Consider the following 59531-nt stretch of genomic DNA (forward strand, 5'->3'; position numbering starts at 1 on the left):
TCCTGGGCAACGGCCTCATCCTCACAGCCGTAGCCTGCAACCACCGCCCCCACACCCCCATGTACTTCTTCCTCCTCAACCTCGCACTCCTCAACCTGGGCTCCATCTCCACCACTGTCCCCAAAGCCATGGCTAATTCCCTGTGGGACACCAGGATCATTTCCTATGCAAGCTGTGCTACCCAGGTCTTTTTCTTTGTTACGTTTGTAGCAGCAGAGTTTTCTCTTCTCACCATCATGGCCTATGACTGCTACATTGCCATCTGCAAACCCCTGCACTATGGGACAATAATGGACAGCAAAGCTTGTGTCAACATGGCAGAAGCTGCCTGTGGTAGTACTTTTCTCAATGCTGTGCTGCACACTGCCAATACCTTTTCCCTTCCCCTCTGCCAAGGCAATGCCCTGGACCAGATCTTCTGTGAAATTCCCCAGATCCTCAATTCTCTTGCTCAGATGTCTTGATCTGGGAAACTGAGCTTGTTGTTTTTACTCCTTGTTCACTGTTTGGGTGTTTCTTTTTCATTCTTTACTCCTATATGCAGATCTTCAGAGCTGTAAAGAGGATGCCCTCTGAGCAGGGTCGACACAAAGCCTTTTCCACGTGCCTCCCTCACCTGGCTGTGGTTTCCCTGTTCATCTGTACTGGATTATTTGCCTACCTAAAACCCCCCTCCATGTTCTCCTCCTCCCTGAATCTTTGGCTGGCAGTTCAGTACTTAGTTGTACCTCCAGCAGTGAACCCCCTCATCTACAGCATGAGGAACATGGAACTGAAGGTTTCCGTGTGGAAAGTGATGACTGGACATTTTTCTGTAGCAATAAACTGCCCATCTTTTACATATAGCTAAGGTAACTTCTTACAGCTGCAGAGACCCAATATTTTTTTTTTTTTAATGTTTTAAAATTCATTTCCTTTATTCATGATAGAATAAGAAATGTATTTTTTCATCCCCTTCCATTTCAGTATCTACTTGTCTCTTGTGACATAGAAACTTGGTGTGAAGGAGCCAGGCTCTCTGTGCATTTGCATTATAGAAAGGACGTAGCAAGGAATCGTTGCCTGAGATCCTCCCTCAGAGACCTGTGATAGAGTTGCAGGGGCACTTGTCTGTGTGCAGAGGTGCACAGAAAGAGAATCTTGGCACAGCAGCAATGCCTGGGAGCCAAACAGCTTGGTCTGCCCAGAAGTGCTTTCCTTCACCACCCACGTTCTCCTACAGAGCCCTTGTGTTGCTGTGAGGACTGATTGTTCTTGTCGCTTGCTCACTGTTCTGCTGTGTGGCAGTCCTGTGTCCACAGACAGGGACAGGCCAGTGGCACTTCTCTAACACAGACGGCTCCATACCAGCATCTCCAGCATAAAAGGGGATCTGCTGAGGGCAGTGCCTTAAGGCTCAGATCTTCTCCTAGAGCTGTTGTCATGGATATTGCAAAGGAGTAGACTTGAAGGAGGCTCCCTGCTTAGCTTATTTCTCTTCTATGAGTCTCTGACTCTGAAGAAGGCCGGTTATCTGTGCCGGCTATCCATGGCCAAGGAACCACTTGTGTGGGAGGCAGTCAGTGGCAGTGCCCCCCACCAGCTGGCTCTGCCTTCCCAGCCTGACCAGCATGGCCCTGAAGAGTGCCCCCACAGCCCCACGCACAACAGTCCCTCACTCTGCAGAGCAGCACCGCCAGCTGGGGGGCTGTGGGCAGCATGGGAAGGGGCTGCAGGAATGGCTGCTCAGGTCAGCCCAGGTGAGCTGGGCTGGGGCAAGGCTATGTGGGACATGGGGTGTCCCGGGAGCAGAGCAGGGAGCTGTGTGTGTGCAGTGGTGGTGCCTGAGGAGCCCCAGGGCCAGCAGTGTCATGCTGTGCTGTGCTGGGGAGCGGGGCTAGCCTACAGGGTTGCAGGATGCCTGTGGGAAGGGAATTTCCTGGAAATTGCAGCAGCAGGGACACTGCCACTGACCTCCACTCCTCCATTTGCTGCTTTGGGGCCTTCCCAGCCTGGGCTGCTGGGCTGGGCTGGGGAAAGGAGAAGGAAGTGTGGAGAGCTGGGGATGGGCTGAGCTGGGCTGGCCTCCTGGGAGAGACAGGGAGGACCAGCAGAGCATGGTCTGGGCTGGGCTCTTCTCTGGACACCCTGGCAGATGCTGCCCCAGGGGGTCCTAGATCAGCCCCATGCAACCACCGTTCACAGCACCGGGCTCCAACCCCAGCTCACACAGGCGATTTCTTTCTTTCTGTGAGAAGAATCCAGAAGTTGTCCCATCTTATATAAGGGGCCTGCTGCTGGTCAAAGCTAAGCCAATAAGCAATGTTGTCTGTGCTTCTCTGAGAGAATATTTAAGGAAAGGGAAAGAATAAATAAATAAATAAATAAATAAATAAATGCTGCTACATGGCAGCTGGGAGAGAGAGGAGTGATAAATAGCCAGGCAGTGGACAAGTGAAGGAGGGGAAGGAGGTGCTCCAGGTGCCAGAGCAGAAGCTCTCTTGCCACCTGTGTTGAGGACCGTGGTGGAGCAGGTAGTCCCCCTGCAGCCCATGGAGTACAAGGGTGGAGCAGATCTCCATGCTGCAGTCCATGGAGGAGACCACGGTGGAGCAGATGGACCTGCACTGATGGAGGCTGCGGTCTGTGGAGAACCCCCACCAGAGTAGATTCCAGGATGGAGCTGTAGCCCATGGAGAGGAGCCCACATGGGAGCAGGCGACCTGGCAGGAGTTGCTGCCCACGGGGGACAAGGTTGGAGCAGTTTGCTCATGATGAATGGAACCCGTGGTTCGGAGCCATAACTGGAGCAGTTCTTGAAGAGCTGCTGCCTGTGGGAAGCCCACTCAGGATCAGTTCAGGAAGGACGGCATCCCATGGAAGGGACCCAACCTTAGAGCATGGGCAGAGGGTGACTCAGAAGGAGCGGTGGAGACAAAGTGCTATAGATCGCCCATAAGCCCTATTTCCCCATTCCTCTGTGCCGCCTAAGTGGAGGAGATAAAAGAGGGTGGATGGGGGAAAGGTGTTTGGGGTTTCTTTCCTTTGTTTCTCACTTTTCTAGCTTGTTAGTAGTAGACAGTAAATTTTAATATCTTCCTAATCTGAGTCTGTTTTGCCCATGATGATAATTATTAAGCGATCTCCCTGTCCTTATCTCAACATTTGAACTGGTTTCATCATATTTTCTCCTCCTTTCCCTTAGAGGAGGGGGAGTGATAGAGCAGCTGTGATGAAGCTCAGATGCCCACCTGTATAAAACCACCATAGAAGGCTGCAGAAAGTGGAAGCGAGGACAGGTAACCTGAGAGGAATGCAGAGACATCACCTGAGCAGCCAGGGATCAAGTCTGGAAAGCTAAGGCTATGGTAAAATTGAATCTAGATAGGAAGTTCAAGGGCAACAAGAAGGGCTTCTATAAGTACGTCAGTGATAAAAGGAAGACTAGGGAAAACATGGACCCTCTCCAGAAGGAAAGAGGAGACCTGGTTACCCAGGATGTGGAGAAGGCTGAGGTACTCAATGACTTCTTTGCCTCATTCTTCACTGGAATAGCTCCAGTTACACCATCCAAGTCCCAGAAGGCAAAGGCAGGGACTGGGAGAGAGAAGAACCACCTACTGTAGAAGATCAACTTTGGGAGTATCTGAGGAAACAGAAGGTGCACAAGTCTATGGGACTAGGTGAGATGAATCCCAGAGTCTTGAGGGAACTGGCAGATGAAGTTGCAAAGCCACTACTCATCATATTTGAAAAGTGGTGGCTGTGCAGTGAAGTTTCTACTGATTGTAACACAGAGAACATAACCCCGACTTTTTAAAAGTGAATAAAAGTAGGCCCAGGGAAGTCTATCCCAGTCAGACCCACCTCTGAGCCCAACAAGATCATGGAACAGATCCTCCTGGAAACTTTGCTAAGGCACATGACAAATAAAGAGGTGATTGGTGACAGCCAACACTTCTTCACTAAGGGCAGAGCGTGCCTGACATATCTGTAGGCCTACTGCAATGGTGTTACGGTGTTTGTGGGTAAGAGAAAAGTAACTGACATCATCTACCTGATTCGTGCAAAGTATTTGACACATCCCATGTGGCATTCCTGTCTCTAAATTGAAGAGACATGGATTTGACAGATGGACCACTCAGTGGATATAAGGAATTGTCTGTATGGTCGCACTCACAGGGTTGTGGTCAACAGATCAATGTCCAAGTGGAGATCTGTTACGAATGGTGTTCTTCAGGGCTTGGTACTGGGACCGGCACTATTTCACATCTTTGTTGGTGACATGGGCAGTGGGATCGAGTGCACCCTCAGCGAGTTTGCTGATGACAGCAAGCAGTGTGGTGAGGTTGACGTGCTGGAGGGAAGGTGTGTCATCTAGTGGGGCCATGACAAGCTTGACAGGTGGGCCTGTGTGAAACTCATGAACTTCAACAAGGCTGAGTGTAAACTCCCACACATGGGTTGAAGCAGTCCTATGCATAAATACAGGCTGGGTGGAGAAGGGAGTGAGAGCAGCCTTGTGGAGAGGGTCCTGGGAGTATGGTGCTTCAAAAACTCAACGTGTGTAGGCAATATGCACTTGTAGCCCTGAAAGCAAAATCCTGGGCTGCATCAGAATGAACATCGCCAGCAGGTCAGGGGAGATGATTCTCACTTTCTCTTCCTAACTTGTGAGACCCCACTTAACATAGTGTGTTCACCTCTGGGATCCCCAGCGTGAGAAAGACATGGACCCATTGGAGCAAGTCCAGAGGAGGGCCACAAAAATGATGAGGGCTGGAGCATCTCTCCTATGAAGAGGGAGAAGAGGGGGAATTAAGAACAGAAGGCCCTGGGAAGAACATAGAGCAACCTTCCAGTAGCTCCAGAGGGCATAAAGGAAAGCTGGAGAGAGAGAATTTATTAGAGGATGTAGTAATAGGACAAGGGGAAATAGCTTTAAACTCAAAGAAGGTAGATTGAGATTAGATATTCAGAAGAAATCATTTACTCTGAGGGTGGTGAGGCACTGGAGGAGGTTGCCCAGAAAGGTTGTTGGATGGTGTCCCATCCCTAGAAGCATTCAAGGCCAGGCTGGATGGGGCTTTGAGCAACCTGATTTTGAGGAAAGTGTCCCTGACACAGCTAGGACAGCTGACACAAATGGATCAAACAGATGTTCCAGACCATCCAGCACCCCCTGCAGCCCACCACCCTACTACCAAAAACATCTCTCAGCCTGCAACAGAGGCGCCTGCTGGGGAAGAGCTGGGGAGGACCTAGCAGCAGGATCAGGGAGGGCAGTATGGGTACTAAGTCCTGCCCAGGGGTCCAACACTTCTCACCACTCTGATCCTGCAGGAGAGGTTCTTCTGTCTGTGGGTTCTGGACAGTCATCCCTGGGTTCCACGGGGGCCCAAGGCTGTAGAAGATGGGTGCTACCAGCGAGTGCATCATGGGACATCACATAGAGCCACTTTTGCTGGAAACTGCCTGTGGCTGGCAGGATGGAAATGCCTCTGTCAGTAGGAATAGTGTCTAGGCACTGGGGGTTGTGGCAGCCCCCCAGCCTGATCCCAACCCTCTTGGTCCCAAGAAATGACCATTCCCCACTATTGCATCTTTGAGCTCTACTCCAATTGGTTAGCCTCAGAGAGAGACCCCGACACCTGGGCAGGGAAACACTGGACCTGGGGCAAAGCCCCCAGAATGTTTTAATATAAACATTTGCCAACACAAAGCACAAAAACAGGGAATACCAAGAGGGGAAATACCCATGTGTGTCTGCAGACTGCTGGAAAAGGGAGACCGTTCCCTGGTACTCACGGCTCTCCCAGTGGCACTGAGCTCTCCTCCTTCCTGGTTGCAACCAGCTGCTCGGCAGGGCTGGGCTCTGCTGGCCTGGAGCTCTGGGACACTTGTGCAGGTGGCTCTGGTGTCACATCCTGGGTGTCCTCATGGGGACATGCCAGAGACACCTCTTCAGCATCGTCATAGCACATGTGTACCAGAAAAGGGGACAAGGTGTCTCCCTCAGCTCCAGGGTGCCCAGCACTTCTCCGGGAGCGCAGGCTTCCCTCTGTAAGCATCAAGGCAGGCTGCTGTGGTTGGACCTGTGGGGTGCTCCTCAGGGCTGTACAACACCTTCCCCCTCCGCACCAGCCTGAGACACTCGGCCCATTCTCCCAGCCCCCCAAAATATCTCAGGACAGGTTCTCCATGTCAGGAGATCAGGCTCTAAATATTTCATGGATTCTCCTGGCCCTGGGATTGGCACCTAGGAAGTGGCAGTGCTGCATTGCCCTCTCACCTGTGGCTGTATTCCTGGGCCCATCTCCTTCCTCTGGTGTCCTGGGCACTTCCCAGTCCCCCTGCCCAGGGAAAGGATGCTCCCCAGGGTCAGAAACCTCCTCAGCATCATCGTAGCCATCCACTGGGTCACCTCCAGGCAGGACAGGGACATCTGAAAGGAGAGGAGAGGTGGTGGCAGTGAGAAGAGACGTTCTGCAGAGCAGAGGATGGAAGGGTGTGTGGGGACACAGGGCTGACATGCTGCTGGTGTCAGGGCCAAAGCAGAGCCCTCGTCCTTCCAGCTCTGATGGTGGCACTCAGTGGCACTGCTGTCTGTCTGTCTTCTGGGAGGAGAGATAGAGCCCTTCCTCTCCCTCCCCCTCCAATCCCTGGGGCTGGCCCCAGACCATCCTCCTCCTCTCTGTGCCTGGGGTAGGGCTTCAGCTGGGGCAGGGACCCCTCTGAAAAGGAGGCTGCAGAGAGCTGCAGTGGGTGCTGTGGGATGAGCCCTGCTGCCCCATCTCGTGGTCAGCACTGCTGGGGATGGGCAACCACAGCACTGGGTCAGAGTGGGGGGGAGACCACCCCTGCTACCCTGGGATGAGCCCATCCCGTAGGGGCTCCCAGAGCTGCCCTGGGACAGCCCCTTCGCTCAGCCCTTGGATGTCCCCAGGGTGCAGGGCCAGGCAGAGAGGGGCTGTCCCCTCTGGGATGGGCAGAGCTGGTGTGGAGGAAGCTCCTCTGTGGGGGCCAACACCTGGATCTCTCCCACAGATCCCATGGTCCAACCATTTCAGGGACCATTGGCAGGAGTTGCAGGGGACAGCCCTGGTCTGGGGTAGGGAGAAAGATCCCCTTCATGAACATACACCCACCTGAGAGACTGAACCTCGCCTGCTTCTCCCACGCCAGGCTGTAAGCGATCTCCTCGTACACGGCCTCAGGGAAGGGCTCCCCAGCTCTCCCAGAGCCTGGGGACAGAGGCAGGGCAGGTCTGGGAATGGGCAGAGAGGGACAGGACCCCACTGGGTTCCCGCAGCCCCATTCCCTAGGCCAGCACAGGGCTGTCCCCACAGCACAGCCCCTCTGTGTTGTGTTGGCACTGAGGCCACATCCCCATGGAGGGCAGCATCCCCATGGAGATGGTCTGGGGCAGCATCAGCCTTGCACCATCCCTTTGGAAACAGCCCTTGTGCCCCTTTGGTCCCTGGGTCGTGTCCGAGTGCAGACCCTGCACAAATTCCCTCATTTCCCCTTCTCATGGAGCTGCTCCATCTCTGCCCCACACATCAAAAGCACAGCCCGTGTCCTGTTGGGGGGTGGCTGACACCACAGTGATGGACCCTGCTGCCCCATGCTCCTCCTGGCAGAGCTGCTCAGAGGACTGACAGCAGTGCATCTTCCCCTTCTCACCCAGCCCAGCTCTCACATTTCTCTCCTCACCCCAGAACTGATGCCCCAGGGTCTGGACTCTCTCTATCCCTTGATGTTCGTCTGTCAGTCAGTGGGGCAGCACATGGGGCAGGAGGCAGCACACGGCTCTGTTTCTGTGTCCCAGGACACCAACACGCCCATCCCTGCCAGGAGGCATCTGCCCCCCAGGACCACTGGGGAAGGACCCACCTCTGCACCAAGCCCTGGCGCTTCGCACCTGCCCAGCCAGGAGGGCCAGGAGCAGGCAGATGAGGGCCCCAAGGATGATGCAGAGGATGACAGGCACCGAGAGTCTCTCGCTGCTGGTGGTCGGACGGCTCCGTGGGGGATCTGCATGGGCAGGAACATGGCAGGGGCAGCATCAGACAAGGGAGAGGCTGGGGGCAGGATGAGCCACTCCTGACCACACAAGGCAGCAGGGGCTGGGGGGGACAGGGCTGGGTGATGGGGCAGCTCCCACCCTGCTGGGTACATCACAGACTTCTCCCATCTCCCTCAATTTCCTGAGAGCCCAGCAAGGAGCACCTTCCCCTGGCTGTAGGTCACAGCTTCTCTGTGGGCAGACCCAGCCCTGGGGAAGGACAGCTTACCTGCTTGTGGGGAGGATGTTGCTGTCCTGGGTGCAGCTACAGGGGAGCAGAAGGAGAGCTGGGCTGAGAGGCTGGGGCTGTGGCACCAGGCAGCCTCTCTGGCAAATGACGCCAAAATTTGCCACCTGAATTGTCCCTCCTGTGGGGCTGGGCAGGGTGGCAGGGACAAGGCCCAGCACCACTGCTCTGGGCTGCTCACAGGACAGTGCAGGCAGCCCAGGGAATGTGCTGGCACATCCAGCCCCACAGAGGCTGCTCCCCACCCAACACCAGCCTCCCACTCTGCAGGGACACCCTTGCTCAGGCCAGCACTGGGGCCATGCCAGGATCCAGCAGGGCAGACACCCAAGCCAGCTCCTTGCCAAGCCCCCAGCCATGTCTCCCAGCCCCACTGCTCACCTGAGCAATGCACAGCCGCATCTGCCTTATGCTGGCAGGCACCGCTGTCCCCTGGCTGGGCCCAGCAGTCCTGCAGAGACAGCTCCGTCCCCCTGCACTCCATCAGCCACATGGGGCCCGTCCCCTCTCCAGCAGCAGCCTGGCCCAGGGCATAGACCGCGGGGCCACAGCCCAGCTGCCTGCACGCCACCTCGGCATCCCGCATGTCCCAGGCATTGTCACACAGCGTCCCCCAGGTGCCGCGGTGCCAGATCTCCACTCTGCCCGAGCAGCCGTCCTTGCCTCCCACAGCACGGATCTTCTCCCTGTCTGGGGAGGCAGCAATGTCCCATGGCACCAGGACAACTGGGGGAGCCCTGCCAGGTAAGGGGGGCACGTGCAGGGGCAGCTCCCTACCTGTGCAGCTGGTGGAGTTGGGGCATGCAGCCACCTGCGGCCTTTCTGTCCATGTCCCAAAGGAAAGAGAAGTTGGGCTGAAAAGGGCTGCTCTGGGGGTCATGCAGAAGAGAGCAGAGCTGACCTCTGCTCACATGTCCCCATGCTGGGTCAGGGCAGCAGCAGAACCCTGTTCACTCAGGGGACACACACGGCACTGCAGAGGGGAACCAAGTGCTCGGCCCCACAGGGTCCCTGGTTCACAGAGCAGCAAGAGGCTGTCCCAGGAGGGGGGACTCCTGAAAGCCCTGCATGGTCTCCTCTCAGACCTTGCGTGGAGATGCCTCTGCATCCCCTAGGGGCTGAGGGCAGCCGACATGTTGACTGCTGCTGGTGGACATGGGTGGCTCTGAGAGCTGAAGTCACCTTTGTGCCACCAGCAGCAACAGGGTCTAAAGCAGGAAGTCAAAGCCCCTCTGGGTTCCTTCTCTGCATTTCACCATACCCAGTGGGGAACAGGACCTGGTGCCTTGATGGCTCGGATTTACCATTGCAGGTGATGTGTGTCTCTTCTCGGCTGTCATCACACGACTGCGGATCCCAGGCAGCAGAGGGACACTGCCAGAAGGAGCTGTTGCTTTTCCCACACTCCACGTGATCCAGCCACGCAGTGCCAGACAGCTTCTCATAATTTGAGATTGTTTCCAGTTCCCCCTCATTCCCGCAGCCCAGCTCCTTGCACACCAGTGACGCCGTCTCGGTGGTCATGGAGTTGGAGCAAACGCTGCCCCACGTCCCGTTGTAGAAAACCTGCAGGCGCCCGGAGCAGCCATTGCTGTTCTCCAGCCTCAGGGCCATGAACTCTGGAAGGAGGAAAGGCCCCAGGGATGTCCTTGGATGTCAGACACTGATAGCCTTAGCCTTACCTGGCTCTACCCTCACCCTGGCCTCACTGGCCCCAGCTTTCCTCCCAGCTCACAGCACAGACCTGAGCAGATGACTCCCGCGTCCTCCTTGTGCCTGCAGTCGTGCTGCCCCCAGGCCTTGGCAGGGCAGTCCCAGAGAGCAGCTTCGGCCCCGGAGCAGTTGACGCCATCCAGCCAGATCTGCCCAGAGCCCTCCCCAAACCGAGCAGAGCCGGCTGCCTCCAGGGCCCCTCCGCAGCCCAGCTGGCGGCAAACGACGGCGGCGTCGGCCAGGTCCCAGGCGTCGTCGCAGACGGTGCCCCAGCGCCCCTGGTAGTAGATCTCCACTCTCCCGGCACAGCGCCCGGCCCCGTCCACCAGCCGCACCCGCTGGCTCCCTGCAGCAGGGAGAACCCCAGCCGTCAGGGGCTGGCTGCCCTCCTGGACCATCAACTGGGGGACGTGCAGCACCACTCACCCCGGCACATGACCCCCACATCCTCCATAATTCCTGCTGCTGGTGTGATCTCGGGCAGGGAGGTGTTGCAGAGGCTCAGGTCAGCCTCGTGCCCTGCACACTGCACACCACGCAGCCCCACAGGTCCTGGTCCTCGCTCGGCCCTCACGGGGGTGTAGGCTGCCTCTGCCTCTCCGCACTGCAGCTGCCGGCACACCACGCTGGCCTCCTGCATGTCCCATTGCTCATCCAGGACTCTGCCCCACGTCCCGTGCTGGAAGACCTCCACGCGCCCATCGCACCGGCTCCCTCCACCCACCAGCCGTACAGACATGTGGTGAGCCGGGCCTGGTGAGAGCAGAAATTCAGCCTGGTGCTGCCATGGGGTGCAAAGCTTTGGGTGGCCATGTCACACACCAGGGGCAAATGGACTTTGCAGCACTGCCCAGCACTCACCTGAGCAAATGACAGCAGCAGCGTTCTCCTGGGAGCACGGCGAGGCCCCCAGGGCAGTCACCGGGCACTGCCCCAGGTGGGCTTCAGTCCCGTCACAGTGGAACGAGTCTCTCCAGACGGGGCCGGTTCCTCTCCCAAAATGCCCTCCTCCAGGAATGGACTCAGCAAAGCCACAGCCGAGGTGCCGACACAGAACGTGGGCGTCCGAGAGGTCCCAGCGGGAGGCACAGAGGGTCCCCCACGTCCCCAGCACCTCCACCTCCACCCTGCCCTCACACGCTGTGCTGCCGTTCACCAGCCTGAACCCTGTGTACTCAAGGACAAAGGAGGGTGAGAGAGGCTACATTTGTGCTCTTGCTCCCACAAGATCTGCAGGAGATGCCAAAGGGACAGTGTGCCTTTCTCCTCCTGCAGCACTCTCATTTTAGGGCTGTAGACCACCACCTCACCCCACCTGTCCCCCACCCAGCACAGCCCAATGCCCACACTGCCCACAACCACAGCCCCAGTGGACACCATCCCTACCCAATTCCTTACGTGTGCAGGTGACATGAGTGCCATTGCTGTGGGTGCAGGTCTTGTCCCTGGCAGCACCCGTGGGGCAGAAGAGGATGGTGGATTCATTCCCCACACACTGCAGCTCTCTGTCCCAGACAGGACCGGCCCCTTCTCCCAGCTGAGCTGCCCCATGGACAGACAGGGCTGTGCCACACTGCAGCTCCCTGCACACCACCTCGGCAGCTTTGGCACCAAAATGGGAGTGACAGACAGCTTTCCACTGGTCCCTGTCGTGGACCTCCAGACTTCCTGAGCAGGGGCTGTCCCCTCCAACCAGCCGGACAAATCCTGGAGCAACCAAGGAGACCTGTGAGTTCCCAGAGCCCTCTGGCACTTCCATGCCCACCTCCCACCTCATCCCTGAGGTGGCCGCATGCAGAGCCCCACGGCCAGCCCAGCAGCTCTCCGTGGGTGCTGATGGCACAAAGAGTTCAGGGCCCCCCTGCTGCTCCTCAGAAACCAGCCCAGCCCCTGGGCTGCCTGCAATGAAACACGCACAGCATGTGGGCCCAGCGAAATGGGCCCAAGCACTGGGGGCTGCTGCAGCTGGCTCTGTCCCACCGGGCTCAGGCCAGGCTGAGGAACCCCTTGGAGTTGCCAGAAAAGCCCCCTGTTCCCAGGGGCTCCTGGGGCTCTTGGGGAACTGCTGTTACATGGGGCACATCTGGGGAGCAGGTAAAGGGGGGTCCTCAGGCAGGGAGAGTGTGTGTCGCTAATCATTCACAACCCCAGCCACCAGCCACACATGGAGAAAAAGTGCAGGCAGAGAGCAGCCCTGGGTTGATACGAGCTCTCGGTATGAGTGCAGACACCGAGGAGAGACAGGAGGTGCTGGCACAGCCCCTGGGGCACAGGGCAGGCAGGAGAGGCTGGGCAGTGGGTCAGCATAGCCTAGAGGGGCCGTGTCCCTGGAGGCTGGTTCTCATGGGGTGACCCTGGGACAGGAACAGGGTGCCATTTGCCACCCTGCTCCTCTGCTCAAGCCCAGTGCTCCTGCCCTCTGAGCAGCCTCTCTGCTTTGGCCGACATTCTCTTGTCTGCTCGGGGTACAACCCAAAAGTCCTGGGCCATTGCACGCCCTTCCCTGAGGCTGCTGGTGGCTGGGGGAGCTGCTCTAGATTCCCCCGGCATAGGGACCAGCCTGCCAGACAGGGCCTGGGTGAATGGGAGGAGAAAGATGGGAACGAGGCAACACAATGGGGAAGGGTGAGGGCTTTCCTCTCCCAGCCCCGGGCACCTCCCCAGGGTTGGCTACTCCAGCTTCAGGGCGAGGCTCAGTGTGCTCCCACTGGGCTTTCCCCAGGGACTAGGGACACCAGCAGTGACAAACCCAGCTCAGAGTGCAACTTGACACACAGAGCCATGTTCTGGTGTCCACTTGTTGCTTCCTGAGGTCACAGCCACGTCCCTTAGAAGTGTCCTCATCCCAGAGATAGGGAACAAGTTCAGTCCTTACCTGAGCATGTCACTCCAGCATCCCATCTGTGATAGCAGCCTGTTTGACCCCAGCCATTGTGTGTGCAGTCAGACAGGGCAGACTCAGTGCCATTACATTCAACATCATCCATCCAAATGGAACCAGATCCTGGCCCAAAGTGTGCATTCCGAGGAGCTTCAAGGGCAACCCCACAGCCCAGCTGCCTACAAACCACTGCAGCATCGAAGATGTCCCAGCGGTCACTGCACACAGTTCCCCACTGGCCCTGATGTTTCACCTCCACTCTTCCAGCACAGCGCTTACCGCCATCTGCCAGCCTCACCTCTGCAGTTCCTTCAAACACCAACACAGGAAGGGTCAGGAGAGCTTCGAGCCCCACAATATGGGTCTGCGAGTGCTCCCTGCCCAGGCAGAGTCACAGGCCCCAGGGTGGGAGCCCTGTCCCCAAAGACTGTCACTGGGGTGTTCAGTGGGGTCCTTCCTCTGCCCATGTGCTGCACTGGTCTGGGAGTGCACTACTCCAGCCTTCCTGGGCAGTTTGCTACCCCTCAGCCCCATACCCCTCTTTCCACCCCAGTGGCCTCCTGGGCAGTTTGCTACCCCTCAGCCCCATACCCCCTCTTTCCACCCCAGTGGCCTCCTGCCCATGCCCACCCACACACCACCCCCTGTCTAGAACAGAGTTCCCACTCCTGCCCAACCCAGTACCCTCTCCAAAGCCCCATGACTCTAGCCCCATATTTCTTCCTGTCCATCTTCTGCCCCAGGCACTTCTCAAATGCACAAAACCCACAGGAGCTGCTAGCAGCCTGGCCATTGACTTCTGCTGGTGAATCTGGGTGGCTCTGAGAACTGAAGTCACCGTTGTGCAACCAGCAGCAACAAGGTCTAATGCTGGAAGTTGGAACCTCTGGGTTCCTTCTCTGAATTTCACCATACCCAGTGGGGAACAGGACCTGGTGCCTTGATGGCTCAGATTTACCATTGCAGGTGATGTGGGTCTCTTCTCGGCTGTCATTACACGACTGCGGATGCCAGGGAGCAGAGGGACACTGCCAGAAGGAGCTGTTGCTTTTCCCACACTCCACGTGATCCAGCCATGCTATGCCAGACAGCTTGGCAGAGGTAGAATCTGTTTCCAGTTCCCCTTCATTCCCGCAGCCCAGCTCCTTGCACACCAGTGACACGGTCTCGGTGGTCATGGAGTTGGAGCAAACGCTGCCCCACGTCCCGTTGTAGAAAACCTGCAGGTGCCCGGAGCAGCCATCGCTGTTCTCCAGCCTCAGGGCCGTGAACTCTGGAAGGAGGAAAGGCCCCAGGGATGTCTTTGGATGTCAGCCACCGATAGACTTGGCTCTAACGGGCTCTACACTCACCCCGGCCTCACTGGCCCCAACTCCCCTCCCCACTCCCAGCACAGACCTGAGCAGATGACTCCCACGTCTGCCTTGTGCCTGCAGTTGTGCTGCCCCCAGGCCTTTGCAGGGCAGTCCCAGAGAGCAGCTTCAGCCCCGGAGCAGTTGACGCCATCCAGCCAGATCTGCCCGGAGCCCTCCCCAAACCGAGCAGAGCTGGCTGCCTCCAGGGCCCCTCCGCAGCCCAGCTGGCGGCAAACGACGGCGGCGTCGGCCAGGTCCCAGGCGTCATCACAGACGGTGCCCCAGCGCCCCTGGTAGTAGATCTCCACTCTCCCGGCACAGCGCCCGGCCCCGTCCGCCAGCCGCACCCGCCGGCTCGCTGCAGCATGGAGAACCCCGGCCGTCAGGGGCTGGCTGCCCTCCCAGCCCCACACCTGGGGGACGTGCAGCACCACTCACCCCGGCACACGACCCCCACGTCCTCCATGATCCCTTCTGCCGGTGTGCTCTGAGGCAGGGAGGTGTTGCAGAGGCTCAGGTCAGCCTCGTGCCCTGCACACCGCACCCCACACAGCCCCACAGGGCCTCGTCCTCGCTCGGCCCTCACGGGGGTGTAGGCTGCCTCTGCCTCTCCGCACTGCAGCTGCCGGCACACCACGCTGGCCTCCTGCATGTCCCATTGCTCATCCAGGACTCTGCCCCACGTCCCGTGCTGGAAGACCTCCACGCGCCCATCGCACCGGCTCTCTCCGCCCACCAGCCGCAGGGGCATGGGGCGAGCTAGGCCTGGTAAGAGGAGAAATTCAGCCTGGTGCTGCCGTGGGGTCCCCAGCTGTGGGTGGCCGTGTCACACACCAGGGGCAAATGGACTTTGCAGCACTGCCCAGCACTCACCTGAGCAAATGACAGCAGCAGCGTTCTCCTGGGAGCACGGCGAGGCCCCCAGGGCAGTCACCGGGCACTGCCCCAGGTGGGCTTCAGTCCCGTCACAGTGGAACGAGTCTCTCCAGACGGGGCCGGTTCCTCTCCCAAAATGCCCTCCTCCAGGAATGGACTCAGCAAAGCCACAGCCGAGGTGCCGACACAGAACGTGGGTGTCCGAGAGGTCCCAGCGGGAGGCACAGAGGGTCCCCCACGTCCCCAGCACCTCCACCTCCACCCTGCCCTCACACGCTGTGCTGCCGTTCACCAGCCTGAACCCTGTGTACTCAAGGACAAAGGAGGGTGAGAGAGGCCACATTTGTGCTCTTGCTCCCACAAGATCTGCAGGAGATGCCAAAGGGACAGTGTGCCTTTCTCCTCCTGCAACACTCTCATTTTAGGGCTGTAGACCACCACCTCACCCCACCTGTCCCCCACCCAGCACAGCCCAATGCCCACACTGCCCACAACCACAGCCCCAGTGGACACCATCCCTACCCAATTCCTTACGTGTGCAGGTGACATGAGTGCCATTGCTGTGGGTGCAGGTCTTGTCCCTGGCAGCACCCGTGGGGCAGAAGAGGATGGTGGATTCATTCCCCACACACTGCAGCTCTCTGTCCCAGACAGGACCGGCCCCTTCTCCCAGCTGAGCTGCCCCATGGACAGACAGGGCTGTGCCACACTGCAGCTCCCTGCACACCACCTCGGCAGCTTTGGCACCAAAATGGGAGTGACAGACAGCTTTCCACTGGTCCCTGTCGTGGACCTCCAGACTTCCTGAGCAGGGGCTGTCCCCTCCAACCAGCCGGACAAATCCTGGAGCAACCAAGGAGACCTGTGAGTTCCCAGAGCCCTCTGGCACTTCCATGCCCACCTCCCACCTCATCCCTGAGGTGGCCGCATGCAGAGCCCCACGGCCAGCCCAGCAGCTCTCCGTGGGTGCTGATGGCACAAAGAGTTCAGGGCCCCCCTGCTGCTCCTCAGAAACCAGCCCAGCCCCTGGGCTGCCTGCAATGAAACACGCACAGCATGTGGGCCCAGCGAAATGGGCCCAAGCACTGGGGGCTGCTGCAGCTGGCTCTGTCCCACCGGGCTCAGGCCAGGCTGAGGAACCCCTTGGAGTTGCCAGAAAAGCCCCCTGTTCCCAGGGGCTCCTGGGGCTCTTGGGGAACTGCTGTTACATGGGGCACATCTGGGGAGCAGGTAAAGGGGGGTCCTCAGGCAGGGAGAGTGTGTGTCGCTAATCATTCACAACCCCAGCCACCAGCCACACATGGAGAAAAAGTGCAGGCAGAGAGCAGCCCTGGGTTGATACGAGCTCTCGGTATGAGTGCAGACACCGAGGAGAGACAGGAGGTGCTGGCACAGCCCCTGGGGCACAGGGCAGGCAGGAGAGGCTGGGCAGTGGGTCAGCATAGCCTAGAGGGGCCGTGTCCCTGGAGGCTGGTTCTCATGGGGTGACCCTGGGACAGGAACAGGGTGCCATTTGCCACCCTGCTCCTCTGCTCAAGCCCAGTGCTCCTGCCCTCTGAGCAGCCTCTCTGCTTTGGCCGACATTCTCTTGTCTGCTCGGGGTACAACCCAAAAGTCCTGGGCCATTGCACGCCCTTCCCTGAGGCTGCTGGTGGCTGGGGGAGCTGCTCTAGATTCCCCCGGCATAGGGACCAGCCTGCCAGACAGGGCCTGGGTGAATGGGAGGAGAAAGATGGGAACGAGGCAACACAATGGGGAAGGGTGAGGGCTTTCCTCTCCCAGCCCCGGGCACCTCCCCAGGGTTGGCTACTCCAGCTTCAGGGCGAGGCTCAGTGTGCTCCCACTGGGCTTTCCCCAGGGACTAGGGACACCAGCAGTGACAAACCCAGCTCAGAGTGCAACTTGACACACAGAGCCATGTTCTGGTGTCCACTTGTTGCTTCCTGAGGTCACAGCCACGTCCCTTAGAAGTGTCCTCATCCCAGAGATAGGGAACAAGTTCAGTCCTTACCTGAGCATGTCACTCCAGCATCCCGCTTGTGAGTGCAGTCAGATAACCTCTCTTTTAAATACTTGCAGTTAGTCAGGGCAGACTCCATGCCATTACAGTGAATAGGATTCACCCAAATGGGACCAGATCCTGGCCCAAAGTGTGCTTTCTGATGAGCTTCAAGGGCAACCCCACAGCCCAGCTGCCTACAAACCACTGCAGCATCGGACATGTCCCAGGAGTCACCACAGATGGTCACCCATTGGCCCTGGAGTTTCACCTCCACTCTCCCAGCACAGCGTCTGCTGCCATCCACCAGCCTCAGCTCCGCAGCCCCTTCAAAAACCAACAGGAGAACGGTCAGAAGAGCTTTGAGCCCCACATTGTGTCTGCGAATGCCCCCAGCCCAGGAAGAGTCACAGGCCCCAGGGTGGGAGCCCTGTCCCCATAGGGTGCCCCTTGGTCATTTGGGACCCAATCCCTCTCCTCCCCATGGGCTATGCTGGGATGAGGGTACCACGCTCCAGCCCTCCTGGGATATTTGCTGTCCTACAGCCCTCAGCACCTCCTCCCACCCCAGTGTCCCCCTTTCCCTGCTAATGCCCACCCCCACACCACCTCCAGCCCTGCACAGGGCTGCATCTCCTCCCCAGCCCCATGTCCCTCAAATATCCCCCTGCCCTTGAGCACATTCCATTGCCCATTGTCTGCCACAGGCACCTCCCAAACCCACTATCAAACACAGGACCTCTTGTGTGCCTACAGAGCACAGAGTTGATCACAAGGATATCAACAGTCCACATCCCTTCCCCGTCGCTGCTGTCAGACCTGTGCCTCTCCCACAAAGATAGGCACAGATTAAAGCATGCGACTGGGAGACTGAGAACATCGTCCCTCTCATTTCAGTGGTGCCTGGAAAACAACCCCACTCCCAGAGGGATCCCAATGACCCCACTGGTGCCCACTCACCCAAGGCTATGAAACAGACGAGCTGGCACTTACCTCTGCATGGATGCACCCAGAGGAGCAGCCACAGCACCCAAGGGGATAGGAGTCCTTCTGTCCCCATCCTGAGGGTCCTGTCCTGACAGCAAGGCCCTGCTGATGGAACTTCTGGGGACCCACAGTGAAACGGCGATGATGGGAGGGCAATATATCTGTGCAGATGCTGTCCCAGCTGCAGGAGGAGCCAATCGAAGCAGCAGGCACCTTTTTAGACGTTATCGGCACTTATCTCCCCTCCGACGCAGCCCAGCTCTCCAATGAACTTCTCCAGCGCTCTTCATGACCATATATGAGGGACGGCTCCACTGCGGCTCTCACGTCACTGCGGTGGGACATCATTGTGGGGTAGGGCTGGGTGTGGGGGCAGCTGGCTCTGACACCCCTTGCAGCCTGCTGTGGGAGCACGGAGCATCTCCTAAGCTGTAGCATCCAAGAGCCCAAGGTACGATTGTCCGGCTGTCCTTGCGCCATGGAATCCTTGGGTCTGTGCCTGCAGCAGGGCTGTGTCAGGCTGGGAAGGGACCAGCCCCTGCCTCTGCTACAGCCCCCTCTGTGCTGGCAGCAGCAGCTGGGAAAGGCCCTTGGGCAGGGCCAGAGCCCCATTATGGGGGTGCTGGCTGTCCCGTCCCTCCCCAGGGAGCCTCCTGTGGGGTCCCGGCAGCAGCCAGAGCTGGTCCAGGGCCTGCCCTGGCAGCAGAGCTGCAGCCCAGAGCCTCAGGCGTCTCCCTGGCTCTCAGCGTGTCACCCAGGGGCCGTTATTCGCCGCGGCGGGTCGGGAGCTGGAGCCTGCCTGCCACTGCAGGTGCACAAACCGCAGCCCACGTGACATGGCGCCCGGGCAGGAAGACGGTGGTTTCCTCCTGGCCCCGTGCCCAGGCATGGCCCTGTGGTGCCTCCCAGCCTCCGCACAGCTCCAAGCCCGGCAGAGTCCAAGAAGTGTTGGGACAATGCTCTCAGACGTATAGTTTATTATATATATATATGTGTATATATATATATACACATATATATATATACACACACATATATACATATAGTATTTTTAATGGATCACAAAATTTTATAAATACATACAAAATATATTTTTTACTTATACACTATTATGTTATATTATTATGGATTTCATTAGATTACATGTTATTAATAATATTTTATATATTATTTATATATATATAAAATATATAAATAGATTTTATATTATATATATTTATATATATTTATATATATTTATATATAATAATATTTTATATATTATTTATATATAATAATATTATTTATATATAATAATATTAATAATAATACTTGATATTTTATATATTTTAATATTTTATATTTCATATTATGTGTTATGTATATTACCAATAATATATATCATATTACATTATGTTATTTGATATATCTTTATATTACATACAGTATTCTAGTATATTATATAGTATTGTTATATTATACAGTATATTATATAATAATAATTATTTTATATATTTTATTTTATTTTATTTTATTACCTTAATTTTATACACATTACATATATATAATCTTTATTTTATATATGTATTATACTTTTAAATATTTTTTATTTATTTATAGCTTTTATAATTATTAAATATATATATATTTTTTTTTTTGGTCTGGTGGCTGGAGTTGGACTCTCTGATCTTCAGTTCTTTCCAACTCGGGATATTTCATTATTCTGCCCAATACAGCTCCAGGTGATGCCATAGCATCTTCACCTGCCATGGGCTTGCTCCTGGCCTGTAGTCAGGCAGCAATGACCTCACAAACACCTACACAATTCTTGGTCTGCCAGCTCCTCAGGCACCAGTGGCCTCACAGGTACAATGCATGGGCCTTGCCCTGACCTATCAGCTAATTGATCACCAATGACCTCCCCACAGACCTACACAAGCCATGTGCTTATTCCTGGCCTCCTGGCTTCTCAGGCACCAGGGTCCTCCCAGCATCTAGCACAGGCCATGTTTGCTCTTGGCCTGTCAGCTACTCAGGCACCACTGGCATCACAGGAACATTCACCTGCCGTGGGCCCGCTTGTGGCCTATCAGATCTTCAGCTGACAGTGACCTCATAAGCACAGATGATCTATTGGAAGATGTCAGAGTCCCTGCCCATGACAGGGGGTGGGTGCTCATGCTCAGCTGGCTGTTGACCAACATCCCCAGGTGCTTTTCTGTTGGCATCTGTCCAGCCACTCTTCCCCAAGCCTATGCTGCATAGGATTGATATGATCCAAGTGAAGGAGCTGGCACTTAATCATTGTTGAATGTCATGTGATTGGACTCAGTCCATCAATCTGGCCTTTCCAGATGCCTCTTAAATGCTTTCCTTCCTCAAGAAGATCAACTGTCCCAACTAACTTGTTATCATCTGCAAATGTACTAGGGGTGTACTTGATCCTCTCAGTCAGATCATCCATCAAAATAGTAAACAAAGCTGGACCCAGTACAGAGGCCTGGGGAATGCCACCCACGACCATCCACCAACTGGATTGATCTCTCTTCACTCAAACTCTTTGAGCATGGCCATCCAGACAGTTCTTCAGCCAGCAAACTGTACACGTGTCCAAGCCATGGGTTGTCATTCTGCAGGGCTGCTGCTACTGAGTCCACACTGAGAAGATGTAGCTCCTTGTATTAGGCTTTTTGTGATGCCCTGTGCTCAGTCCTTTCAAATCAACTAAGCATGAATTTGGTGCTTGCGATGAGCTGGTTCTCAGCTCTTGTTCCAGTTACTTCCTAGCATGTATCATTGTTGTTGAGTTTATACAGCACTGGCATTCTTGCATTCCCTTTTGTCTCTGTTTGCTTGAGTCTGCATTGTCAGTGGTAGTTCAGGAATACTGGAGGGGTGGCTGCGGGGAAGCATGAGGTTGCATCTGTCATGGTGGGACCTCGGTCAGCATTCACAGTGCAGTGACTCAACTGTGACACAGACAGGAATTCTATCCTTTGAGGGAATCCCAAAGGTAATTCCTTCTTGAAGGGTGATGCCATCCTGAGTCGTGTCCTTGCCTGTGCAGCATCTGTCAAATGGCTGATATAAGTTTCTCCTCAGAAGAAAGTCCCTATCATGAGGGGCTGTCTAGAGCTGGGCTCCTCTCCACAGTTCTGACACAGAGTCTTCTCTTGCAGGGGCTCTCCAAGGGCTGCAGCCTCCTTCAGGCCACATCCACCTGCTCCCACATGGGGTCTTCCATCAGCTGCAGTGTGGAGATCTGCTCCAACATGGTGCACCACAGGTCTCACGGAGAACTTCTCCAGCACCTGGAGCACCACCTCACCCTCTTTCTTCACTGACCTTGCTGTCTGCAGGGTTGTTTTCTCTCACAGTTTCTCAATCTTCTCTCCCAGCTATTCCCTCACGTCATTTTCAACCCCTTTCTTTAAAAAAGTTCTCACAGATGTACAAACAACATTACTCATTGGCTGAGTTTGGCCAGCAGCATGTCCCTTTTGGAGCCAGCTGGAAGTGGCTCTTCTCTAAGAAGGGGCAGCTTCTGGACTCTCCTCACAGACACCAGCCCTGCAGCTGCCCCTGCTAAAAAACCCTTTCCATGGAAGTCCAATACAACCTCCCACCCGCAAAGTAAAAACAGAGCCCAGACAAGCAGCAGCAGACCCATGAGCTGGCAATGGCAAGGCACATAAAGACCTTCTAGCAGAGGCAAACCCTGGGAGAACTGCTCTGAGTTTTTTTGGCTCTGCCCTCCATGGATGAGATAAAACAAGGAGGGTTTTGGCAGGGGTTGAGCTATTCCTCATTTGTGCTTATGTGGGAGGTTAGAAACCAGCCCAGGTGTTTGTACCAAACCCAACACACCCACACATATCCCAGAGCAACAGGGACTGCACTACCACAGGCCACCTCTGCACACCTGTGCATTTCCCTACAGGACACATTGGGTGACACACACCTTGGACATTCCAGGATGAAGGGGCCTCTGCAGAGATACTGTAGCTTGGCTCAGGGCATGTGCTAACCCTGCTCTGGGCTGGAAAGATTCCCAAAGTGCTCAGTGCAGTATTTCCAGCCTGTAGAATTCAAGTAATAGTCAAACAAGCTTTGAGAATGTGCCCCAACACCCTCCTGCACAGCCATGGGCCTCCTGCTGCCTCCTCACACCCTGAATAACAGCTAACCTCAGCAGAGCATCCCCACCCATCTCCTCTTTGAGTCCTGTGACCTGACCACATCCGTCTCACCTCACCTGCTTCCTCCAAGACCAAGTGATTGCTGTAGGACCTCTCAAACCCTGCCCAGCCTCATGAGTTCAAACAGCTTCAGTTAGGTGTCTAGACCACAGGAATGCAGGATTTGGGGATTAGGTGTTCAGGTTAGGGTTTAGGGATTAGATCTAGCCTTCCAGGGTTAGTGTTTGGGCAGCGTATCAGAGGGAGGCCTGTGTTTACTGCTTTGGGTAGTAAACACAGTCTGTGTGTAGTGTTGAGACTATGTTATTTGTTGGGATTTTCTTCAGGGCTCTGTTGAGGAATCATATCATCAGTGCTAAGGATGAAAGGCTGAGGAATAGGTTGAGAAATGAGCTAAGAGTGTATGGTAAGGCCTTATGGGTTTTGGACTTGGCTAACCCATGCCAGGTGAGGTTTGAGGTTAGTAGTGGATTCCTTGCAGAGAGAGGGATAGCATTTAGATGTAGGGGTAGGGCTTATGGTTACTGCTTAGAAATATTGCCAGGGCTTGACCTGGATGTTTTCCTAGTAAGTGTTGCAGCTCAAAGTCTTACCTGAGCCCCTCTCACCTCTTCCAAATCTTTCCTTTCTGTTAGCCAAACCCCTCTTGTCTCCACCAGATTTCCCACCTTTATTCACCCAGCATTCCCCTGGCCTCCCCAAATGTGTCTCCCTGTTGGGGGCAGCTTTCTGATGGCCTTTATGACCTCGGAGGCTCTGCCTCCCTGCTGTTGTCCAGACAGGGGCTGGGACAGAAGTGACCTCACAGCCAGCATCTACAAGGCTACAAGGAGCTGCTGTGCTCAGGAGGCCTCTTCCCAGCCCACTCCCCCCAGGAGCACTGGGTGCAGGGGATTGTGCCCTGCACAATCCCACAGGTACTCTGCCTGCCAACCAGTTCCTGCTTCAGAAGGCCTGCCACACATCCAGACTCATGTTTCTCCCTTTGGACCTTCAGCTCCTCCAGGATTGCTTTAGAGGAAATTGCCACCTTTGTATGGACAAGTGAATCAAGCACTGAATGTGTGTTTAAGAGAAACATCAAGAACTTGTCAGAAAAATGTTGTAAGAGCTGAAAAATTCCTTCAGATCCATTCTCAGGGGACAGAATCCTCTAAGGGAAATGAAACCAAGAAACCGTTTGTCCCAGAGGAAATGATGGCACCCATAGTTTATAGTCTATGGCACTTGTGCTCACATAGGTCCATCTCACTGCACCAATACTATTGTCAGTCTCATATGGACAAGGGAAACAAGGATTTCTGATTTAGCCATTTGGTGTCCTTCCATGTAGAAACAAACCACCTGTGTGAGCTGGGAGAAGAGCCCAGTGCTGGGAAAGGTGGTTGTGAGGGGCCGCTTTCGGACCACTGCCCTGGGGCAGCATCTGCCAGGGTGTCAAGAGAACAAGGGCCCACCCCAGCCCCTGCTCTGCTGCTCCTCCCTGTCTCTCTCAGTAGGCCAGCCCAGCCCAGCCCCTTCCCAGCTCTCTACACCTCCCTGTCCTCTCCCCAGCCCAGCCTAGCAGAGCAGCTCAGGCTAGTCTGGCCCCAAAGCTGCAAATGAAGCAGGGGAGATCAGTGGCAGTGTCTCTGCTGCAGGAGATGCCCTGCCACTTCCCCCCCCCCCCCCTCCCAGCTTGGCCCTGGGACTGCTCAGGCAGCACCACTGCACACACTCAATGCCCTGCTCTGCTCTTGGGACATCCCATGTCCCACACAGCCTTGCCCCAGCCCAGCACATCTGGGCTGGCCTTAGCAGCCATTCCTGCAGACCCTGCCCATGCTGCCCACAGCCGCTGAGCTGGCGGTGCTGCTCTGCAAAGTGAGGGGCTGTGGTGTGTGGGGCCTTGCATTGAACTTGTGTGATTACCTTTTATTGCACAGATGCTATGAGAAAGTCTTCACTGACTCACTTAAAGTGTTGTTGCACATTTATACAGCCTCCATATGAGACAGAACAGTTTCACTCATTCATAGTAGTGGGGGGAATTAAAATATTTATGTAGGAATGCAATGAGCACAAGCAGTCATAATGACAATAAAAAAGGAAAGGAAATGAACGGGAAAGGGAAGGGAAGGGAAGGGAAGGGAAGGGAAGGGAAGGGAAGGGAAGGGAAGGGAAGGGAAGGGAAGGGAAGGGAAGGGAAGGGAAGGGAAGGGAAGGGAAGGGAAGGGAAGGGAAGGGAAGGGAAGGGAAGGGAAGGGAAGGGAAGGGAAGGGAAGGGAAGGGAAGGGAAGGGATAAACATAAGCCTAGAAGGGGATGTACTAGGATTCATTATTAGAGAGTGAAGGGATCTTTATGAGTATTGAAAAATATCCCACATACTTGTTTCCTAACTGCAACCTTGAGCTCCTTGTTCTTCATGCTGTAGATGAGGGGGTTCACTGCTGGAGGCAGCACTGCCAGCAAAAGGTTGAGAAATGGCAAAGAGATGGAGGGGGACTTCAGGTAGGTAAATATAGCAGTGCTGAGAAACAGGCAGACAACAGCCAGGTGAGGGAGGCACGTGGAAAAGGCTTTGTGCCGGCCCTGCTGTGAGGGGATCCTCAGCACAACCCTGAAGATCTGCACATAGGACAGCACAAGGAAAATAAAACAGCCAGATGCTAAAACAGCACTAACCACAAGAAGCTCAATTTCCTGGAGGTAGGCATCAGTGCAGGAGAGCTTGAGGATCTGGGGAATTTCACGGAAGAACTGGTCCAGGGCATTGCCTTGGCAGAATGATAGGGGAAAGGTATTGGCAGTGTGCAGCACAGCATAGAGAAATGTACTGCCCCAGGCAGCTGCTGCCATGTTGACACAAGTTCTGCTGGCCATTACTGTCCCATAGTGCAGGGGTTTGCAGATGGCAATGTAGCAGTCATAAGCCATGATGGTGAGAAGATAAAACTCTGCTGAAAGAAAAAAGAAAAAGAAAAATACCTGAGCAGCACAACCTGTGTAGGAAATGGCCGTGATGTCCCACAGGGAATTGGCCATGGCTTTGGGAACAGTTGTGGTAAAAGTGCCCAGGTCGATGAGAGAGAGGTTGAGGAGGAAGAAGTACATGGGGGTGTGGAGGTGGTGGTTGCAGGCTACGGCTGTGAGGATGAGGCCGTTGCCCAGGAGGGCAGCAAGGTAGATGCCCAGGAAGAGCCCAAAGTGCAGGAGCTGCAGCTGGCGTGTGTCTGCAAATGGCAGGAGGAGGAACTCTGTGGGGAAGCTGCTGTTGGACATTTGCTGCCTCTGGGCATGGTTGGCTGTCCATGTTGGAAAAGATATAGACAATTAGGACAGGGTTTTTGAGCAAAACCCACTTCATTTCTCACAGACCCTTTGCACACCCACTTTCATTCTCCCCACTCAGGATGGTATAGTTATAGCTACCCAGCTGGCAATATGCTCTGTGTTAGTTGAGTGCACTGTGAGGAACCTGGAGGCTTCCTCACAGAAAGCCCCCCACTTCTGGGGAGGTTCCTGTTGGTGGATGGCCTGAGATTTGAGAAGGGAATTTGTAGCTTTGTCCATGTGGGACTAATCTCCAAGCCCAGCATTCAGCATTTATGTTGGCACCCATGGCCATCTGCCCCTGAGACAAGATCACTGGGAGGGATTCTTCTGCTTACAATCATAGAATCATTAAGGTTGGAAAAAACCTCCAACATCATCTGGCCCAACCATTCTCCTATCACCAATATCACCCACTAAACTATGGCCTTAAGTATTACATCCAAGCTTTCCTTAAACACCCCCAGGGAACGTGACTCCAACACTTCCCTGGCAAGCCATTCCAATGCCTGACCACTCTTTCTGGGAAAAACATTGCTCCTAATTTCCAACCTGAACCTCCCTGGTGCAACTTGAGGCGATTCGCCCTTGTCCTACTGCTGGTTATCTGTGCGAAGCGGCCGACCCTCAGCACCCCACAACTTCCTTCCAGGTAGTTGTAGAGTCCTTTCTCTTCACCTTCTTCAGTGACCAGGTGACAGAGCCAGTAACCACTGAGACAAAGCCTGTTCTCACCTCAGCCTGTCCTCTGCTCTTTCTCTCCAGGCATGAGAATTGGAGAGGGCAGGCTGGAGGAAACAAGAGTCACTGTGCTGTGTGCCCTTGGTGAATTGTACACATTGTACAGAAAGGCTGTGCAGTAGCTTCATGCTCATTCTTCAGAAGATGGGCTGTGACACGGGGTCATACTGATGCCATTCCATAGGGCTTAGCTTCTCCCACTACACCTGTGCAATGTTCTCAAAGGGGTAACCATCCTTGTCTTCGGGCCGATGTGAAGTGCCCTAAGGATCAGTACTTGCGAAGGCAGAGCCAGATCATTTCTCAGTCCTCTTGACTGCCCTGCCAGGAGCTCCACAGGTTAGAAGGGCCCTTTGGCACCTTGTTCCCCTGCAGACACCTCCTGAACACCAGTGTCTGATCCTCAGCTGAACTCCTCCCCACCACTCCAAGGAGCTGACACACCCAAGAGCCCCAGCTGAAGAGAAAGACTGAAAGAGGTTGAGGGAAAAGGACAAGCAGCATGACCGAGAGAGAGGAGGGGAGAGACAGATGAGCAAGCAGAAAGGGGTTGCCCTGCCAAGCCATGCCTGCTGCCTGCCAGGCAGCACCATGGCAGAGCAGTGGCTCTCAGCCCATTGCTGAGCACTGGGACAGGGCACATAACAGGAAAGGAAGATCTGCCTTCTTCTGGGGCTCTGGCTACACAGGAGGCAGTTGCTACCCAGGACCCCCCAGCCCAGAGGGCAGAGGCTCTGCTGGGTTGGAGAGGAGAGCTGAGGGGGGTTGCTCAGGGACAGAACCTGCACTGCAGGGGATGGCAGGAGGTGCCTATATGTCTTCTGCAGCAGGGTTTCTCTTTGCAGTTCCCTCTTTCCCTGCTGATCTCTGCTGCCTGCAGCCGTTCCTGCCAGGAGCTGCATCTCTGTCGCCACATCTGTGCCCTGACAGTGCTCCCAGAACCCATCCCATCTGCTGTGGGATATGTCAGCAAATCTGGAGATGGCACCAGGAACAACAGCTGTGCTGCCCTGCAGCCAGAGACTTACCCTGTTCAGGGCTCTGAAGATTTATTCCACAGTGAGCTCTCAGCATCCCCCCTCCACACTGCCTTTAACATCTCCCTCCCTTCTCTCAGCCACCCTTGTCCCCTGCAGGCAGTGCCCCCAGCCCTGCTGCTGTGCTGTGCAGAGGAGCTGCTCCTGGGCAGAGCTGTCTCTGCAGCGCTGCCCGCTTGCCAGGAGCTCCCCTTGGTCCCAGGAGCCCAGGAGCCCAGCTCAGCAGCACAGGGAGCTCTTGCCACGTCCCTGGACCTCCAGAGGAATCAACTTTGAAACAGGCTGATGCAATCACTGATTTTTTTCTCTCAGCTGGGGATGGTCACTTATTTCCAGTAGTGTGTTTTCCCCTAATTTGAAAGAAGGGTTTGGCGTGAGAGTACTCTTTTCTTGTCCCATTATGAGATCAGACACCCACAAAGTGACAGGGAGGCTGCATCCCATCACTTCCAAATGTTTGTTGATATTAAGTGGGAGAAACATTTTGACAGAAACTGAAATCCCTCTGTGTACATAAGCTACACAACCAATTGCTGGCCTGCAGGATCATTGTATGCTAGAATCCTTTGGGTCTGAATGGACCTTACAGACCATCTAGTCTCAACCCCCATGCCATGGGCAGGGCAACTTCTCCTAGGCCAGGTTGCTCAAGGTTCCGTCCACCCTGATCTTTGGTCAGTTTGGTTAGGCTTTGGAACAGGTTCTTCAGGGACGTGGTGAAGTCACCTTCTATAGGGATGTTTAAGGAAAGCTTCATGCCTGGGACACTGTTTAGAGTGTAATATCGATGGTTGGGTGACGGTTGATTTGGAGGTCTTTTCCAACCTTAATGGTTCTATGATTCTATGAATTGTAGGCCTCCAGGATCTAAGAACCATAGAATGCTTTGGGTTAAGGACATTAAAGACCATCTAGTTCCAGCCCCCTTTTCATGGATAGGGGCTAATCTCATGAAACCGGGTTTTTCAAGCTCTCATCCACCTTTATGTTGAACACTAACAGGGAGGGGGAATCTACAACTTCTTTGTGTAATTTTTTCCGGTGTCTCACCACCCTTTGTGTGAATAATTTCTTCCTTAGATCTGATCTAAATCTACTCTCTTTTAATTTAAAACTTGTTGTCTTAGCACTACACTCCCTGAAAAAGGGTCTTTCCAGCTCTCTCCTATTTTTCTCAATCTGTTCTGCTAAGGAGGGTGAGGGCGAGAGTGTCTGTGGGGAGCTTGGTTACCTCCTGGGGATAAAGCACAACACATCCAGAGACACAAACATGACCAACAAGTGATAAAGAAGGCAGTGAAGGGAACCAAACATGGTCAGTCACACTGGCTGGTGAGAACATGGGAGAGAGAGAAAACACTTCTTGCGGTCAGGGTATCTGATGAGGGACCTTGTCAGTTGGGAAACCAAGGCAAAAGGGGAAATGCTGGTAAAATACATGTCCTAGGAGGACAGCCTGAGGACCCTTTGGCCATCTAGTCTGGAGAAAAGAAGGCTGAGGACTGACCTCATTGCTCTCAACAACTTCCTGAGGGGGGGGAAGTGTTGAAGGAGGGGATGATCTTTTCTCTCTTGTAACTGATCACACAACATGTGGGAATGGTACATAGATGTACCAGGGGACGTTCAGATGGGGCATTAGGAAAATTTTCTGTACTGTGAGGGTGGTCAAACACTGGAACAGGCTTCCTAGAGACCTGGTTCATGCCCCGTGTCTGTCAGTGCTCAAGAGGCATTTGGACAATACCCTCATACATAGTCTCTAATTTTTGTTTAACCCTTAAGAGGAAGTTGGACTAGATGACCTTTGAAGGTCCCTTCCAACGGAACTATTCTGTTCTAATCACTACAGACTTGGCTAAACCCCATTTGTGTATTGGAAGGCCACCATAATGTCTACTGGAGTCTTCTCGAGGCTAAGCAATCCTAACTTTCTCAGGCTGCCTTCACTGGAGGTGACCTTCTTGTGCATGGCATACTTTTGTTAGAGGTGTAGTGGGCTGCAGGGAGTGCTTCAGTTAGTTTTCCTTGCTGTGTCAAAGAATCATAAAATGGCTTAGGTTGAATGGAACCTAAAAGATCTTCTTGTTCCGATGTACGTGCCTTAAACAGGCATGCCACCAACTAGATCAGGTTGCCCAGGGCCTTCTCCAGTTTGGCCTTGAACACCTCCAGGGATGGGGGATCCATAGTTTCTTTGCACAACCTCTTCCAGTGATTCACTATCTATGCAGTCAAGAATTTCCTCTTAACGTCTAGTCTAAATCTATCCTCAGTTACTTGAAGACTTTTCCCCTTGTCCTATCATTATCAACTCGAGTAAAGAGTCCATCTCCATCCTTTTTTAAGAGCCCTTTAAGAACTGAAAGGACAAAATGAGATCTCCTCAGAGCCTTCTCTTGTCCAGACTGAACATCCCCAGCTCTCTCAGCCTTTTTTCATAGGAGAGGAGCTCCAACCCTCTGATCATCTTTGTGGCCCTCCTCTGAACTTGCTCTAACAGGTCCACATCTTTCTTGTGCTGGGGTCCCCAAACCTGAACACAGTACTCCAGGTGGGACCTCACGAGGGCAGAGTAGAAGGGGATAGTCACCTTACTCGGTCTGCTGGCCATTCCTTTTTTGATGCAGCCCAGGATGGAAACTTCACGATGTTTTGCACACCCCCAACCTACATCTCATTGGGGGCAGGATGAGAAACCAAAACCCTTGATGCTGTGCAGACATGGTTCATCGATATGTGAGTATCTAATGTTTAATCTAAATCTACCCTTTTTTACTTGAAAGCCATTGCCCCTTGTCCTATCACTACATTCCCTGGTAATGAGTCCTTCCCCAGGTTTCCTGTAGGCTCCCTTTATGTACAGGAAGGTTGCTGTAAGGTCTCCCCAAAGCCTTCTCTTTTCCAGTAAATAATAATGATAATGATAATGATGATAGTCGTCGTCATCATCATCATCATCATCATAGTTCTCCCAGTCTCCTCTCTTAGCAGACGTGCTCTAGATCATTTTTGTGGTCCTCCTCTGGTCCTGCTCTACTAAGTCCATGTGTCTACTGAGGTGAGCTGAGACATGAATAAAAAGATAGGCATTTATTTAACCATTTAAGCAACACTAGCAAAATCTGTTTTTGTCTTTTATTGGTGGTATGAGGAACATTGCAAATGGCTAAACATCTGCCTGTCAATGGCAAATGGTGAATAATAAAATAATAAGTTCTGTTTTTTGTTTGTTGGTTGGTTGGTTGTTTTGCTGTTGTCGTTGCTTGTGTGCACATCTAGCTGTTAAACTGTCTTTATTCCAGCCCACTTTTTTTTTTTTTTTTTTTTTTTTTTCACTTTTACCTTCAGTTCTTTTCAAAACACCCCCTAGGTAGGAGGAATGAGCTCGTAGACCTGTGGTGCTTAGCTGCCTACCAGGTTTAATCCACCACGCAACTTTACTGAAGTCAAAGTGTATCGATATCCACTGCTCTGCCCTCTTCTGCCAGGCCTGTTATTTCATCAGGTGCATTTCATGTCCCAGTTGGTCAAGAGTGACTTCCCCTACATGAAGATATCCCAACTGCTCATGATGATACTATTGTTGCTCCTGTGCCTGGAATAGGGTTCCAGGATGAGCTGGTCCATCACCTTTCCTGGGATGGAGTGGAGCCTAAGCAGCCTGCACTTCCCTCGGCCCTCCCCCTTGCCATTCTTGCAGCAAAGATGGACATTTGCTTTCCTCCAGTTTTGGGGCACTTCTGCTAGTCACCAGGATTGATCCAAGATGACCAAGGGTGGCCTTGCAAGGACATCAGCCAGCTCCTTCCACTCTCATGGGTGAATCCCATCAGGTCCAATAGAATCACAGAATCTTAGAATGGTTTGGCTTGGAAGGAATTTTATACATCATCCAATTACAACCCCCCTGCCATGGGTAGGGACACCTTCCACTAGATCAGGTTGCTCAAAGCCCCATCCAATCTGGTCTTGACCAATTCCAGGGATAAGGCATCCACAACTTCTCTGGGCAATCTGTTCCAGTGCTTCACCCTCCTCAGAGCAAAACATTTCCTCCTTAAATCTAATTGAATCCTCCCTTTCTTTAGGTTAAAACCATTAGTCCTTCTCCTGTCACTATACTCCCTGACAAGGAGTCCCTTCCCAGCTTTTTGTAGGCTTCCTTTAGGTATTGGAGGGCTGCTATACAGTCACCCTGGAGCCCTCTCTCCTCCAGGCTGAACAACCCCAACTCCCTCCCAGCTCTCCTCTCCAATAGGAGAGGTGCTTGAGACCCTTAATCATCTTTGCGTCCCTCCTCTGCACTCATTCTAATACTTCCATGTCCTTCTTGTGCTGGGGACCCCAGAGATGAATGCAGGACCCCAAGAGAGTTCTCACAAAAGCAGAGCAGAGGGGGAGAATCACCTTCCTTCACCTGCTGGCCATGCTTTCTTTGATGTAGCCCAGGATAATGTTGTTTTTCTGTGCTGCAGGCACACATTGCTGGCTCATGTTGAGCTTCTCATCCACCAGCACCCCCATGTCCTTCTCCTCAGGGCTACTTTCGATCCATTCTCTACCCAGCTTGTAAATATGTTTGGGATTGCCCCAGTCCAGATTCAGGACCTTGCACTTGGCCTGGCTGAACTTCATGAGGTTCACACAGGTCCACCTCTCAAGTCTGTCAAAGTCCTTCTGGATGGCTTCCCTACCCTCCAGCATGTTGACTTCTCCACATAGCTTGCTGTCATAAACAAACTTGCTGAAGGTGCATTTGATCCCACTGGCCATGTCACCAACAAAGATGTTAAACAGTGCCAGTCCAATACTGACCTGTGAGGAACACCACTCGTTACTGATCTCCACTTGGACATTGAGCCATTGACTGCAACTCTTTGAATGCAACTATCCAGCCAATGCCTTACCCACTGAGTGGTCCACTCGTCAAATCATTGTCCAGTTTAGAGACAAGGATATCATGGGGGACAGCATCAAATGATTTCCACAGTTCCAGGTAGATGATGTTAGTCCTTCCTCTGTTCCCCAGTTCTGTAACCCTTTTGTAGAAGTCCAGACGATTTGTCAGATATCACAGATTTGTCAGGCAATCCATAGACTTGTATATATCCCATTTTGTCAAGTATGCCCTGACCTGATCCACTCCCTCCAAGTGCCCATGCCCCAGACCTTCCTACGTTCTCTGTGACCTGGGATTCCTGAAGGTCAGTCTTGCCAGTAATGACTGAGGTGAAGAAGGAATTCAGTACCTCAACTTTTTCCATGTCTCATTTCAACTGGTATTGGGCCTCATTCAGCAGTGGGTCCACATTTTCTGGAGCCTTCCTTTTGCCACCTATATACTTTCAGAAGCCCTTCTTACTGCCTTTGAAATCCTTGGCCAAGTTCAATTACAGGTAGGTTATAGCTTTCCTAAACTCACAGGATTCTTCCATGCAGATAGGTGAGGAGGCCAAAGACGGCTCTCCTGACGGCCAAGATTTTGAGCTTGCTATTTGTGAGCTATACCACCCTCCCCTCTGAATCAGCTCCACCATCTCATGGTTGCCGAAGGAAACCATGATGCAATTAGACAAATATGACCTAACTGCTCTCATGGAAATGTGGTGGGACGGTTCACACAACTGGAAGCACTGAGGGTTACAAGCTCTAGTTCTTCTTTAGGAAGAACTTCTTCACTGAAAGGGTTGTGAGGCACTGGAACAGGCTGCCCAGGGAAGTGGTGGAGTCACCATCCCTGGAGGTCTTTAAAAGACGTTTAGATGTAGAGCTTAGGGATATGGTTTAGTGGGGACTGTTAGCGTTAGGTCAGAGGTTGGACTCGATGACCTTGAGGTCTCTTCCAACCTAGAAAATTCTGTGATTCTGTGATTCTGTGATTCTCTTCAGAAGAGAGAGACAGCGAAGCAGGGGAGGGAGTATTGCCCTGTATGTTAGGGAAAGGATTGATTGCAAAGAGATGCCTCTGAGAAACAACCATGGACAGGTCAAGAGCTTGTAGGCAAAAGTTAAAGACTGCACCAATAAAAGACACCTTGTGATTGGGGTCTTCTCCAGGTTACCTGATCAAGAAGAGCTTGTGGATGAGGCCTTCATGCTTCAACTACAAGAAGTGCCATGCTTGCATGCTCTCATCCTGATGGGGGAATTCAACTACTCGGGTGTCTGATGGAAAAGCTACAAAACATGCTGTAAGCAATTCAGGAGACACTTAGAGAGCATTGAGGATAAGTTCCCAGTCCAGGTATACAGAGCAACTAGAGAAGTGTTACTGGCACCGGTGCTCACTAGTGCTGACAAACTCATGAAAGAGGTTAAGATTGGATTGTCCTCATTGAGTTTGTGATCTCAAGGAATGTGGGCCTGGCAAAGAACAAAGTCAGGACCCTGAACTTCTGAAGAGCCAACCTCAAGCTACTTAAAGACCTTGTGGACGAGATCCCCTGGAATACTGTCCTTAGGGACAAAGAAGCTGAACAGAGCTGGCAACTCTTTAAGAATGTTCTCCTTAGAGCTTAGAAACTCTCCATCCTCCTGCATAAGAAGGTGGGCAGGGAGGGCAGACAACTGGGGCAGCTCAGCAAGGACCTGATGGTCAAACTGAGGCACAAGAAGGAAATGCACAGGCAGTGGAAATGGAGACACGTGGCCAGGGAAGAGTACAGAGATGCAGTCTGGATATACAGGGATGGGATCAGGAAAGCCAAGGCACAGATAGAACTGAACTTGGCAAGGGATGCAAAGAATGACAGGAAGGGATTCTAGAGGTACATTGGCCAGAAAAGAAAGGTGAAAGAGAGTGTGTCCCTTCTGACGGATGAGAAGGGTGAACTGGTAATAGCAGATATGGAGAAGGTTGAGGTACTCAACAATATCTTTGCCTTGGTCTTCACTGCCAGTCAGGCTTCCCAAGTCTTTCTTTTCCTTGAACCTGTAAATGGAGGCTGAGGGAGTCAAGTCTCACCCGCTGTAAGTGAAGAGCAAGTTTGAGACCACCTGATGAAAGTAAAGACATACAAGTCTATGGGGCCTGATGACTTGCATCCCAGGGTCCTGAAGGAACTGGCTGATGCAGTGGCCAAGATTCTAGCCATCATATTTAAAAAGGTCATGCAGTCAGGTGACTGGGAAAAGGGAAACATCATTCCCATTTTTAGAAAGGGTAGAAAAAGGACGCGGGGAACTACAGACTGATGAGCCCCACCTCTGTGCCTGACAAGATCTTGGGAAAGATCCTCCTCGAAGCAATATCAAGGCAGGTGCAAGAAAAAGAGAAACAAAGACGTGATCCAAGACAGCCAGAATGGCTTCACTAAAGGCAAATCGTGCCTGACCAATCTGCTGGTTTTCTACAATGAACTGACTGCATCAGTTGACAAAAGAAGACTGACTGATGCCATCTACATGGACTTCTGTAAGGCATTTGACATGGTCCCACATGACATCCTGGTCTCCAAATTGGAGAATCCATCCTGGTCCAAATGTCTGGACCAGAAACTTACCCTCAACATGCTCTAGGAGTTTCTTGAATTGCTTGAGGGTTGGACCGCTCAGTGGGTAAGGAATTGGCTTGAAGGTCACACCAAGAGAGTGGTGGTCATTTAACTCCATCTCCAAGTTGGAGGCAGGTGAAGAGAGGTTTACCTCGGGGGTCTCTCCAGGGACTGGGACTATTGAAAATCTTTATCAATGAAATGGACAGTGGGATTGAGTGCACCATCAGCAAGTTTGCAGATGACATCAAGCTGAGAGTGCAGTTGATTGAACAGAAGGAAGAGAAGCCATTCAAAGGGAGCTGGACAAGCTTGGGAAGTGGGCCCAATGTTAACATAATGATGTTCAACAAGTCCAAATGCAAGATTCTGCACCTGGACCAGGGCAACCTCAGCCATGAGTACAGACTGGGAGAAGAAATCATCGAGAGCAGCTCTGCAGAAAAAGGTCACTCGTGGAACAAATACTTTTTCAGATATGAGGTACAATAGTGCTGGAAAAGAGTTTCTTTCCTCCGTGGACGGAAATAATATTAGTGATCATTTCAGTCTGCTTCAGGCTGGATTCCCCTGGAGGCCCAGGGACGTGTCAAGAGCTCCCTGTGCTGTTAAGCTGGGCCAGCCTCCTGAGGCCAAGGGGAGCTCCTGGCAAGCGGGCAGTGCTGTAGAGAGACAGCTCTGCCCAGGAGCAGCTCCTCTGCACAGCACAGCAGCAGGGCTGGGGGCACTGCCTGCAGGGGACAAGGGTGTCTGAGAGAAGGGAGGGAGATGTTAAAGGCAGTGTGGAGGGGGGATGCTGAGAGCTCAGTGCGGGAGAAATCTTCATAGCCCTGAACAGGGTAAGTCTGTGGCTGCAGGGCAGCACAGCTGTTGTTCCTGGTGCCATCTCCAGATTTGCAGACAAATCCTACAGCCTGTGGAGCTTTCAGGGCAACTCTCAGAGCTTCTTTGGATTAGATGAGAATAACAAGGTCCAAAGCAGGGATTCCCTGCCACAGCTGTCAGAGGGACAGGACTTGAGGGTTCCTTCTCACAGGGCTGGATGCAGGCTGTGCAGCCAGGGTGCAGGCAGGGGTGGCCAGGGCTGTGGTACAGAGCAGGGTCCCTGGTGTGCCCCAGGGGCTGTGTGCTGGGGCAGGGCCTCTGCTGCCTGCCAGGCTCAGCACTCAGCCTGCCCGGGGAGCTGCCCAGGACACTGCGGGGAGAAGCTGCAGTTGGAAGGAGCTCCCGCAGCAGGGAAGGGCAGGAGCTGCATCCTTCTGGTGCTCAGAGGCTGCCTGGGCAGGCTGGTTACAGCTCCACAACATCCCCAGGGAATCTTTCAGGGAGATTCCTGAAAGGGAAGAGAAATGCCTGCACTAGAAGTAGGGAAGAAGTTCTCCTGGGTCTCTACTTTCAATTTCCTGCACTGGAGGGCTCTTAGGACAGGTCAGAGCTGCTGTACATCTGCTGAACATGAAGAGATATCCCTGGACAGTTCTCTGGGACAGGAGGTGTCAGTTGGGATAGGGTCTGTGAGCAATGGCAGGGAGGAGATGTGGGAACAGGGAAGGAGCTGCCAGAAGGGACAGCTCCAGGCATCAGAGTCCTCGGCAGGGAGGGAAGAGGGAGCTGCTGCCCAAAATGCCAAGGGAAGGGGGATTCAGGCACTCCCTGCCAGGCCTGCAGTGCAGGCCCCTTCTCTGCAGCAACCCCCTGCTCTCCTCTGACACCCAGCACAGCCTCTGTCCTCTGGGGCTTTAGGGCATGAGACACCTCCTCCTCAACTGGACCTCCAGAACAGGAGAGGAGCCTGTGTCCTGCAGTGTGATAAACAATGTTGAGGCTAAGAATGCCTTCCCTGCAGTGTCACTTCCATAGGTGGCATGCAAGCTTGGTAAGGTTAAGGCTTCCCTGCATGGCCGCCTTCCTTTCTCTGTGGCAGTGGGTTGGAGCATTTTGGTATTCTTTCTTATTTCTCCACCTGTGTGTGGTCCTCCTACTCTCTTTGTCTGGGATACAGGGGGATGTAATCTTCTCTTCTGACAAGAACTTCCTCAGGGTTTCTTCCTAGGAACAAGGTGCCCAAACTTCATTTTAAACTGTCAGGCATGGTGTCATTGGGTTGACAGAGCTGGAGAATAAGCAGACTCATAAGGCTCAGGGAAGGGTGAATTCTCTGAGAAAAGACATGAATTTTGAACTTTGAGAGAAGTCTGTCTAACATGTCTCTGTCTTTTCCTCCATGGACAGGCAACCATGCCCTGAGGCTGCAAATGTCCAACAGCACTTTACCCACTGAGTTCCTCCTTCTGCCATTTGCAGACACACGTGAGCTGCAGCTCCTGCACTTCGGGCTCTTCCTGGGCATCTACCTGGCTGCCCTCCTGGGCAACAGCCTCATCCTCACAGCCATAGCCTGCGACCACCACCTCCACACCCCCATGTACTTCTTCCTCTTCAACCTTGCTCTCCTCGACCTGGGATCCATCTCCACCACTGTTCCCAAAGCCATGGCCAATTCCCTGTGGGACACCACGACCATTTCCTATGCAGGTTGTGCTGCTCAGTTTTTTTTCTTTGTTGTCTTTGTCGCAGCAGAGTTTTATCTTCTAACCATCATGGCTTATGACCGCTATGTTGCCATCTGCAAACCCCTGCACTACGGGACAATAATGGACAGCAGAACTTGTGTCAACATGATAGCAGCTGTTTGGGGCTGTACTTTTTTCTATGCTGTGCTGCACACTGCCAATACCTTTTCCCTTCCCCTCTGCCAAGGCAATGCCCTGGATCAGTTCTTCTGTGAAATTCCCCAGATCCTCAAGCTCTCCTGCTCAAATGCCTACCTCAGAGAAGTTGGGCTTCTTGTGGGTAGTGCCTGTTTTTTTTTGGGGTGTTTTGTTTTCCTAGTGGTGTCCTATGTGCAGATCTTCAGGGCTGTGCTGAGGATCCCCTCACAGCAAGGACGGCACAAAGCCTTTTCCACGTGCCTCCCTCACCTGGCTGTGGTCTCCCTGTTTCTTAGTACTGCCACATTTGCCTACCTGAAGACCCCGTCCATCTCTTCCTCATCCCTCAACCTTTTGCTGGCAGTTCTGTACTCGGTGGTACCTGCAGCAGTGAACCCCCTCATCTACAGCATGAGGAACCAGGAGCTCAAGGATGCAGTTAAGAAACTGATTTCATGGATATTTTTCAATACTCATAAAGATTCCTTCACTTTCCCATAATGAATCCCAGTACAACCCCTTCCAGGCTTGTGTTTTGGTTGTTCTCATTATTTTTAATATTCCTTTTTGGTGGTGGTGGTGGTGTTTTTCTTTTTCTTGTTGTTCTTGTTTGGATTCCCTTCCCCTCCTCCCCCCCCACTATGAACCTCTTCTGTCCCATGTGGAGGCTGTAGAAGTGTGCGTCTAGCACTGTGAAGACTCAGTGAAGACTCCCGCATAACATCTCCATAATAAAACAGAATCACCAGAGTGTACTGACTGAAGGCTAGGATTTCCTTCTCAAACCAATGTCAAGAATAGGCCCAAAGAATTGCTCCCCACAAGGATCTGTTCCTGTTTCAGTTCAGGAAGGAGTGGCTCATTGTCATATATGCTACCTGTCAGAGGGCTAGATTTAAACTCTCCCATGGAACTCTGCTGACAGCAGAGGCAGCAAATTATTATATTACATAGCCAGGGCTGTTCCCCGTGTGACCCATAGGTGATGTCCTTCAGGAGGGGAATCTGGAACTGCCTGCAGAGCCCAGGGTACCTCCACGGACAGCAGAGCCTGGGGTGGGCAGTGACTGCAGCCCCTCTGAAAGTGAGAGATCTCCCACCATGGGCTCAGCCACAGAGAAAGAACTAAAGCCAGGTATTCACAGGGACTCTGCAGTCTCAGAAGAGAGTGGCAGCCAGCGGGCAGAGGGAAGGGAAATTTAGGAGTGATTCATTTCCCCCTTCGTGAAGTACCTCTGTCTGGTACAGAACCACAGCTCGTTTGTTCTGCACAGCAGTAGCAACAGCTTGGGGAAAACATGTGGGAAGCATGGAGACAGCCATTCCCCACAGCCCAAGGGGAGCTGATCTTTGAAATTTGACCAGCTCCATCCTTCTGTTGGCATCAGTGTCTATACTGGCAGAACAGCAACCAAGACGATGGATCAGCACTGGGTCATGGGCCCTGAGATTTTCAATACCCAGCTGTAGAAAGCACTGACTAACCTGATCTACCTGTGAAGCTATCACTGATCAGAAAAGGTGATGGTAGTGGACACCTCCAGAGGTCCCTTCTGACACAGGGGACAAGAGGCTGAACTGTGGAATTAGTGTGCGTGAGCATCCCGTGTTTTGAGGCCTTTCTGGTGTTTGTAATCCCTGCTCCTCAAGGTTACCTGGTGAGTGAGGTAATTCCCAAAATGAGGATCTGACCCATGGGAACCTAGAGTAAAATGGGTGCAAGAAAACTACAGAAAAGTTCTCAGAAATATTGCAGGAAGTCTGAAGTCAGGAAGTCTGTGAGTTTTTAATCATGAAATCATAGAATCATAGAATATCCCGAGTTGGAAGGGACCCATAAGGATCATCAAGTCCAACTCCTGATCCTAATCAACCTTGCTTTCTACCTACATGTATATGCTCACTACTTCATCATCTTGTTTATATGGGTGTTATGAAAGTGACAGAAACTTTCCTAAGGTTAGGACAGACAACTTACTCTACTCTCCCTTCATCTACAGCCTCTACCACCTGATGACAGCGGAAGGCTGCATTCAGTGCATTTTCCTCTCTGTAAATTTCTGCTGACTACTCCCAATCACATTCTTGTCCATCCCTTGTAGGGAAGTAGTTCCAGGACTATGGACTCTATCACTTTCTCTGTGACATAGATTCTCCTTCTTGTCTTCCTTTAAGATCAGAATAAGATATGCTTTCTTTTAGGCCTTATGACACTCATTCGAGGTGCATAATCTTCCAAAATCATAGAATAATGGAATGCTTTGAGTTGGAAGGGACCTCAGAGATAACCCAGTTCCAACTACCGTGCCATGAGCAGGGACACCTCCCTCTAGATCAGGTTGCTCGCAGCCCCATCCAACCTGGCCTTGAACACTTCCAGGGATGGGACATCCACCACTTCTCTGGGCAACCTGTTCCAGTACCTCACTACCCTCAGAGTAAAGAAATCCTTTCTTATTTCTAATTTAAACCTCCCCTCCTTCAAGTGAAAACTATTACACTTTCTTCTATCACTGCACAACCTGGTAAAGAGTTTCCCCATGTTTCTTATAAGTCCCCTTTTTGGAAGGCCCGAAGAAGGTGTCCCCCAGAGTCTTCTCTTCTCTAGGCTAAACAAGCCTGACCCTCTCAGCTTGTCTTCTTGGGAGAGGTGTTCCAGCCCTCTGATCATTTCTGGGGCCGTTCTCTGGACTCACACCAGAAGTCCTGTCCTAGGTCTAACTCATCTGTTGTGCTTGAGCCACAGAACTGGATGCAGTACTCCAGATGGGGTCTCTTGAGAGCTGAGTAGAGGGAGAGAATCACCCCCTCAACCTGCTGGTCACATTGCTTTTGATGCATCCCAGGATTTGGTTGGCTTTCTGGGCTGTAAGTACACACTGATGGCTCATGTCAAGCTTCTCATCCACCAGTACTCTCAAGTCCTTCTCTGCAGGGCTGCTCTCAATCTGCTCATTGTCCACTCAGTACTGATATTTGGGATTGCCCTGAGCCAGGAGCAGGACCTTGCACTTGGCCTTGATGAACTTCATGACAATTGCACAGGCCCACCTCTCAAGCCTGTTAAGTTCCCCCTGGATGGCATCCCTTCCCTCCAGCGTGTCAACGGCACCACACAGCTCAGCGTTGTCAACAGACTTGCTAAATTTCCATTGCTGGGGAAGCTGGCTTTGCAAATGACCAAGGCAGGAAGGGCTGTTTCCTACTGTCTTGGGACCAGCTGCTAACCTGTTGGAAAGGGATGTGCAGAGCAGGAGAGGACTGCAAAGTCTCCTGAAAGCAAGTCTTTGGGTGACTTTCTCTGCTCGGGCAAACTCCCAGGGGATGGATTGCTGCTTGCAGAAGGAGCACTCCAGGCATGTGCCCGAGGGGCTTTCTCTAGCTCCTGGGGGGGTGTCACAAATCAGACTTTACACAACTTGAATGCAGCAGACATTTATGATTTATTTTATACTTTGAAGGTAAATAGCAAAGTTAGATGGTAAGGTTTGTAAGTGCATTGAATCAACATGTAATCATCAACCAATGTAACAGAATGGTTCCAACAGAATCTGCGACAATAGAAACAGTGACTTAGTTAAAGGTTTGAGAATGGCAGGGTTCTTTGGTCACTAATAGAAAGATCACTTTCTATGACAATGCGACGTGCCTAGTGGATGAGGGAAAGGCTGTGGATGTGGTCTACCTTGACTTCAGTAAGGCTTTCCACACTGTTTCCTGCAGAATTCTCCTCAAGAAACTTGCTGCTTATGGCTTGGACTGGTGTACTCTTCATTGGGTTAAAAACTGTCTGGGTAGCCAGGCCCAAAGACTTGTGATGAATGGAGTTAAATCTAGTTGGAGGCTGGTCACTAGTGCCATCCCCCAGGGCTCAGTATTAGGGCCAGTTCTCTTTAATATCTTTATCAAAGCTCTGAATGAGGGAATCGAGTGCACCCTCAGTAAGTTTGCAGATGACACCAAATTAGGTGCATGTGTTGATGATGATTCTGTGATTCTATGGTTCTGTGATAATGTCAGTTATTACAGGAATGGTCAGTATTCTCTGTGTGTGTGTGTATGTTTATTACAACTTTTTCTTATTTTTAATTCAGCTAATTTTGCACATTAAAATTGTATTATTCATCCCATTTCCATTTCATTATCTACTTGTTGAGCATAGTTCAAAAACCCTGCACACAACGAGCCAGGCTCTCTGTGAATATAAACAAAAGAAAGGAGCTTGCACTGCCTTCTTTGACATCCTTCCTCTGAGACTTAGTCTGGATCTGCAGGGGCAGTGCCTGTGTGCAGGACTGCTGAGGAAAAGAGCCCCGTCCCAGAAGCACGGCCAGGGAGCACAAGTGGTTGGTACATGCAGAGCTGCTCTCTTGCCACTGCCGCCCTCTCCTGCTGAGCCCTGCTGGTGGGGTCAGGCCCGGCTGCTCCTGGAGCTTGGTGCTAGTGCTGCTGTGGGGCTGTGCTGGGACTGCAGGCAGGGACAGGCAGTTCCCTGTTAGTTGCTAGTGGCCATGCACCTGATGAATATTTCTATTTCCTAGACACTCAGGCTCCACGGAACATGATGGTGCTGATGGTACATGAGGTTTTTTCCCCCCCCTTTTTTTTTTTTATTATTATTATTATTTTTTTTTTTCCTGGAGGGAGCCAGGAGCTTCCAGGAGAGCCCAGGTGATCTGCACGGACAATATGAGCCTGGGAGACAACCGCAGAGCGTCAGCCTGTCCAAGGTGGACTGACTAGGGCTCAAGTGCTCAATCTGGTGTGAGCAGGCAGAGGAGAGCTCTGCAGCCCCCAGGCACACAGCAGCCCCACCAAAGGAGTCTGGTGAGTGACTTGTTGCAGTCCTGGGGCAATGGCAGTGACCCTGTGAGCTGGGTCTGCCTCCCAGACTGCCCAGCATGACCTTGCATAGTGCCCCCATACTCTGGGCACTACAGGCCCCTTGCTCTGCAGAGCAGCACCCCCAGCTGTGGCTGGAGCTGGGGCTGGGGCTGGGAGGGCACTTCCCCTGAGTGTCTTCTAGGCCAGCTTCAGGCACATGGCTTCTGAATAATAACGTGATCTTCACTCTGCACAAGGAGCTGAGAGAGCACCAACAGACAGGGGGCTGGAACATTGCCTGCAAGCTCCCTCCTGCCCTAGCACCACACAGGAGTGGCATGGAACTGGATCCTGTGCGTCAGAGAGGCTGGGAGTCCAGCAGCAATGCCATGGGCTTGAAGAATCACAACAAACTCACTTCAGCTTGGGCAGATTCTTGTCCAAGAACAGGCTGTTTTGTACGTGTGGCATTACGAGGGCAGTGGTACCTCAGAAGCTCTAAGTTCAGTAGGCAGTGAATGGCTGTTAAACAGCCTCAGAGTTGACTTCTTTCTGAAGCAGCTGACAGGTCATCCCTTGACTTCTGGCTGGGATCTGTACTCACATCTGCTGGTCTCCATAATAGGCCAGCAGATGCACCTGCTTTACAAATAGTCTGTGAGATCCTCTCTTCCTAAGTACCTGATAGGCCTCGTAGAGGAAGAGGTCTTGAAGATGTGTTGTCGTGTCAGAGGTTTTGGCTTTTGACTCATTCATCCTTCAGGACTGCTTTCAGTTTTTGACACAGAAGAGGCCACTGCCTCTGAGATGTCTGGGGGATCACAAAGCCTTCATGAGTGAAGGGAAAAAGTTACCCTGGGTCCATAGGAATCATTCTGGAACCAAAACATGTAGGCAGGAAGTGCACTTTTGTGGTGTTGCAGAGCTGCTGGGCACATTGTGCAGGGTGCTCTGACAGCTTTTGTGTCCTTCTCCATGCTGCCTTAGGAGCTGCTTCTTTCTCGGGAACAGAGTGGCCAACAGAGGTGAGACAGATACTCTGATTTCATGAAAGCCATCAGAAAGCTGCCCCTAAGAAGATGACTGATATGGGGAAGGCAGGGAGAACCTGGCCAGGAGAGATGTGAGATTTGGGGGAAGAAAGAGGAGCTTGGATAGCAGAAGGTAACGATTTTGGAGAAGTAAGAATATTCAGGTAATGTTGATCCCACCATAAAGCTGACTTAAAGCAGTCATGTGAGACCATTACCCTTTTTTAATCTGTTATATTAATATCCAAATCTCAGTGCCACTCTACACCCTTACAGGAATCCACTGCTCTAATTTTTCCAAAATTAGCCAAAATTAGTCCATTACCCCTTTCCATTACCTTTCCTCTCTTGCTCACCCTGATCCCTGCACTTAACAATAGCATTGAAATGCTCTGTTTAACCCTGGTATTCTTGTAGACCTAAACAAAACCCTCAAACAAACAGCTTGCCCATACCCTAACCACAGACCTGACACCACAAGCAGAACACCAAACCCTCCCACTAAACATGTGTTTAATCTCTCACCCAGAAAGGTTTACCACAGTCCCTAATGCCATTCATGAACAACTATCATCCAAAGCCTGTCTTCCTGTGCATTAACCTGCTCACCCTTAACCCTTTTCCTAACCCTTAAGTTTAGGTTCTTGTTCCCTTGTGGCAGGGCAGGAACCATGAGATTGCTGTGCAGTCACATGGCATGAATGAATGTGAGGGGCCATGGATTTGATCAGCTTGTAGGCCACAAGGAGAATATGGGTGGGAATGCTCTGATGAGCTCAGTTCTGCCTCAGGATGTCCTGAACCAGCAGGAGGAATTGGCCTGTGGCAGTGACTGTGAAGTCACTTCTGTCTCTGCAGTTGATAGGGCAGCAACAAGAACGTGTCACAGAAAGGGGCTCTGAGGTCACTTCTGTCTGAAGTAGCTGACAGGTCACACTTCTACCTGGGATCTGTACTTTTCAGCTGATATCTGCCAATGGTCCTGGTAGGTCAGCAGAAGGCACCTGTTTGGCATGCTGACTGTGGGATCCACTCTGCCCACATACCCAGGAGGACCCAGACAGAAAGAAGGCCTGAATGTGGGTTGTCCTGTCCCTTCTGTTTGAGTACACAACTGGACAGCAGCAGGCACAAGGCTTGGGTGTGTCTAAACAAGAAGCTGCAAGGCCAGCAGCAGGCCCATGGCTTGGAAGATGCTGGTGAGGTGACATCTGTCTGGTTGGCTGACAGGCCGCAAGAAGGCCAATGGGTTGGGATGCCTACTTTAGGAGTGGTTTCCACTCAGTTGGAACTTTCTTTATTAGTAGGAAAGAGCAGGAGAGAAAAACCTGCCAGAAAATGCACCTTGGAAGGTTGGCATTGGCCATGAAGAAGGCAAAATGTCCCTCAAAGAGTCGTGCTGTGGTGCTAGAGGTCACCCAAAGAGTGTCTTTGATCAGACACTTTGATCAGTTTTGTGTTTCAAGGAACAGCTGGAGAGGGTTGACAAGACATTGGTGAAACCAGAGAAATGCCAGGATGAGAGCAAGGTGGTGAACAGAGATGGGTGTCTGCAGCCATCAGGGAAATAGGACAAAGTGTGGGGCAGCATAGGAAAGTCTGGAGAGGACAAAGAGGTGGGTGCTGGCAAGAAGGGAAGGCCCCAGCAGCCCTGACTTTTTTGTCCCCTTGGATAGAGCTTCTAAGGAGATGAAATATAGTCATTGCAAGGGGGCTCATTGCTTTCTTGAGACCCTGTGCAGAGGCAGGAAGGTGTCATACCACTGTTCTTCTTGAGGCATCACACTGCCCACCACACCTCACAAACCCCCAGAAAGAGACCAGAGCCAGACACGGGAGTGCAGGACATTCCCTTCTAGTGGCTGGAATCAGGACCTGGCCCTTTTACTTCAGCACAGCAAACCCAGACTTTTCTCAGCACAGTGCTTTGCCTATCTGTAATCATGGCCTCCAATTATCTGTCCTAACAAGTCCCTGAGGAGAATCTCCTGGTAACAGCCCTCAGTGGGGCCCATTAATACTCCAAGTCACTTCAACTTTTCCTTCTGACTTTACTTGCTCAAGCAATTGCATCATTCTCCTCTCAGTACCTGATGTTCACAGACTGAGCACCAAAATCCACCATGGAACTCATTAAAAGGCAGAAACACCTAAGGAACCATATGTCTTCCATAGTTTTATTCAAGTCTTCAAGACTTGGACAACTAATTGGGAAGCTTTCATAATGTAGTTGAGGAGGAAGATTTCAAAAAGCAACTAATACAAATCTTTTATCATTTGGAAGGATGAATATTGTTGCATTTCAGTATTGAGCATCTTTCTTCAATTGATATTAACCCAGGGCTTCTCCTATGGAGACGTCCATAGGGAGGAAAAGCAGAGTCTTGAGGCCTGACAGTGCATGGACAACCTTGCTCCTCACCACCCCAACCCTGACATTTCTCTCATTGGCCACCTGGTGCTTGTATCACTTTCCCTTACACCACACTTCTGCACTGAAGTCTGCAGCTGGATGTTACAGCCCCTTTGCACCAGCTCCCACCTGCTTTCCTTAGAGACCTGTCTACACACAGAAGGGTTTTTCCTTATTTTAAAACAAACAACAAGAAAACATGCAGCAATTTTCCAAACAGCAAAGCAAGCACCTCATCTTATATGTCTCCAGTCAGATTTATAGGTATTAAGATTAGTATGATTCCATATGATTCCATATGATCTTAATTCAATGATAAATGATGAGGAGCTTGCTACAGAAACAATTAGGCAGAACTGCTAATCGATGGGCAAGCTTGAACTCAATGAAGCTCAAAGCAGAAACTGGGTCAGTGAGAGCAGTCTGAATGAGTAAGGGGGGGCAAAACAGGAGAACCATGGGAAGTGCATAGGTCCCGACAGGCAGCTGGAAAGGGGACATTCAACAGGGATTGTTTATTCAAGATGGGTGGAAGTGCCTGGAAGATGAGGGAGTACGCCATGATGGAGAAAGCAATGAAATGCAAGTGCTCATGACCATCAGTATTTCTTCTCCTATGATGAATAGAGATCCTGAAAATTCACCTGAAGAAGGATGTAGATCACTGGTGAAGGAACTGTAGTTTTGTGACATCACAAATTAGGATTACAAAAACACTTCCACATGTAACAGTAATATGTCCCACCCCATATATACCATCCTGTGGGGCAGGACAGATGGAGCCAACAACCAAGGGACAAATTTGGGTGTCACTGAGGGGGCCCAGCAGAGACAAGGAGTCAAGGCAGTGGGGTGGGGGATGCCAGGAGAAGCAGCCCAAGGGGTGGTGCTGCTTGTGAGGACATGTTTGTGCCAGCAGCCTGAGTGGGCAGCAGCTGTGTGCAGGTGAGGGGAGGCCAGGAAGTGTATGCCAAGAGAGCTCCTGCCAGCAGAGACAAGGCTGGGGCCGAGGCCAAGGGGATAGGCAGGCCCAGGCCCAGGTGACTGCATGTGCCATGCTGAGCTTCCTGCCCCTGCAGCAGCTGCACTGGCCCTCAGCAGATGTGCTGGCTGGCATGCACTGGGAGGTCCTGTTGTGCATCAGAGAGCAGCAAGGAAGGTGCTGGAGAGGGCTGGGGCAAAGCGGGGGGCAGAGGCTCATGCAGGGACTGGCTAGGGGTCTCCTCTGCTACAGCCACCGCACAGAGCATGGCAGGACGAGGACAGGCAGGACTCACTGCCACAGTGCAGAGCCTGGCCCTGGACGCTCCATGACCACCTTGCAGGTTCTGGCAGGCCATGGTGAGGGGACGAATGCCCTGGGCCCCCTTCCTGCTCTGCCCAGGCCAGCAAAGGCCCAGAGCGGCCTCCTCTCCCCTGCCCCTGCAGCTCTGGGCTCCTTTCGCGCATCCCTGGCTCTGCAGCACCAAGCCCTGCTGGGAGCCCTCCCCTGCATGCTCCCACCGCTCCCTGATGCTGCTGTTGCCCTCTGCCAGGCACTGCCTATCGCAGCCTAGCCCCTGCCCACCTCCCCCCACCACCCTGCCCTCTTCCCAGCCCACCCCAGCATCCCAGGCCATCAGCCCAGTATGGGCTAACCCCAGGGCAGTTCCCACCGCAGCCTGCTGTAGGGCTCTGGGCATGGCCACCACAGCTGCTGGGACAAAGGTGGCTCTGGGCCTCCCCAGCAGCCCCCGGGCCGGGACGAGCCATGGCTCAGGAAATTGGAAGGTCCTGAGCTGGTGATTCTGCTCTGCAGATCCAGGGGGCTTTGGCGCCCAGGGTCCCCTGGAGGACTCCGCCACACCCATTCTGCTCCAGGTGGTCATCAGACCCAACTCCATGGGGATCTCTGCTGCTCAGCCCCTTTCCAGCTCCCCTGATGGCTCAGAACTATAGGGCCATGCTTGGTAGGGCCATGGGATGTCTCTAAGGGCACAAAGGGGAGGTGAGTGCTATACCAGACCTGGCCCATGAGGCAGGCTTCAAGGAGGGCGTCCTCAATTACTCTTATGGGCCTTCACCTGCTGGCTCTTCACCACCTCAGCAGGAATTGCAGAGTCTTCCTTAGCCCCTGGACACCTCACATTTTCCTTTTCCTTTCCCAGACTCTTCTTGGTTACTCCTTTTATGAGGTTCTAATCACTATCCAATAAGCACACTTTCCCTGGGTTCCCCTTCCATCTGGCAGCTCCAGATTCTTCTCCAGGCAGGCATTGGCTATCTGCCCCACTGCAGGGACACATTCCAATGTAGATGAGTCCAAGACCAGTTGTTGTCTGCTTGGGCATGTGCCACCACAAAGGGAGCTCTTGGTCCAGCCCTTGGTTCCTCACAGACCATGCTGGGACTTTCAGCCTGTGTCCTTCACTCCGGGAAAAATCCCAGAAAACAGGGAAGCAGGGAGTAACTCCCTGGCTGTATGTCTTACAGCAGCTTTGCAAGAGGTGTCCAGGCTTCTGGGTTTGCCCTGAGCAGCCCCTTTTGTTACTGTGGTGCTAGCAGGGAGGCCAGCTGTGACCCAGGGCTGCACATTGCCTGCTGCTGCCTGCAGCCACAGGGATGCCACTGCAGAGACAACAGGACTGTCACCAAGGTGCATGAGATCTGAGGGCTAAGAGAAATGCAAGAGCACAGAGGAACAATGTGGAAGCCAAAAGAGAGCAGCAGTGAAAAGGCCACATCCTGCTGCTGGCCATGGCCATGGTTCCAGGGAAGCAGCAGCCCTGACCTGAATGCAGCAGGGAGGCAGAGCCCAGCGGGCAGTGAGGAGTAGCCCCAAGGGCCACCGGGGCTGCTCCTTCGTGTGGCAGCTGGGCTCTTGGCCCTGAGCCCCTCCTGTGTGCTGGGGCTGCTCTCCCAGCTCCAGAGGGGATGGGAAGAGACAGCAGCTGAGATCGATGAATTTCTGATGGATTCTTTATTGTCTTTATGTACACTGGAAACCTAGTTTTATAGGTAAATTAGAAGATTTAGTCAAATTAATTAAGAGGAAGTATACATATAAATAATAAGGCCGTTTAAACCAATATCAAAATTTATTAAACTAATAATGCAGAAAATAATATGAAAATTGGCACGTCAGTTTCTCAAATATCTTGACAGGGTTATTATTAATGGTTATATTATGTTAATGTTGCTAATGAGAAAAATGATATGATACTGATCACAATTATGGTATCATTACTTATGCTTGAGAAGCACATATAGAAACAGTATTCTCACTGCATCTTTGAGCTCCTGGTTCCTCATGCTGTAGATGAGGGGGTTCACTGCTGGAGGTACCACCGAGTACAGAAGTGACAGCACGAGGTCCAGGGATGGGGAAGAGATGGAGGGTGGCTTCAGGTAGGCAAAAAAGGCCGTACTGACAAAGAGGGAGACCACGGCCAGGTGAGGGAGGCACATGGAAAAGGCTTTGTGTCGGCCCTGCTCAGAGGGCATCCTCAGCACAGCCCTGAAGATCTGCACATAGGACACCACAATGAAAACAAAACACCCAAATGCTAAAGAAAAACTAAACGCAAGAGCCCCAACTTCTCTGAGGTAGGCATCTGAACAGGAGAGCTTGAGGATCTGGGGGATTTCACAGAAGAACTGGTCTACAACATTGCCTTGGCAGAGGGGCAGGGAAAATGTACTGGCCATGTGCAGGACAGCATTGAGAAAGCCACTGCCCCAGGCAGCTGCTGCCATCTGGGCACAAGCTCTGCTGCCCAGGAGGCTCCCGTAGTGCAGGGGCTTGCAGATGGCAATGTAGCGGTCATAGGCCATGACAGTAAGCATGGAATACTCTGCTGTGAGAAAGAAAAGAAAAAGCAAGACCTGTGCAGCACATCCTTGATAGGAGATGGCCCTGGTGTCCCAGAGGGAATTGGCCATGGCTTTGGGGACAGTGGTGGTAATAGTGCCCAGGTCGAGGAGGGCAAGGTTGAGGAGGAAGAAGTACGTGGGGGTGTGGAGGTGGTGGTCACAGGCTACAGCGGTGAGGATGAGGCCGTTGCCCAGGAGGGCAGCCAGGTAGATGCCCAGGAAGAGCCCGAAGTGCAGGAGCTGCAGCTCGCTCGTGTCTGCAAATGCAAGCAGGAGGAACTCACTCACAGAGCTGATGTTGGGCATTTGCTGACATTGGACCCAGTTGTCTGTTGAAGAGGAGAAGAAGGGAAAAAAAAAATAAAGCAGAATTAAATGAGAAAAACTGGAAATGAAAGAGGAGAGTAAGGGAAACTCATGTTCAGTCCACAAATAAGACATGAGCTTTGCAGTGCTGTTGCAAACACCTCATCTGAATGATGAGCAGAGCTGCAGATATTTTATTGGTTTGTGTTGCCCTTATAATGCTTAGGAGATGTATGAGATGGTTGAATGCCCTGACAGGTCACGTACACTCTCAGTGAAACCCTGTGTGTGCCAGGACTGTGCCTTGGTGAAGACTGAGCAGAGCAGACGTGCCAACCAGTCCTGCTCTCAGCTGCCCTGTATTACCCCTCTGTAAGCTGGAACACAATCCCACTCAGTTGTTTTCCTGAGAAGAAACTGGAGACAGCTTAGAGCAGAGAAGCCCCAGTCCGAGTGCAGCTGGACCAAATCCTCACCTTGTCTCCAGGAGAAGCTCTCAGCTAGAAGGAGCCTGGGGGCTTCTCCTCATCTGAGCTCTGCATGGCCAGCCAGGGCAGGGTGTTCTGGGCTGACTGGGGGCACCTGGCTTAGGGCACTCCGAGGGGCTTCTGCCAGACTTCCTCCCCTTGCAGTAAAACCCATCAGGACTCTCAAAGCCTACTGCATTGCCCACTGCCCTCCCAGAAACAAGACCCAGCAGGAGACCCTTCCTGGACCTGCAGGAGACCCTTCCTGGACCTGCAGCTGCATGGCCCTGCAGCCAGAGACTTACTTGCGGAGATTTCTCCTGCAGTCAGCTCTCAGCATTCTCCCACTCCCAACTGCCTTCAGCCCCTCTCTCCTTCTGTCCTCTCCCCGTGCCACCTGTGGTGAGAGCCCCCAGCCCTGCTGCACTGTGCAGAGGAGGTGCTCCTGGGCAGAGCTGTCTCTCTGCACCAGGGCCCTCTTGCCGGGAGCTCTCTCTGTCCCAGGAGCCTGGCCCAGCTCAGCAGCACAGGCCCAGACCAAGGCATTGGAATCACCCCTCTGGTGGCTTTGCTGATGAGCCCATGAATCTCAGGCACTGAGTGGAAAGTGAAGAACTCTCTTAAGAACTCCAAGTCAGATGCAAGTTTTCTGGAGTTTCCCCCTGAGGGCCAGGATTGACATAGCCTCCCTTGGAGCTCGTTAGAGCCAAACTTTGGAGGCAGTGAGGCCAAGGAGACAAAGGCAATGTGAAAATGACACTGATCTTTGGAAAAAAACTGGATATGTTTCACCAAGCACAAAAGCTGAGCCTTGACCCCTGGCCTCTGGGAAGGGAGATCCTTTCCCTTAAGACATTGCTCAGGGCTCTTCCCACGACAGCAGGAGATGGGGATGTGCATTGCCAAGTGCAGGACAGTGGTACAACCTCTGCCTGGTTCATGGCTGGGTGTGAGGAGGCAATGAGGCCCTGGCACTTTAGCGATAAGCTGTCTCCCCATAGGCTTCAGTGACACTGACAACAGCCATAGCCATGGACACAAAGAACTTGGTCGTCTTTGGACTTTCATCCTTGCTACAGCCCTTGTTCCTCTCGACCCCATGCAGTCCTTGGGACTCTCACGCCTGCACCTCTTTCCCTGCTGGCTGTAGGCCCTCTTCCATGCGGTGTCTCACCAGATCTGAGATGAGTCTGGTACTTGAGATTTTCTTGGTGGCCATGCTCCTTGTAAGGCAGCTCTGTAGGAATCTGGCCGGGTTCGTGGTGAGCAGGCACCACTGCTCGTATGGCATCCATGGTGGTGCCCAGGCCCTCCTCTTCCTCCTGGGCACTGCTCACTCAGCAGGGTCATGGTCTGCCCTGATGTGTGGGGCTCCTCTTCCACTGGTGCAGGACTAGACTCTTCTTGTAAATGTCAAGAGATTTCTGTAGGCATATTCATGCAGTTTCTCATGGCTCTCCCACACTGACGCTCCATTCTGTCAGCTGTTAATGTCTGCAGGCAGATGGTTCAACCTTCCTGTGATTGTGCTATCTCTGACAAGAGATCAGCATCAGGAGTTGCAGGCAAGTTTGGATAATACAGAGGTAACCAGCTGAATGGAATTGCAACAGTCTCAGAAGGGTAAGGGACTGCAGGCTGCCAGGTTCCACCTTTCCTGTGCTTCCTTGTCATGCGTGTTGTCATTTTGTCCAGAGCTGTGTCCTAAATGTTATGATACAGTGCAGGGACAAAAATTAGAAGTGTCAAAGCCCAGCTGGAGCTCAATCCATCTATTACTGTCAAAGACAATCAAAACTGTTTATAGAAATACTTCAAAGGAGGATTAAGGAAAATCTTCATCCTTTATTGTAGGTGGGGTAAACATAGTGACAAGAGATGAGGTAAAGGCTGAGGTATTTAATGCTTTCTTTCCCTCAGTCTTTAGCAGCAGCACCAGTTGTTCGTCTGATACTCAGCCCCCAGAACTGGTAGACAGGGACATGGAGAGGACAAGAGGTGGACGCTTTTCCCCACTTGTTAACTCTCCCTTTCTCCTTCATCTCCCCCTTCTCTTCCAGGATACTCCCAATAGCTCTGCAAAGCTTTGAGTTTCCTTGGGACGGTCAAACCAGCATGTTCCTCTTGTTATGTCTCGTTAATGTGTTTCAGCTTTTGTTTAACATCAGACAATTATTTAAGAATGCCATCCAGAGATCTGTCCAGAGGCAGGAGAGTTTGGAGTGGCAGGGATTGAGGGAGGATATGGGCAGGTACCTATAGCTGTGAACGCCTCCAATGCTTTGGAAATTCACCCCTGAACAAGTGCAGAATCCAAAAAATCTAGAGAAACCCTTGAAAAAGTAGTGTGATCACCACCGCCATTCCAAAGAGACACAAACCAACATGCTGGGAGTTAACCTCTGCTTACTGAGCCTCAATTAATGCCACTTCAACCCCTGTGTTATGCCCTGCAACCACTCCAACACATGCCAAAGGTCCTGCAGCCACTCCAACTACTGTGACAGTCCCGGCAGCCACTACAACTCCTCTGAAAGGCACTTCAGCCACAGCAACTCCTGTGATGGGTTCTGCAGGCACTACAACACCTGAAACAGGCCCTGTAGCCACAACAACTCTTGTGACAGGTCCATCAGCGACTCCAACCCTGTAACAAGCCCTGCAGCCACTCCGGCTCCTGTGACACTCCATCTGTGACAGGCCCTGCAGCTAATCCAACCAATGTGATGCCCCCATGTCTGGGCCAGAGAACCAGCCTATGCCAGTATCAGTTGCTCCTCTAAACAAGAGAAAACAATGCTGAAAGTCAGGTGAAACCTACGGTGGATGAATTGGCTAGTCAACTCCAGTAGTATGAAGAAAGTCTCTCTTCTTTTCTATGGGCTTCTGTCTTGTCTGTGGAGAAATTTTCTCAAGGGGCTCACCAACTCCAAGAGAAGGCAAGGGAGAAACTTTTCCAAGAGGTCCTACATCATAAAGAGAATATATCTCCTTTCCCTTGTACTATGCCACAATGGATATCACTAATGCATTTTTATCCATCCCTTTGAGAGCACTGTGAAGACCACAGTTCTCTTTCACTTCAGGGGTGTCCAATACACCTGGAATCAACTGCCCCAGGGGTGGAAACACAGTCCTGCCATTTGCCATGGACTGATACAGACTGCATTGGTAAAGATATTAAAGAGAACTGGCCCTAATACTGAGCCTCCTCCTAAGTGGCCTGTCCTCTTTTCCAAATGTCATAAACTCTCTTTTTCTACCTGAGCTCTAGCCACAACTCTCTGTTCAGCCAAGCCAGTCTTCTTCCACACCGGCTTGTCTTTGGGCATGTGCTGACGGACTGCTCCTGAGCCATTAAGATTTCCTTCTTGAAGAGTGCCCAGTCTTCCTGGACTCCTCTGCCCTTCAGAACTGCCTCCCAACAGACTCTGCCAACCAGTGTCCTGAACAGCTCAGAGTCTGCCCTCCGGAAGTCCAAGAAAACAGTTTTACTGATCCCCCTTCTGACTTTGCCAAGAATAGAGAACTCTACCATTTCATGGTCACCCTGCCCAAGACAGCTCCTGACCACACATCTCCCACCAGTCCTTCTCTTGTTTGTGAACAGAAGGTCTAGCAGGGCACCTCCCCTGGTAGGCTCACTAACCAGATGAGTCAGGAAGCTATCTTCCATGCTCTCCAGGAACCTCCTAGACTGCTTACTCTTTTTGTATTAGTGTTTGTATTTGTATTTGTATTTTGTACTGTATTTCCAGGATATGTCTCTGAAGTTGAAGACCTCCACAAGAACAAGTGCTGGTGATTGTGCAACTTTTGCCAGCTGCTTTTAGAATGCCTCATCCATCTCCTCATCCTGGTTTGGCGATCTATAAGAGACCCCAGCAGGATGGCCTTCCCACTGACCCTATCCCACTGGGACTCAACGTTATCATTCTTAGTCTTGAGTTCTACAACACCAAAACCCTCTCTAATATAGAGAGCCATGCCACCACTCGTTCTGTGCTGCCTGTCCCTTCTGACGAGCCTGAAGCCAGTCATTGCAGCACACTAGTCATGGGAGTGGTCCCAGCACCTTTCAGTGATGGCAGCCAAGTCATAGCTTGCCTTTTATTTCTTTGCTGTTGAGCAATGGCTATAGCTATATTATGTTGGACATGCATCAATAAAATCTTTGTTTATGGCCCGGAGGAATTTGACACTTGAAACATCACTCAAATGTCACCATGGCACCTCCAATGTCACCTGGTGTCTGCATCTGAACAGCTCCCTCCTGGTCTCTGTCTCCATTCAATATGCTGGGAACTGAGACAAGCAGCTTACATAGAGCTGCCTGGTTTGTGCCCACCTGAACCTAGGCAAGAGGAATCCCAACTCCTGTGGTCTTCTGTAAGGCATGGGAGAGTCAGCTAAGCCCCCTTCTAGCCTCTGAACTGCAAACAAGGTATGAGTTGCTTGGTTTGACTCAGCTGAAACCCTTTCCTCAACAGGGGGAAGACAGATAACTCCCTGTCCTTGCCTGGGTGTTCTGCCTAAAAACAGGATATGGAAAAGTGATTCTTGGACATCATACCTCTTCTGAAATGAAGAAGGACAGTGCTCCCTCTCCACTGGAGGGAAGCAACATAAATGTTTACTTCAGTGTGTTTCCATGTTGAATCCCCTGGAGGCCCAGGGACTTGTCAAGAGCTCCCTGTGCTGCAGAGAGACAGCTCTGCCCAGGAGCAGCTCCTCTGCACAGCGCAGCAGGGCTGGGGGCACTGCCTGCAGGGGACAAGGGCGGCTGAGAGAAGGGAGGGAGATGTTAAAGGCAGTGTGGAGGGGGGATGCTGAGAGCTCAGTGCGGGAGAAATCTTCACAGCCCTGAACAGGGTAAGTCTCTGGCTGCAGGGCAGCACAGCTGTTGTTCCTGGTGCCATCTCCAGATTTGCTGTCAAATCCCACAGCCTATGGGATCTTTAAGAAGGAATCTCAGAGTTTCTTTGTGTAAGAGGGGAGTGAAAACTTTCAGAGCAGGGATTACCTCCCTAAACTGTCAAAGGGAAAGGGCATGAGGGTTTCTTCTCACGGGGCTGGCTGCAGGCTGTGCAGCCAGGGTGCAGGCAGAGGTGGTCAGGGCTGTGGTGCAGAGCAGGGTCCCTGCTGTGCCCCAGGGAGTGTGTGGCAGGTCAGGGTCTCTTCCACCTGCCATGCTCAGCACTCAGCCTGCCCAGGGAACTGCCCAGGGTGCTGCGAGGAGAAGCTGTGGGTGGAAGGAACCCCCAAGGCAGGGCAGAACAGGTCAGGGTCCTGCTGGTGCCCAGAGGCTGCTGTCTGGAGCAGGCTGCTCAGAGATCCACAGCACCCACAGGACATCTTCAGGGGAGATTCTTGAAAGGGAAGAACAACACCTCCTCTGCCTGAAGGAAAGGCACTATCTGACGTCTCTGCTTTACTCTTCCCGCATTTGGAGGGAAGTCGGGATGATAATGGTGTTGTCAGGTTTGTAGAAAGGACTGAAACTCATAGAGCATTACAATGAAAGGAACCTCTAGGTCTTTGAGGAACCTCACAATTTCACTCCACACTCTTTAGCCTACAGACAGCACCAACACAACCTTCATTGTTTCTTGTGGCATTGTTGGATGTCCTTCTCAGCACCTGTAAATAGGGAGATGCCTCTGGGTAGTGGACACCTGAGATCCATCCCTGGTACTCTTTACCATGTACTGTATGGCACTACTGACTCCTGCTGAGTCTACAGAGGATCTGCATGGTCTCTATGGCACCCTTAGTCAGAGAAACCTAGGGCTCAAGACAGGAGCAAATCTTCTTCTGATGAAGATATGTTGAGGATGCAGTTTTGATGAGGAGGGTTCTGTGAAATACGGATTAGGTTTTGCTCAGAAAACTCTCTCTAACTTGTCACTGTCTATTTCTCCATGGGCAGGCAACCATGCCCAGACGCAACAAATGTCCAACAGCAGCTTCCCCAACGAGTTCCTCCTCCTGCCATTTGCAGACACACGCCAGCTGCAGCTCCTGCACTTCGCGCTCTTCCTGGGCATCTACCTGGCTGCCCTCCTGGGCAACGGCCTCATCCTCACAGCCGTAGCCTGTGACCACCACCTCCACACCCCCATGTACTTCTTCCTCCTCAACCTTGCCCTCATTGACATGGGATCCATCTCCATCACTGTCCCCAAAGCCATGGCCAACTCCCTCTGGGACACCAATACCATCTCCTTATCGGGATGTGCTGCACAGGTCTTTATGTTTGCTGTTTTTATTCCAGCAGAGTTTTATCTTCTCACCGTCATGGCCTATGACCGCTATGTTGCCATCTGCAAACCCCTGCACTACGGGACCATCATAAACGGCAAAACTTGTGTCAACATGGCAGTAGCTGCCTGGGGCAGTGGCTTTCTCCATGCTGTGCTGCACACTGCCAATACATTTTTGTTACCATTCTGCCAAGGCAATGCTGTGGACCAGTTCTTCTGTGAAATTCCCCAGATCCTCAAGCTCTCCTGCTCAGATGTGTACCTCAGAGAAGCTGGGCTTATTGTTTTCACTGCATGTTCACTTTTAGTGTGTTTTCCTTTCATTCTTTACTCCTATGTACAGATCTTCAGGGCTGTGCTGAGGATATCTTCTGAACCTGGACGGCATAAAGCCTTTTTCACTTGCCTCCCTCACCTGACTGTGGTCTCCCTGTACATCAGCACTGGCACATTTGCCTACTTGAGACCCCCATCCATGTCCTCCTCATCCCTGAATATTTTACTGGCAGTTCTGTACTCAGTGTTGACTCCAGCAGTGAACCCCCTCATCTACAGCATGAGGAATCAGATGCTGAAGGATGCTGTGTGGAAAGTGATGTCTGGGTGTTTTTCAGAAGCAATATAGTTACTGTCCTCTGCATATCACTGATAATGCGACTCGTTACAGACTGAGATACAGTTTTCATTTTGTTTTCCTTTTATTTTTACTCTTACTTTGCTTTACTGATGATAAGGTAGTCCAGAGAGAAATATGATCATTATTTGTGTTCCACAGACAAAGAAGAGCTCTGCAACACAAGGAAATGGGAAAGGGGCTGGGAAAATTATTAATTATTCAACCAGTGAAATTTCATAGTCTGGATCAAGTGAATCACCCCAAAACTTCTCCTGACATTGGAAATGAGTTGGACTCGATAATCCTTGTGGGTCTCTTCAATGAATCTATTCAATGAATCTCTGACTGAAGAAGGCCGGCTATCTGTGCGCACCCTCCATGGCCAAAGAACCACTTGTGTGGGAAGCAGTCAGTTGCAGTGCCCCCCACACCAGTTAGCTCTGCCTTCACAGCCTGACCAGCACGGCCCTGCAGAGTGCCCCCACGGCCCCACTCACCACAGCCCCCTCACTTTGCAGAGCAGCACCGCCAGCTCAGGGAATGTGGGCAGCATGGGCAGGGGCTGCAGGAATGTCTGCTCAGGCCAGCCCAGAGGTGCTGGGCTGGGGCAAGGCTGTGTGGGACATGGGGTGTCCTGGGAGAACAGCAGGGTGCTGTGTGTGTGCAGTGGTGCTACCTGAGGAACCCCAGGGCCAGCAGTGTGGTGCTGTGCTGTGCTGGGAAGTGGCACTGGCCTGGGGGACTGCAGGCTGTCTGGGAAGGTGGATTGGTAGGATTTATCTCCTGCACATTGCAGCAGCAGAGAAACTGCTGGTGACCTCCCCTGCTTCATTTGCTGCTTTGGGGCCAGCCCAGCCTGGACTTCTCTGCTGGACTGGGTTGGGGAGAGGAGAGGCAGGTGTAAAGAGCTGGGGAGGGAGTGGGCTGGGCTGGCCTCCTGGGAGCGACAAGGGGGAACCACAGAGCAGTCTTGGCTGGGCCTTTGTTCACTGCATATGGATATGACCAATGCTAGTCATCATGACTTTCACAGCAACTCCTCTGAAGAGTTCTCAACATTTTTCTAAAATATATAGTCAGTTCTTGAATCACTTTCCTACAGAGAGGTGGCCATTTCCTTCAGCATGCTCTGGACTTGCAAAGGCTACATGGGGAAATGTGAGTCTGGATTTGTGCGAGGTCTTCTGAAGCATGAGCTGGTTGGCAGACAGAGTACCCAAAGGATTGTGCAGGGCATCCCCTGCACCCACTGCTCCTGGGGGACCTGGAAAGAGGCCTCCTGATCACAACAGATCCTTGTAGCCCTGTGGATCCTGGCTCTGAGGTCACTTGTGTCCCAGCACCTGGCTGGCTAACAGCAAGGAGGCAGAGCCTCTGAGGTCACAAAGACCTTCAGAAATCTGCCCCCAAGACGGTGACACGTATGGAAGGCCAAGGGAAATCCGGGAGAGTAAAGGTGCAAGACCTTGGTGAGAGAAGAGGGACTTGGCTAAGAGAAAGGAAAAATTTCAAAGAGGTGATAGGGGTTCAGGTAAGGCTGATGCTTCTGCAACACTCACTGGGAAAGCATTCGTGTTAGGCCTTGGCAAAATTTCCAACCAGCAACCTGAAAACGTAGTGCTAACCTAGTACTAAATGCTCTCCCTCACCCTGAAAGGAATCCACTGCTCTAAACCCCAACCTCATTTCCTAACTTGAAGTCAAACCCCAAACAAATTACTTTTTACCTTTAGTCTTAACATATTGCTCTTGCTAATCCCTAGTTCTTAATTCTTTGAATTATATTGCCAGATATCATCCCGTAACAAGGTACATAATAAAACCCTAACCAAAAATCTAGCTTATACCCTAAACACTGACTGTCTACCCAAAGCAGAAATCACAAGCCTCCCTTTAAGACCTTGCCCAGTTCCTAAACTTGGAAGGTAAAATACAATCCCTAAACTCTAAACTGAACAACCAAACCTCAAATCCCTCATTCCTGCACTCTTATGATGTAAATGAAGGGATTTGGCCCCACGAGGCTGGGCAGGGCTTGAGAGGTTCTGCAGCAATCACTTGGTCTTGGAGGAGGCAGGGGAGGTGACATAGGTCTGGTCAGGTCACAGGAATCAATGAAGAGATGGGTGGGGATGCTCTGCGTAGGTCAGCTGTGCCTCAGGACATCAGGAGGCAGC

General features: G+C 52.3%; 2 protein-coding genes and 1 pseudogene across 3 annotated transcripts; 1 reads left to right on the forward strand and 2 right to left on the reverse strand.

The window, feature by feature from the left end:
- Positions 1 to 4454: 4454 nt before the first annotated feature.
- LOC309891063 (antigen WC1.1-like) lies at positions 4455 to 32151 on the reverse strand (the record flags this gene model as incomplete). The annotated part of the gene is made up of 17 exons (XM_082785450.1): positions 4455 to 4471; positions 5307 to 5399; positions 6272 to 6424; positions 7128 to 7223; positions 7876 to 8016; positions 8676 to 8984; positions 9072 to 9116; positions 9599 to 9913; positions 10039 to 10353; positions 10434 to 10760; positions 10869 to 11174; positions 13168 to 13265; positions 13804 to 14161; positions 14287 to 14601; positions 14682 to 15008; positions 15117 to 15422; positions 32073 to 32151. The coding sequence occupies 17 exons, from the start codon at positions 32149 to 32151 to the stop codon at positions 4455 to 4457; spliced, it is 3600 nt and encodes a 1199-aa protein (XP_082641576.1).
- Positions 32152 to 37095: 4944 nt separating this feature from the next.
- LOC309891064 (olfactory receptor 14C36-like) lies at positions 37096 to 38083 on the forward strand (annotated as a pseudogene). The gene has a single exon. The product of its transcript is annotated as an olfactory receptor 14C36-like (transcript).
- Positions 38084 to 49072: 10989 nt separating this feature from the next.
- Positions 49073 to 50008, reverse strand: LOC309891065 (olfactory receptor 14C36-like; the record flags this gene model as incomplete). The annotated part of the gene is made up of 1 exon (XM_082785451.1): positions 49073 to 50008. One exon carries the CDS (start codon positions 50006 to 50008, stop codon positions 49073 to 49075), a length of 936 nt encoding a protein of 311 aa, XP_082641577.1.
- Positions 50009 to 59531: the final 9523 nt, after the last annotated feature.

The sequence above is a fragment of the Aythya marila genome (genome assembly GCF_965140915.1).
Source record: "Aythya marila genome assembly, contig: HAP1_HAP1_SCAFFOLD_154, whole genome shotgun sequence".
NCBI lineage: Eukaryota > Metazoa > Chordata > Aves > Anseriformes > Anatidae > Aythya > Aythya marila.